The sequence below is a fragment of the Balaenoptera physalus genome (assembly GCF_965194825.1).
Source record: "Balaenoptera physalus genome assembly, chromosome: X".
In the NCBI taxonomy this organism is placed as follows: Eukaryota; Metazoa; Chordata; class Mammalia; order Artiodactyla; family Balaenopteridae; genus Balaenoptera; species Balaenoptera physalus.
In genome coordinates this window covers 49479417-49551505 of record NC_138903.1, presented here as the reverse complement: position 1 = coordinate 49551505, position 72089 = coordinate 49479417, and the positions used below count along the sequence as shown (strand labels likewise).

At 42.7% G+C, this 72089-nt stretch overlaps 1 protein-coding gene across 1 annotated transcript; it reads left to right on the top strand.

Annotated features, from left to right (window-relative positions):
* The first annotated feature begins 33396 nt into the window (after positions 1 to 33396).
* Positions 33397 to 45148, top strand: USP51 (ubiquitin specific peptidase 51). Its single transcript, XM_082444951.1, is given in 7 exon segments — positions 33397 to 40698; positions 41469 to 41833; positions 41836 to 42044; positions 42048 to 42122; positions 42124 to 42765; positions 42769 to 43004; positions 43006 to 45148. Coding segments are annotated over 6 exon segments (2106 nt in total). The 5' UTR covers positions 33397 to 40698; positions 41469 to 41517; the 3' UTR covers positions 43634 to 45148.
* Positions 45149 to 72089: the final 26941 nt, after the last annotated feature.

Genomic DNA, 72089 nt, shown 5'->3' with positions numbered 1-72089 from the left:
AATGGATTTTACCGTGAGAATATTTTCTGGAAAAATTGTGAACGATTGAAATGGGCTTCAGAAATATGAGTGGTTTTGTTTTTCTTTTTTATTTGTCAGCATTGTTGATTGTGATCACTTAATACATACTACCCATCAGAAGAAAAAAATAAAATATAAAACTCCAAAATTGTCACAAAACCTGTGGGAGGAAGGGAAGAAAGGAGCTCTCAACGCTTAGTTCCGCTAGGACAGTTTCAGGACCCAACTTTTGACTCCAAGCTCACACTCTCCTTCAAATCTTCTTCCTCACTAGTGTTACCAGCTTCACTTGTTTTGATATCTTACATCTTGGCTATAGAATTCTCATCCACTATCAGCAGTGTCCTCAGCTAATCAGAGTTGCTTGAGTTTAACATCTGTCATGTGACATGGAGATCACATGACCAAAAGAGAGTGAGCCTTCGTGGATGCACAAAAACCTTTGTGTGTAAATATAAAGAAAAAGGTATGAGAAAAAAAAACTAAAGAAAATTATTAACATTAGTTATCTCTGGGCAGGTTGGTGAAACCACGTGAAGTCCATTTGTTTAGGGAGCACAGATGCTCAAAGTTCATGACAAAATGTAGCCTCTCAGAAATCCTGAATGTCAAAACCCACCTTTGGCACATGATTGTGCACTTAAGTGACCACAAAGAGTTCTGTTTACAAGGGGAGATGAAAACCAGGCTTGGATGGAAACTGGAATGTAAATAGAGGCATCTCTGAGAAGGAATACTGGATGTAATGGATAGAGGTTAGTGTGTAATTGTAACCTGGTTAAAGTGGGAGAGGCACAGAACACTTTGGAACCTGGTGCAGCCTCTGCTTTTCCTGACGACTTTCCAGTTAACTCTTCTCTTACTGGTATGATTCTTTGTGTGTTTGTTTCTGAGAGGCAGGATGGTCTGAAGGGGTTGTGTATGGCTGTTATGGGCTGAAAGTGTGTTTCCCCAAAATCAGTATATTGAAGTCCTACCTTCAATGTGACTGTATTTGGAGATGGGACCTCTAAGGAAGTAATTAAAATTAAATGAGGTCATAAGGGTGGTGCCCTGATCCCATAGGATTGTTTTCCTTAAACAGAGAGCTTGCTCTCTCTCACTCTCTCTCTCTGTACACAAAGGGGGAAGGGTAAGCTGTGACAAAGTGAGAGAGTGGCATGGACATATATACACTACCAAACGTAAAATAGATAGCTACTGGGAAGCAGCTGCATAGCACAGGGAGATCAGCTCGGTGTTTTGTGATCACCTAGAGGGGTGGGATAGGGAGGGTGGGAGGGAGGGAGATGCAGGAGGGAAGAGATATGGGGATATATGTTAACATATAGCTGATTCACTTTGTTATAAAGCAGAAACTAACACACCATTGTAAAGCAATTAAACTCCAATAAAGATGTTAAAAAAAAAGACTAAATTAGTTTATTAACTTGCTTACAAGCTTTTATTAAATGCAGCAAACATTTATCGAAGGCCTTTTTATGTGTAAAGTGTTTATCCTGGTTCTGGATTGTACTATCTATTACTTATCAGGTTATTTGTTATTAATTCTTGAGCAAATTCTACCTTCTTCAATTATAGAAATAATCACATTATCATAAATGCTTACTTGTAATTTATTGCAGAGTGAGTATAATCTAAACAAAAACAGGAGTGGTGAGAATGGAGAATATGAAAAGATTTTGAAAAAGCTACTTTTTCCAGGTTTATTAAGATATAACTGAAAAAACTGTATGTATTTACTGTGTAAAATGTGATGATTTGATATACATATACATTGTGAACTGAACACTACAGTTAAGCTAATTAACATATCTATCACTTCATATGGTTATCATGTTTTGTGTGTGGTAAGAACATTTAAGATCTACTCTCCTAGCAAATTTCAAGTATACAATACAGTATTATTAAACTATAGTCATCATGCTGTAAAAAAAAAAAAAAAAGAAGTCATGTGAACACACAGAGAGAATGCAGACATCTGCGGAGAGCCTTCACCAGATAATGACCCTATTGGACCTTGATCTGGAACTTCTAGTCTCCAGAACTGTGAGAAAATAAATTTCTGTTATTTAAGCCTCTCAGTCTGTGGTATTTGGTTATGGCAGCCCCAGAAGACTAAGACAATGTGGGTTGGGAAGTGGTTTATGAGAAAAGGAATTATGATTTAGAAATGTTTCATATTTGTAGACTGAACCAATGAATTGTTTTACTATTGGAAATATTAAAGAAGCTTTACTCACTTGAGTGCAGAGTAACAGTATAATATTGCCTTACTAAAATGGAAAACTCACTTGACTTTTTCCAAAGTTTTCAAAGCAAGTCCTAAAATGATTTTCTGCACAGCATCTTACTGAGAGATTACTACTTAAGTACTAAAAGAAAATTGAGGCTCTTTAAATATAAAATGACTTTTAAATCTATTTTACTCTTTACTTAATTATTTTTTAATGCCTTACAATCCTTCCTAAACATTGTGAGTTCTCATTTTCTGCCTAAGCTACGGATGTTAGACTTGCTCATCCCTATATTATTTCACTCCATGCACTCGCCCAGGGTGAGCTTATCTTTCTTAAATTTATCATCTATGTGTTGATGATTCCTGGATCTCTCACTGTAGCCTAGATGTCTTTACAAACTCCAGACTCCTTTATCTAGCTGCCCATCTGATGAACTCACTAACGTATCCCAGGGAACCTCAAATGCATAATGTTCAAAACTGAACCAAAGTCATTTCTCCTTGCTAACCTGTTCCTCCCTTTTTAGTACCTGTTTTAAGAAATGGTACTAGCACTCAATAAATTACCCCCCCCAAAATTGAACAAATAAACACCCATTTTGTTCCTGCTGGACCTCTCTCTTTCTCTTGCTTTTCATAGTCAATAGGATACAAACTCTAGTCTATTTTGACACATGTATGTCTCTAACACTGTCCATTACTCACCATCTCTACTGCCACCATAGGGACCCAAGTATAAGAGGATATTAAATGGAATATTTGCAGTTTACCATGAATTTCTGATTGTGGTCACTAGGTACAAACATCTGAGTACTAGTCTAAGGAAATCATCAAAAAAATCGTAACCTGGCATTAACTCAACATTTGCTATGAGCTGGCAGAATTGCAAATACTAATACTAAAAATTTCCTGAACCAAACAATCCATTCCCAGAGAGGACTCTAATTCACTTAGCGTTGGGTCACTGTCAGAGAGAAGGTATGTTGTGATGAGGGAGTTGACCCCCATTGTAGCTCCCAGGTTAATAAGGCTTCTACGTGTCATGAAACATTAACTCCTAGCAACAGTGGAGTAGGTATAATTGGCCTGCAGGTAAGACTCAGCCTAAGATCCGCCCAGAATTCTGACCACTCTGAGGTGAGGAGTGGGGTTATGCTCACCTGGGATTCCCTCAGTTGCCTGTTACTTCCAATCCTTTACACAAGCAATCCTTGATCCTTCAGACTGCTCCACACCTCAGTCCTAGTATTGTGTTAAGGGTTTGGGTTATAATATCAAACAATCCTAGGCTCAAACCCAGGCCAAACAACTTAACTCTGACGTTGAGAAAGTTGTATAGTCCTGTTATGTCTAGCGTGACTCATCTGCAGAATTATGGGCATAATAGTAACTACCTAATAGGGTTACTGTGGGGATCAAGTGAAATGATGTATGCAAAATGGCTGACACAGAGAAGCTGTTCAAGAAATGGTTCCAATTATTAGAGATACCCTACTCCCATTCCTCTTCTGTATCCATGCTTCTTACCTATGTAAGGAGCCTACTAGTCAGGCTTCCACATCTATAAGACGTAAATGAGAGTGCTCACCTTTCAAGAAAGTTGTGAGAATTAAATGAGATAATGTATGATAAATCCTGACCTGACAGGTACTAAGTTAATGATTTAAAACAGAGGGAACGATGTTGGAAACTATACACAGAGACTGAAACAGAGAGGTGAGTGTGCCCCTGTGAATGGATGGTCACCTACATGCCTATGTGTACACAGGTGTGCAAACACATCGGGGTGCTGAGTCCCCAAGGTCTCCCCCTCCCTGGTCAGGACACGCTCAGGACCTGGGCAATCCTGGGTCTGAATGTCAAGCACACTGTGGCTCTGCCTAGAGATGCTGAGGTAGGAAGGTAAGTTGCCTCAATTCCACATTCATTCAATCCATCAGGTCTCACTTTTTGAGGACTTTCTATGGACCACCAGGCCCCACTGAGCTAGCAAGGAGCCAGATGCAACATCTGAAGTGTTTAGTCTGGTGGTGAACAGTGAGTGGTGACCCCCCTCGGGAGGAACTTCCTATGACTACATGCAAGATATAGTTGGATAAGGAGAAAGGAGGTGGCATAAAGCCAGGAAGGAGAATGCTGCATAAATCTCGATAAGAAATCCTGTAAGGGAAGGTGTGTGGAAACAGGAATGGCCTCATTTATGATTCAGAGGAGAAAATTAAAATATCAGTGGAATCAGGGAAGTGGGTCAAAAATCCTGACTCCATCACCTGTCAGAGATTTGATATCAGGCCTCAGATGCCTCAGATGCCTTGTATCTACATTGGGCATCCTAATGAGAGTGACCAATTATTTTTTACTGTGAGACAATGCACAATAAAAATAGCAGAAGGAAGTTACTTATTATTGACATTATGAATAATAATATGCCAGAGCTAAGATATATGTTGAAGAAAGAAATGCAACAATTGTTAATTGGCTAAGAATAAGCAACATTTCAGTTAACAGCTGGGGAACTTTAATGTGACTGCATACTTAGGTTATTTTCTGGAGGCAGATATTCCACCTCGCCCTCAGAGTCATCCCCACCCTTAAACAGAAAGCACGAAGGATGGGGATTCCCCATAGAAAAATGTTTGGGCATGTCCAGGAGTAGACCCTAAAGTCTACGAGTGGCAGGCACCTCGGGCTCACAAGAGCACACAGGCAAATTTCATGGGCCTGATACTTGGCACCTTTTGTTCAGATTGTCACTGATGTCACTTGAGGCGATTTGACACCCTGAAAACCCCACAGAACCTCAAGGTGAATTTTAGGAAGCGCCATCACTCCTGTGATGATGTGGAGTCAACTAATGAACTGACTTTGGGGTTTGGGGGGGGGACTTGTGATTCTGAGAAAAGTGTAGGAAACCCAGTATGGAGTTACCCTTGCTTAAGGAGAGAATTTCCTCCAAGGCACAAATGCCATGGATGATATCTAGTCTTCCCACAATTCTGAGGACTGGCTGCACCCTGCTGTATTCTGTGCCCAGTGTGCTGGGAGACGCTGAGCATTAGCAAGCCTTCTGCAGGCATCTGAAATCCTATGATCCTACAGAGAGTAAACCTAACAAAGGCCCTCCCCTCTCCCCGTTAAAGGCCAAGGCACCTAAGAGAAGAGCAAGGCAGCCAACCCGCTTCTCCTCCCGCGTTCCTAATCTCATCACTTACCCAAGCCAGAACCCTGGGAGGCCCAGTTAACCTGTTTCTTCCCCTCACTACCCAGATCCAAGCAATCCCCAAGGCTTGTTGATTCGGTCTTCTAATCAGCTCTGGTATCCATTCCCTTCTCTCCATCTTCACTGCCATCACTCTATTTCAGGCACCACTATCATTAGCCTAGATGAAGGCAATAGCCTCTAATGAGGTCTTCCATCCACCCCTCCCACCTCCCTCAGAGTCCAGTCTCCACACTGCAGCCAAAGAGGCTTTGCTAAATCACTGATCTGACCTTATCAGTCGCTTGCTGGAAACCATTCAGTGATGTCCCATTGGGTGGCTTTGGGATAATATTCAACCACCCTTATGCATCATAAAATTATTTAAGATTCAGGAAAACTCATAAATCACCTTGATTTCGACTGAAGTAGAAGGAAGATTTTAATCATTCATCAAAAATCCTGAACATAAACTTGGCTCTCATACTCAATTGGATATACTGCTCATTTAAGAAAAAAATTCTAGTAAACAAATGATTGAACTGTTATTGCAGCATTGTTTGTAGAGGGGGAACATACTTTGGAGACACAGGATACCAGGCCAACAGATAAATGCCTGAAAAGATTATGGTAAAACCACTGCAAGGAACATCATTCAGCCATTATAATGAAAGACTTACAGGTATGAGTTGAGCAAATTTTATTGTTGATTAGCAAAAAGAATGAAGTGAAAATTGTATATAGAAGGATCTAATTTTTATAAATGAAGCAAAGCAGAAATCCATGTGGTCTATGTAAACACATCCATGCAGACACACCCAGTAAGTCCACTCCTAGATGGTGACCCTAGAGATGTTCACATGTTCTCAGGGGATAGGTACACAAAGACTGATAAGAGCATTGTTTTGTTTTGTTTTGTTTTTCTGGAAAAATAGAAACTACAAAAGTCTGGGTCATCAGGAGAAAGATAAATTGCAAATACTGAAAGAAATAGTATACAAACATGAAAATGACCTAGAGCTACATTAATCAACTTGCATAAACATTTTTTTAAAAAAACTATGTAATGTGTATGAACACAGAAATAGGTAGCAAATATGTACAACTTGTCCTGGGTATAATAGTTACTGAATTCATGATAGCAGATGCCACTGAAGAAGGAGAGAGTGGTGTGGATCTGGGAAGAGGTAAACAGAGGGTTTTACCATACCTGTAATGTAAAGGTTAGGCCAAGGTAGGGCCTAATTTTTAAATTTGACACAGCAGGGCACTGGTTATGCAGGTGTTTGTAATATTAATTTTATTCTTGTCCCTATGTTTGTGATTAATTTGCAGTAAAAATATTCTATTCTCAAACCCAGCAAACGATCCTCAAAAGTAATCACATGGCTTTTGTTTCATGACTGTAGGAGTGCACATGCTATAGACCTCCTTGCAATACTCTAATTCTTGGAAACTGTAAAATAAGTCCATGCCTGCAGTGTGAAATGATTCAGAGCAATGATTCTTCAACAGACCAGAAATAGTGAGGCGCCCAGCCCCTGAATGAGGGACATCAGATAGGGTCAGACTCACTTGTTCAAGTAGCGGTGGCCCACAGTCTGTGCAAGCGTTGTTGCAAATGGAGAGACTGGCCCAAGGGTGCTCTGTGCCCTCGGGAGGTGCTTGCTGGAATCAGAACAGGGCCTACAGACAACTGAAAGATGATTAGTTACAGCGGTCGGAGTAGTGTGGATTGACCCCTGCATTTCCCTCTCTATCCCACCCGCAGCACTTATGACCAGGTGGTGGCTTTGGCAATGTCTGCCCAGGTAAGAGCAATGCCTAAGGAAACTTGGTCATATAACCAGGACAGTGCCTGGGATAGGGGGGTTAGTAGACAGCCCCAGAGAAGAACAAGGTGCATCAACACCCACAAGAATTGTTGCCAAGGTATCCAGCCCAGTCTCGTATCCCTCCCCAGTTCCTCCCAGTATTTCACTGAAAATATGACAATAATATAAATTCACCTCAACGGGTAGTCACAGTTCTTATTCATTAGGCACTCCCCATGAGTGAGGCACACATATGACTTGTGTATTAGTTTCCTTCTGCTGATGTAACAAATTACCACGAATTTAGTGGCTTAAGGCAATCAAATTTAATCTTTTACAGTTCTGGGGGTCAGAAGTCTAAAATGTGCCTGCAGGTCTGTGTTCCTCCTGGAGGCTCAAGGGGAGAATCCATTTCCTTGTCTTCTCCAGCTTCTAGAGGCACCCTACTTTCCTGGGCTCATACCCTCTTCCTCCATCTACAAGGCCAGCAATGTAGCATCTTCTCTCCTCTTTGGTCTCTGCTTCCATCCTTACACCTTTCACTGAATCTAACTCTACTCTCCCCCTTCTATAGGGACTCTCTGTTTACCTTGGGCCCGCCCAGATAGTCCAGGATAATCCTCCTCTAAAGATCCTGAACTTAATCACACCTGCAAAATTCCCCTTTGCCATATAAGGTAGCATATTCACAGATTCTGGGGATAGGGGTGTGGACATCTTTGAGAACTGGGGGGACATTTTCAACCTACCTCATCTTGCATGAGATATTTCCCTTTAATCTTCACAACACCACTATGGTATGCTTATTCACAGATGGAGAAACTGAGGCTTAGAAAGGTTAAATAACATGCTGGACTTGACACAGCTTGGAAGGGGCAGAGCCAAGTATGGAAAACCTAGTAAGGTGAGTAAGGATCCTTGCCTTGCCCTTCTACACATCTGTCCCTTTTCTCATCTCTTTCTCTTCTGCTCCTATCCCAAGGGAGCAAGAACACTCCCTTCCATGTTAAGCCTCCTTGCACCACCAAATGTGCACTCAGTTGGAGCAGCTGTGAGGTGTGCGATGGCAGAAGGTGGAGCTTAGAAATCTGGAGATGTGAGCCCCAATACTGACATTCAACAGCAGTACTATGATCTTGGGCAAGAGAGGTAATCTCTCTCTAGCTTCACTGGTGATTGAAGGTTGTTGTAAAGATTCCAGTTTGGAGGTAGTTTAGGCACATAGCCTACCACAGCAATGTTAGTTTCCCTCCTCTCTTTGTACTTCTCAGGCCCTCACAAGTCAGCTGCCCTTCCTTTGTCATGTCCTACTTACTCTAGACAGACCTGTGGTCCACAATGTCCCAAGGCATGGTTTTATGATTTCCTCCTGTTACTATCATGCCTGGCAATATTCTTGCTATTAAAAACACTGCGTTTCTTGACTAATAACCTCCGTGGCCTGTCTTACATAAATGTGATTTCTGTTAAGCTTTTGGGAACACTGAGAGTAGCTCACGACCTAAAGCCTGTTCCTGATTACTCCTTTGAGGAAATCTGTTGAGAGCCACAGCCCTAGGTTGTACACTGCTTAAGGATAGGCTCTGATCTTCCTGGGTGCTATGCAGAGCTGCCTCGTCCTTGTTGTGGGTTGGAGCAAAGGTTCACTAAGATGAATGGAGTGACAGGGAAATGGCACCCCCTCCTCAGTCAGCTGGTTGGTGGACAGAAGGTAATGCAGCAACAAGCATACACTACCCCAAGTTCATTTATGGTGAGGCTTCACCGACAGGAGGTCTTGGTAGGCTCTGGGTATAAAGAAAACTTGAGTTAGAAAGTAGCCCCTGGGAAGAAAATTAGTTTGCTGGATTGCATTCCCATAAAATGCCATCAGAAAGGAGAAGCTTTTGGAAACAATATGGGTGATTTTGCATTCCTCTAGTCACACAGGTTCCCAAACAGCAAACACAAGACATACAAACAAGAAACAACTGAACTCAGAGGAACCTGCTCTAACTCAGGGTTGCCGGTATGTACTGTTGGATTTGCAGGGAGCCTCACAAGAAGCCTGGCATACAGGGCAAGAGGGATTAGCCTTTTCTGCTTGTTCAGAGGATAAATCACAGGACACAGATGTTAGGTTAAACTCATCAAGGTCAAGAGCTTGTAAATGACAGGCGCTGGGCCAGAACTCATGTTCCCATGTCTCAGTTCAACGCTCGTATTGAGTTCCTCAGTACCAGGCATTCCCTTTCTACACGTGTACAGAGGACTGGGCCTTGTTGGGTGATTCAGCTGGCAATTCTGCTTTCTAAACGGGACACACTTTCCCAGCCCAGAACTTATTCACTGGGTGTAGACATATCCTATTCCAGCAACTCTACCAAGGGCTAGGAGACATCAAGGGGGGAGACAGGGTCCCTTCCCTCATTGGGATTACAATCTGAAATCCTGTCAAACAAACATTTCATCTCTTCCAGCCAAGCAGGTAGAAAGCATTCACTTGCTTTTAAAAACATGCGCAAAATCTTCCATTTCATGTATTCCTTCAAAGTGCATTTATTTATTAAATGCCACTCTCACACACTGCTTGAAACACCTTGAGAGAGGCAGCGGCTGTGCTTTCTGTGTGATGTGTGCTTTTTATTTATTATCTCATTTAATTCTCACCACCCTATGAGACCACTGGTACGTTAATTAACTCCACTCTATAGATGAGGAAATGGAGGCTCAGAGAGGTGAAGTGACTTGTGCAAAATAGTATCTTTGGAATGACGTAAGAAAGATACGGAGTGCTTGCTATAGAAAGCAAAAAATGGGGAACAAAAATGGGCTCATTACACTTTTGTGCCGACCAAGAAGAGCTTCAGGGAGGAAGAGGCCTCTGAGCAAGCAGTTGGAATTTAGGTAATTGGAGATGAGAGGAAAGGCATTTCACGCAGAGGAAACAGTGAGCCAAGACCTGGAGTGGATAAAGTTCATAGTATGCTATGAATTATATTCGGATTACAGAATGAAAGAAAGAAGCAAAATAAATCCGGTATTCAGGTAGACTGGAGCCAAGAAACCTTGGAGCCAACCTGCACTCTACCACCCACTCCTTATTCACCACTTCCATCCAATCAGTCTCTAAAGCCTGTCAGTGATCACCCTTAAAATGTCTTTCTGCCTCTCCATCCCCATGGCAACCACCTTAAGGCTCACTTTCATTCCCTCTTGCTTCTTATTCTAATTGCTTCCTAAATGACCTGCCAGACAATAGTCTGCTCCTCTGTGAGGCTGTACAAATGCCAAGTCTGATCCAGTCAGTGCCCTGCTTAATAATCTCGTGAATATATAACATTTTAAAGGCTCTGCACCTCTTGCACACTGTTCGTTTTTGCAGTTCCATCTCCTCTCATCACCCAGCACACAGGCCACAGCTCTATGTGGGCCCTGGAATTAATCAGTATACACAGAGCCACTTTCTGAAAACAAGGTGAGTGAATGAATATGCTGTGAAAGCCAAGACAGGAAAGGAGAGCTGGGACCAGCTGATTCCTTCCAAGAATACACTTCTGCTCCCCCCACCCCCCAGCATCTCACGCACACCTCAAGCCTGCGAATGGTGTAGAGACAGAATCCTTCTAAAGACAAGCGAGTTGATAATTAGAGAATGCAAGGACTGGTAGCCATCCATTTCCCCTTGGAGCACCACCTCTTCCCGTCTGTCTTTCCCCCATCCTTCCCTTTTGCATGGCTGCCTCCCATTCTCTATGCCCTAGGAAGTTGGCAAAAATGGAGGCCTTATTTCCTCTGCAGAAGTCAGAGGAGATGCGCTGGATGTGTGGTGGGGGCATAGCCATTGGAGATGGGCTCTCGTACTCAAGGTTGCTGGGAAAGAATTCAGGAGGGTGGGAAGCAGGGGGTGGTTAGCCAAGAAATAACTGCATGGGAGCTAGCCACAAAGCAGCTGAAGGTGGATTTTTGTTTTCCATGGCAGGGCCAGAATTTTCATTGGCCATAGAGATGACAGCAGTGGCAGAAGTGGCCACAGAGGTAGGGAAGGTAGAGGACCTATGAGCAAACAGACATAGGCCTTGGTAGGGAAAGTAGTGACAGTGTGATAGAGGAGGCAGTGACATCAGTGAGAGCAGTTTCAGCCTATGAAACAAGTTTCTGAGGCTTCTCTGTAGTACACTACTCCCTCTTGCTCTCCAGGCTGCTGTAATCTGTGTGCAGCCATCTCTGATTTGCCTGTGCAATCCCATCCCCCATCCCCCTACCAAGCTAGACACAAGCTACAAGAACAGAATAGCGAGCTTCATCAAAACTCATGAGGTGTAGGAGATAACTGAGGTGCCAGCAGCAATATACAAGACCTGATGTCTTCACAAGACCCAGGGGCTTCCAGGACCTCCATAGCTTCCCTTGGCCCAAGCACCTTAGGCATGTCAAACAACCTGGAGACCCTGGATCCCTATTCACTTTGCCCCAGCATTTCTAGGAACATGGGCTGGGGTCCTAACACTTTGTGGAGGTTGAGTTCTTCACAAAGATTGGGCACCTCCTGGCAGAGCCCAACCATCTGAAGCAGTCCCACAGTTTGACTGAGTCCAACTACTTGGGGACCCCAACCACCTGGTTGGACCAAGCCACTTGGCAGTGTCCAAACGCCTTATTGGGCCAGAGTACTGGGTAAGGCCTGAATACCTGGTGGTGCCCTAATCCCTCAAAGATCTGGAGCTCCTGGCATGTTCCCAGTCCCTGACAGCCCTCCAACAACTGGTGGGACACAAATACCTGATGGGGTACAAGCACTTGATGAGGCCCTTACACCCCCAGAGTTTGTGCTAATCCACAGGGCCTGAGCATATCTGAGACTTCTAGCATCATGTGGGTCCCAAGCCCATCTTGGGTCCCAAGCAACTTCTGGGGCCCAAGTCCTTGAAGGGTCGTAGCAACTCCCAAGGCTGCAGCAGCTCTCATGGCTGGAGTAATTTTCAAAACTGGTGCAGCTTTCAGAGCCAGAGCACTCCTGGGAGTCTAAGTAACTCTGAGATTCCTAATATTTCACAAGGCTTAGTTCCTCAGAGATTTCAAGCACTTCCTGGGGCCTGAGCATTTTTGAGGCCCCAAGCACTTCACAAGCCCTGAGCAACTGGGGGGCCCCAAATACTTCCAGTTGTCCAAACATATCCACAGGCTCCAGCCTCAAGGGACCCAAGCATACTAAAATATTTAAGTATATCAAGTGAGCCCAGTACTTTAGAGGCTACCAGCACCTCTGAGATCTCAAGTACCTTGAAAGATGAGGTCACCTCAAAGTATCCCAGCATTTTGAGGACCCCAAGAGTTTCTAAGGTCCTAAGGACTTCTGAAGCCTGCAACACCTTGAAATCCCTGAGCATTTCTGAGGCCCCAAGAACCTTAAAGGCTCTCAGCATCTGTGAGGCCCTCAGCACCTCAAAGGCCCCCAGAATCTCTGAAGCTTCAAGTACTTTGAAGGTCCCAGCATCTCTGAAGTCTTAAATCCCTTGAAAGCCCTTAGCACATTGGATGTTCCAAACACTTCAGAGATAGTACCTCAAATGTTCCAAGCACCTCAAAGGCCCTAAGTATCACAAAGGTTCCAAGTACCTCAAAGGTCCCCGCTACCTTAAAAGCCCCTGACACACTAAAAGCCCCAAGCACCTCTGAGGTCTCCACCACCTTAAGGACCCTTAGCACCTCAGAGGCCACAAGCATGTTGAAGGCCTGGAGTACCAAGAAGTTTCCAAACACTTCCAAATCCCAATAACTTGAAGTCTCTGATCACATCTGAGGCTCTCAGTACCTCAGAAGCTCCTGGAATCAAAGAGGAACTCAGTACTTCAGAGATCCTTAGCGCCTCAGAGGGCCAAAGCATCTCTCAGGAAAGAATTTCAAGGTCTCAGAGTACCTGGAAGTCCCAGAGAATCTCAAGGTTCCCAAACAATGTCAAAAACCAAAAGAGCTTCAAAAAGTTCTTCTAATTATGAGCTAGGCATTATTATCATGGCGGACACCTGTGCTAAAGAGAGACTTATCAAGGATGTTCTGCAGAAGTTAGGGGTGCAGCTGAAGAAGAAGTACAGTGTATTTGGGAATCTGAAGACAGTAATCACCCAAAAGTTTGTATAGCGTGGTTACCTAGAGAATAAACCAGTGAACCACGGCAATTCACTGGAGTATGCCTTCTTCTGGGGACCCAGAGTCAACCAGCAAATGAACAAATGGAAATTTTACAGTTAATGGTCAAAGTCTATAGCAGAGAACCCTAGGACTAGCCATTACAATACAGTGAAACTGTGAAACAGATGGCGGCAACAGCCAGAACCAAAGCAAAAGCAGTGACTAATGTCCCAGCCTCAGACCCTGGCAGAGTTCCAGTCCCTGAAAATGCCTGAACAAGTTCTAATTTTACTTCCAAAATTAGAATGCTTTGCAAGAACTAGTGAAACATCCTGCAGATAGTGTCATATTATTCACTTAGTGACGAGGGGGAGCCAGAGGAGCAAGAGGGCCATGGGTATCACTGATTTCAAAGGGGAAAAGAGAGAAAGAGAGAACAATGCATTTGGTAGTGATGTTGGGGACTGTGTTTATAACATTAGGATATAGGTCTTGATGGAATATTGCATTTTTTTTACCAATTAATTGCTGGAGGTTCACAGTCTATATTCATCAATAATATTTTGGTCAAAGTTCACAGTCTATGTCTTTAAATAAATTTTGGAGATCACATTTGCTTTTGCTTTGAAATTCTCCATAAGTGTTTACTAGCTTTGAAAGAAAAAGAATATTTTCACTGTATTCAATGATATGAAACAAATCATATATAGGATTGGAAGAGACTGCTCTATAAATGTTTGAAAGTGGAAATCACAATAAAATATCTGGCCATAAGTGAAAAAATATGAGGCAAAACACTATATATATAGTCCTCCTACCTTAACAAAGCTCACTGTAAAAGGATTGACATTTTCCACGGTTTTGCTTAATTACTGCAGAATATGGAAAAAAATAAAAGCTTAATGATGAGGACATCTTGTCCATTTATTGACCACCACTTATGTGTGAGGCACCAATCTAGGTTCTGGGGATACTCCTCAGACACAGCGCTCAGCTCTAAAGAATGTTCTAGATTATGTGAGAGAGACAAATATGTAAACTGGCAGTGTGGTAAATGCTGTAATAGGGAGTGAGCATGGGGTGCCATGAAAATGTAGAAAAGCTTATGTGACCTGTCTTGGAGGGTGGGACAGGAAAGAGGGCATCATAGGGTGCTATGAAAATCCAAGAGATGCTTAAATAAGGTTGGGGGGATTTGAAAGGGACATCAGAGCATACTATGAACATAGTATGTATTAGGTATTTTTTGGAAACGTGACCCAGCTTGGAGGATGGGGCATTGGCAAAGGGAAGGGAGCATCACAGGGTGCTGTGGAAATAGAAAATGCACTTAAATCAGCTTGAGAGGAGGACAGGGGAGAGGGTCGGTTGCAGGCAAAAGGACATTGTAAGGTACTACAGAAATTAAAGAGACGGGACTGTCAGAAAATTCTTGGTTAGTGACAACGTGAGGTCTGAAAGTAATATTGGAGATGGGGAAGGGAGTAACTTGAGGCACTAAAGGCAGCATGGACATTAGGGAAGAAACAAATTCTTTACTGAAGTATTAGGGTCATGTCAAGCGGAAAGTGGAGAAAAAGGAATGAGGTAGGGAAGAGGGGAACAGGGGCTAGAGTCTCAAAGGGCGGTAGTTATGACTAATTTTAATGAGAACAAAAATGGTTAATAATAACGATAATCCCGGAATAATGAAAAGAAAAAGGCTCCATAAAAGCAGAGCCTCCTGGATGAACCAGAGAGAGGAGTCGACCTGTGGTATCTCTGAAAGGTAAACCGGCACCTCTCTCAGGAACTGTCTTGTTAGGGTGCACAAATTGCTCTAAAGTGTGTGTGTATCGGGGTGGGGGGTGGGAAGCAGGTAGGGCAGAATTAGCACTTTGACTCTCTCCTTCAGCCAGTGTATTTAAGTCCAGAGGGCTACCTGGCATGGTGGCCCATGGTGTATGAAGTCTTGTGGTATCAGGTTTCTTCCCACCTCCAGGAACTTTTACACTTTCTTTCCTCATTGTACCAAGGAGCTCAATGCTCTTCCCATCCATTCTATCACCAGGGGCTTCTGAATCCTCTACCTTGCCCTGTGGCACATCTGGAGAGGTGGGAGTCATCCCTCATATTCAAATCGGCTACAGGCAGAGAACACGCATTAGAAGGTTGGCCACCCCCAAAGCCGACCACACTTATCCCGAGAGCTAAACACTGTAAGAACTAAGTCCCCTAATAGGGATCACCGAGGGAGGGTGCCTCATCTAGCCTCCTGGGTCTCAGAGGGAGCAGCTGTCACACACAAAAGAGTGGCCAGGGCACCTTCTTCTTTCTTTGCCCCCAGGCAGTCTTACCCTGCTTCCACCTGGGTGCCAGGCAAAGTCACTGGGGCCAGGGTAAGCTAGCAAATGACTTTCTGGCAAAGGCCCAGGGACCCATAGACATCAGCCTGCAGCCAAAGGAGGCTTCAAACAAAAGTAGGAAACATGACCCCTCAGCAGCTCCAAATTCATTGAGCAAACAAGAAAATAGTGGGACCTTCTATGATTCAGGCAGTGTGACAGACACTGGGGCTGCGGAAGATCAGAAGGCATGTTTCTGGCCCTGGAGGAGCCATATTTGTCCATACCCGCTCCAGAGGTAGACAAGGTATGAATCTGAGGTTCAGATTACTGAGTGACTTTCTGGTCTAGAGCCACCGGGGTGGCAAGTGACAGATCCTAGACAAGACCCCAGGTCCATTCCCAGCAAATCCAGAGTGCTTCCCTATAGGCCACCCTGCTGTCCTTCTCTGCCTGCCAATGTACTCACAAGGTCTCTATCTTCAAAAGAAACATGTGCCGTCAGTGGGACAGTTCTCAGTAACCCCAACTGCAGCCTCAAATCCTTTTGGGAACAAGGCTGACTTTAACCTCTCCCCCTTTTACAGGAAGGGGCTCATAGAAGTCAGTCACCTCCAGGTTAGTCAACTAGTAAGTGGGAGAACCTGCAGAGCAAAGATTTGTTGAGCATCTCTGTACTGGGAGCTTGCCACACATTATTTCTGTCAGGTCAGTAAGATTACCACCACCACCACCACCATACCCCCCACCCACCGTTTTGCAGGAAGTGCCAGCTAGCTCAGGGAAAGAAATAATGTCCTTCCAAACCCTGTCTGAATCCAGGTTTTCTTTGGCTCTGGTGGGGAATAATCATCCAGTTGCCTAAAAAGGCTATTTGCAAGTATGGGCCAAGAAGCTGAATTCAGTCAGGGAATTAGCAGTGCCCAGGATAAAGGGAGAGAAGAGTGGGAGTATACCGCAAGCTGCACTGTAAAACAGATGACTGCTGGAATCCTGAAGGCCTCAGGCAGGAGGCTCCCCAGGGATGTGCCAAGGACTGGGTGACTTTCCCCAGCCCAGCAAGGGAGCAACCAATGGCCCAGGCTCATTCCCCCCTTGGCCTGGAAGTTCAGTGTGTCTCCCACCCCTCCCCACCCCAACGCACTACCTTGGTACTGCAAAGAGTTAATCTTCATTTGCTCAGGTGAACACTGAACAAGGTCGGGATTTCCGGTGGCTGTGAAATGAATGACAGGGCTGAGGGACAGGCAGGGAAAGGGGTTTCTAGAAGGTGGTGGGCAAAAGATACTACTCATTGTTTCAGTTACATGAATTCTTTCAGCTTTGAGCAGTATCCAGATAGGACACAAGCTGAGAGCCTCTTGCTTTGTAAATCAGCAACCTAAGCTGGCCCCACCCCAGGAGAGTCTCCACAAAGTGAGTGGAAAAGCTGCACTTTTAGTTGCCAAGATGCTGCTGAAGTGGATTGAGTTTCTGGGTTCTAGAAAACTCCAGCTGTTTAGGGAACTCAGGGGTAGAGAGCCCAAAAGTCCTCAGTGCATATCAAGAGGGGCAGCTGCCATTTCCTGAGTGCCTAAATTGTGCCAGGCACTTTGACTGCTGTTTTCATACATCGTCTCTAACTTTCGCAACAGTCTGGCAAGGTAGGCGCCACTAGGACAAGTTTACAGAGGAAGAAACTCAGGGTCAGATACCAGAAGCAAGTTGCTGGGGTTACCTGGTTGGTCAGTGACTGCCCTGGAAATGACCCAGGGTGGGCCAAGTCTAAAGCCCACACTGTTACATGAAAACGACGGGCAGACTGCATCATCACCAGGACACCTGGGGCTCCACCCAGCCTTGGGGAAGTCTTTTGTCTTCAAACTTCACCACAACCCAGGGTAAAAGTGAGAAGGAGCATGCTGGAGGGGGTGAGGAGGTGTGGGAAAGTAAGATTAAGAAGCCATTAAGCAGCTGTGGGCGTCTGTTTATTCTCATTTGTTGCGGCCCCAATTGCCAGGCATCCTTGACGCGTTGCTATCTGTAGAATGACTATTTTCTTCCAAAACAAGGGTGTCTTCCCCATCACAACACGTTGCTCATAAACTTCGCCACCCTGAGCACTCCATCAATCCTCAAATCCTAGGTCCTGGCTGTCGCACAGTGGACCAACCAAACAGCAACCTTTCTGGGCCTGCAACATTGCTCATTGATGATGTTTCCAACTCGGAAGGCAAAATGGCCCAGGAGGACTTCTTAACTTGAGCAGAATAGAGTTCCTGGGGTAGGACACAGGCAGCAAGCAGCGGGTATCTGCCCATGCAAAAAGACAGGCTGAAGGGTGTCCTCCTTGGGCCCAGTGTTGTGGCCCTGGCCTCATCGGCCAGGTGCACAGCAGGCCACGGTCATGGTGAAAGACAGATGTGGATTCCGCCTGGGCTCACATTCACCCCCGTGAGATGGGAAGCAGTCAGGATCCCTCTGTCTCCTTCCTTTGGCAGAAGCATAGAATTCCAGCTTTCTGAAGGAAATGATTTTGAAGTCGTGGTGGCGGTGGAGAAAGGTGATTGGTATGAAGATGTACTGAGACTGGTTTACAGGCTACTCCAGGGCTTGCGGGCCATGAAACAGTTAAACCTCAAAGAGCTAATGGAATTTCTTTGAAAATCTGTGTGAGGACCCTTGCACAAAGGAGAGTCTCAGCTCAGCCAAAGCTATATAAGAAGAACAACTCTGGAGCAATCCAGGGCTTGGAGAACAGGTTTTGGGAGGAAAAGTGGACTCTGGGCTTGTACTGCTCACCACCCAACAGGCATAAAGCTCACACAGGGTGACTTGGAGGGGAAGGGAGAGCCCACCAACAGCTGCTGAAAATCAGGCCCACTTCTTGACTGGTCAACTTCTGCCTCAGTTCCTGTGACAAACGACACCCTTGCAAATGTTATCTCAAAATGGGCAACACATGAGAAGTGCCTGAAATCTCTCCTGTAACTCTGATCAAGGAGCCCCTTGATTCATTTTCGGCCCGTGAAGTCTCAAAAATAGCTGGGCCTACGTTATTTTGGATGCTGTGATTATCTAACAATTCATCCATTCACTCACTCTACACGTATTTACAAAGGTCTACTTGTGCCAGTCACCTGGGAAACATATATGAACAAATCACGAGCTCTCTTGTACAAAAACAGAAGATAGAAGGTAAACCTTTTAAATAACAAATTATACTGGACCTAGAAGGTGATAAGTTCTCTGGTTGGTGGGGGAAGGGGCAGTGGTAAGCTGACCAGAACAGGGTAAGGCAGATGGGAAATGCCAAGAAAGAAAGGGAGTACTAAATTCAATACTAATGGGTGGGCAGGGTGGTCCTCACTGGCGAGGTGACAGTTGACCAAAGAAATGAAGAAGGTGAGGGGGTTTGCCTTGCTGATATATCAAGGAAGCATTGTTCAGGCAGAAGGACCAGTCAGTGCAAAGGCTCAAAGGCCTGGGAGCGTCTAGCACATCTGGAGAAGGATGGAGAGGCCAGTGTGGCTGGCGTGGAGTGAGCAAAAAGGACAAGAACTGGAGATAAGGTCAGAGAGCTGAACAGAATCCCACATTATGTAAGGCCTAGTAGGTCATTGTAAGGAACTAGGCTCTTGTTTGCCGTGAATGTGAGGGGTGTGGGAGGACGGAGGCAGTAAGGGATTGAGCAGAGGAGTGGCACAATCTGAATTACCTTCTGAAAGGATCACTTTGATTACTTACTATGTTGAGAATACAGAGAAAACAGGCAAGGGTGGGAGCAGGAAGACCAGGTAGGAAGCTATTGCTGTAAGTCAGGCTAGAGATGGTGATGGTGGTTTGGATCATCCTGGTAACAGCAGATATGATGAGAACTGCTCAGTTTCTGGATACACTTTGTGGCTGACCTAACAGAATTCCTGATGGTTTAGATATGGAGTGTCAGAGAGGAGTCGAGCCTGACTCCAGATTTTTTTGCCCAAGCGACTAGTAGAGTGGGATAGCTGCCAACGGATACGGGGAATACCCTAGTTGCAACAGGTTTTATAGGTGAGGGAAGGTATCAAGTATTCAGTTCTGGACATATTGAATTAAGATGTCTCTTTGACACTCATATGAGTTGAGTAGGCAGTTGTACAGAATTCAGTTGCACAGAAGTCAGGAATGTGTCTGAAAGGTTGTGCCTAAGATGTAGAGATGGTATTAGAAGGCCATGAGACTATTTGAGATTGGCTAAGGAGTGAGTGTACGTAGAGAAGAGAAGAAGATCATGCACAGAGACCTGTGGCATAAAGGGATCAGGGAGAAGAGGAGGTGAGGAGGCACCAGTTGAGGAGACTGAGTGAGAAGTGGCCAGCAGTGCTATAGACCGAGAGTGTAGTGTCCTGGGAGCCATGTGAAGCAAAGTGTATCAAGGGAGAGCCAGTGGTCAACTATGCTCAAAGTGCTGATGCCAGGTGAAATAAGAGGAGGAGTGAGAACTGACCACTGGAATTAGCAATTCAGAGGTCCCTGGTGACCTTGATGAGGGCAGCTTCATTGGAGAAGTGGATGATAAAGCCTGCTTTGGACAGGCTTAAGACAATGGAAGGTGGGGGAGTCAGTGAATACAGACAGTTCTTAAAAGGAGTTTTGCTGCAAAGCGGAGCAAAGAAATTGGGCAGCATCTGGTGGAGGAAGAGGGAGTCGTGAGAAGATTTACTTCAGATGGCAGAAATAACATTGTGCTGATGGGGAAGTACACAGCAGAGAGGAGTGAAATCAACAGCACAGGGAAGGCAGAGAGATTTGTTGGAGCAGTAACTGAGGAGGCAGGAGGTTACGTGGCCCTTGCATAAAGAGGAGGGCTAGAGCATGCACAAGGAGTTGCAAATCATATCGCTACTGGATGGGGTAGAGGTCAGCGTGGCTTTCTGGTCCCCCTGAACTCTTCTAGCTGAGCTCAGGCACTTGCCTTATTTGTTGAACCTCCCTGTGTGTTGAGCATCTATTATGTGCCAGGTGCACTTCAGAGCACCTTAGTAACTTTTAATACTCCAAACAACTCAGTGATGGAGGTTATATTGTGATCCCCATTTCACAAGTTAGAGATGTGCTACACAAGTTGGTCAGGTGGACTGGCCAAGGGCACTTAGCAAGCAATTGGAGGAGTAAATTTTTGAGCCCAAACAGTCTGATTCTCAAGACAGTCTGATAACCATAGGCTCAGACCTGCTGGCAAGTCTCAGTGTGGAATTACTCTTGCTGCCCCCTACACTGGTAACAAGTCTCCCCACTGAACCACCGCTGCTTCAAATGACCACACAATAGCCACAGTCTGTATGTCAGAGCATCAGCCTCCATTTCCTGTATGACGCTGCTACTTCAGCGGTGGAGCTCTGTTCTGAGTCTGAGGCTGAGTGGCAGAACCCCTGTGATCTTGACTTGCTTAAAACAGACCCCTACTCTGAAGGCTGGTCCAGCTCCAAGCGGAACAGACATCCCAGAACCACAGAACTGCCCTCTCCTTGACTCTTAGAATATCCTTACTACCTGAAGGCTGTTGTCTGACCAAGCCAGGACAGTGACTCCCTGGGGACATTAACAACTCTGATCAAACTATAAAGCCACTGTGCCATTTGGGGCACTATACTTTAGACTCTTGGACAAGCACATGCACACATGCACGCACGCATGTGCGGGCTCACGGTCTCTTTGCTCTCTGTGGGGCTTCCTCCAGTCAGCTTCATTCTGGCGTCTTTCCACTCCCTACAAAACCTGTCTGGCAAAAGATCCCATCCGATATGACCCCAAGGAATGAGCTTCTCCCTGAGGTGGGGCCCCATCTGCAGGGTAAGCCTGAGGCTAGATAAAGCTTTCACAGGATTGGGTCTCAGGTCACAGGGTCCAGGCCTATCCCAGGAAAAGAATGATCTTATGGCTGATCTGACCCAGTGAGAATGAGTTCAGACTCCATGAGAAGAAAGGAACAGAGGAAGAAGAGAGGGCACTGGGGCCATAGGGGACACAGATGTGGAGGGAGGCCTATTTTATAGATGCACTCCTCTAAGGCACACACCCACATCCTACCCTCTCCAGTAGCCCTGACCCAGAAACGGCAATCAAGGACAAATGGAAATTTAGTATCGTTTTACTCTGTTTTCCCTTCGAACAGTGCTCTAGTTTACATGCTTGAAACTATGTCCCTCTTTGCAGAGGCTAGCTCCTCCAAGATGCTCCCAGTCCTGCTGCAGCGACTGTACTAAAGGCCGACATCAAGCTGGTCCTGAGGCAGCATTGCCCATAAGATGCTGTGAGGTGGAGAGCAGCCGCCAGGATTGTGTAATCAGTATTTCTGAAGTTCTGATAAGATAAACAAGTGCTGGGCACCAATGGAGCAGCAGCAGTTGAGGTAAACTATGCAAGCCCAGTGGGAACATGCTGGTCCCAACCCCAAGGTGTCTACCACGATGGCTTGGGGACCTAGTCAAAGTCATCTAACTTGTGTCAGCCTCCGCATACACCTCCATAACAGTCATGATGCCTCCTGCTTTATAGACATGTTGTGGAAAATAAATCAGCTGATCTTCACAAAGTCCCCAGACTGCTGCTTCTCAAACTATCTGTGGTGAAGGACGAGTATTTGTCTTTTCCCAAGTCAGTCACTCTCGGATCAATACATTTGTATAATGCAAGGAAAATGAATTAATAGAAAGAAGGAAAGTGGCAAAGACACACAAAACACAAGCCCCGATTGTTTTAAACGTCATAGAGACTCTCGCCATATGCTATAGAACTTTCTAAACATGAACTGTCAAATTATGTACTTACCGCAGATCAGTAACACACTTTGGCGAAGCAGCAAGTGTCCACGGACTGCAGTTTCATGCTTCCTGCTCTGGCACAGTGCCTGGCCCATCAGAGACATTCAATCAGCGGTTTCTATTGCAAGGGAATTATTACAAAATACGGTTCTTATCATGAGAGAAATTAAATAACAAGAAATTGCAAGTAAAAAGAAGAGAAAAATACCAAATGATTCGATTGCTCATGGAAGTGTCCAGAGCGTTGTGTGTGCAAAAAACAGTACAGGAGTTCAAAATGAAGAATCACAGTGGTCAAGACGTCCCCTGGGCCTTGACAGTCAAGGAAAGATCGAACTTACTTTGTAGCTTTTTGTATTTTATGACTGTGGGAAAGCTTCACGCTCGTTGCACACATTTCTGCAAGCCCTGAAAGTATAAAGACCCGGGGAAATATTTAGCCTTAATCCCAACATCCAGAGTTTACCTGTGCTAACATTTGTGTGTATACTTTCAGTGCATAGTCAGGAAGGTGATAATGATGATAGTGAATATGATAAAAAATTATAATAACAACTATATGTAGGTAGTCATTCTTAATGCTACACACACACGCACACACACAAACACACACGCACAAACATTGACACCAGTTTTCTGTGTATCCATACAAACAAGTACTGTGACTCAGAGCCCCGTCTATTATCACTGGTGACCTCATCAGCCGCCTTGGCAAAGATTCCCACAGTTGTTGTGTCTGGGAGTCTCGAAAGGGTGACACAAAATGCTATCAAGACCTATCTGTTCACTATAGTCTCCAATGAGCAATCTTGAAGTCCACTGAGAGAACTTCAGTGCAGCCTCCAAATAAGATGATGATCCTCGTGATGTTGATATTGTCCTCAGCAGTTCACACAGCTGCCAGGACCCAAGTGCCAGGGCCGAGCTGCATTCTGCACAGAGGTGCATGGCATGGCCTGATCCCCAACCCTGTACTTGAACGTGGACTCTGAACCAGTTCTGCCAAACCCACTCTGCCCCTGTCAGGATACTAGTCCCCCTCACTTCCTTCCCTCCAATCAAGGTTATCTACAAACAAGTCCCCAATCTCTAAGACAACGCACCAGGCAGTTGGAAGCTCTAAAACCCTCATCTGGGCAGTTTACAGCACACACACACACACACACACACACACACACACACACACACACACACACACACACACACACTCTTGTATTCTCATGCATACACATATTAATGCATTGCTGAAGAGGAACTACCTAGTTGGGGAGAGAACATTTATCACAGCTGCCCCTCACTGTGTGCACCCGGGGCAGTTCAGAGGATCTGGCTGTTCCTGAACTCTGGTCTCCTCACCCTTGTTGTGGAGGAATCACCTTGCTCCTCAGGTCATATGGGACAAAATTATTATTTGCCTCAAGGGATGGTACTAAGGGGCAAAAGGAAAGACGAAACAACAAGCAAAATAAGACCCTGCAAACATCTGATAGATAGAACTGCTCTTTGTCTCAAGGCTGATCATCAAAGTCGATGCACGTATCACCATAGGCTGGTGAACCTCTCAGTGGCACAGACCCCAGGGCTTGGCTTGGGCTAGTCCATGAAAGTTTGACCCTCGGGTTGAGGTAAGTGGAAGGTGGCAGCACAGCACAGCCTATCAGGGGGTCTCCTTTTCCTCAGAAACTGTTTCCTTTTCTGCTCTCTGTTAGGGCCCACCCTCCCACCATATTCCTCTGCACCTTGGCTTCAGCATATCTTCCTGTTGCCCACGGCCCATGTCTGGTCTTTCAGCTGGGCTGCCCCTCTCAGCCCAGTCCCCAAGGCAGCTCTACAGAAGCTGGCGTACCATGGGCTGTTCTAGTACCCTCAAGTCTGCTCCTGACATGGTTGCTCTGTGCTCCCAGTACTGGAAGCCTGTCTGACTACTCCTATTTTTACATGCTCATCTGGCCCTCCTGACCTCTCTGCTATCTCTTCCTGTTTCAGCAGCCCCAGCTCTCATTCTCTGCTCCTTGACCAAGTTCTGACAGGCATGTTCTGGGCCCCAATAGTGATCAAGTAAGTGTCTCTTCTCCCCAGCAGGTGACAACTCCTCCTTGCCTCTGAAGTCATAGATAAGGACATCAACTGCTCCCCAAAAGTGTACATGCATCCCCTCATACCCACAGCCAGCCACCTCACACATGTCCAGACTCTCCCAGATGGGACGTCAGCCCAATCGTCACTTCTGAGAGTGTGTTTACAGGCTTACATTCCCAGGCAGGCAAACACACACCCAGGTGTACACACTGGTACACTTGGCCCACTCACCATATGTACAGCCCAGAAACACACCACATACACTTCGACACCCGCGAGTATATCTAAAAATACGTAGGCACCTTGTAGCCACACGTACCCCCCCCACCACCACCCCGCATATATATATCCACAAAAAGAGAGAGAAAAATCTTTGGGGGGGATGCGGCACCCAGAAATTCACACATGCACAGATACGTAGCAAATAACACACATTACAAAAAAGGTATACTCACTAAGACAAACACACACACACATGTGGGCGCACGCATACACACAAACACACACACACGAGAAGGAGAAGCAAGTTATGTCTACCAAAACTACCCAAATTTTGAGAAAGAAGGAAGGTTAACGATGCATTTCTGAGCCTCTGGTTCTTCAGTCTCCCCAGGCCTAGAGTACATAGATGTGAAGCTAGTGATCTGACAGGCTTTCTCTCTCTCTCTCTTTCTCTTTCACACACACACACACGCACCCACACATCATCATCATCATCATCATCCACAAAAATGTTAAGGTGGGAAAGTTGTGGGTGGCCAACACGGTTCCAGGTCCTGAGCAGCCGTTACTGTGAGGAGCTGGCACTTACAGCCTCTCTGGAGCCCTGGGTCACAGAAGAACCCGGTTCCTGGTATCCAGCCTGGATAGCTCCAAAGGCCAGAGGCATGGCAGCTTGTTTCTCTGCTCCTTCTGTTCACTGTTTGCTGCTTCCTTCCTCTCCCTGCTGTGAGGCCTCCCTCCCCTCTGGCATGACCCTCTAGGAATGTAGCTGTGAAAAGAAAACAGGTATATCTGCTGTTCTCTCCAAACACTAGTCTCAAGAATCCCGCCCCCTGAAAGAAGACAGAGTGCACGTGTGCAGGGAGTGCTGAAGGAGTACAAGCAACTTACATGTCAGGACAGGGAATGGGAGATCATCGTGCAAAGTAGCAGACAGTTATCTGGAAGGAAAAAGAAGTGTGACGAGGGAAGGCCGGGGAATCCTACCCTGTGACCCGGAGCCGCCAACACAGTGAAGATTTCCTCAGAACCCCCAAGGGGTCTCCTGGCAGCCCCTTCCTCCCTCCAGCTCCGTAAAATCAGACTGAGTCCCCAAGAAAACCTCAGTCCATGGCATGCTGACCTTTGATATGAGGCTTGGGACCTATAACTAAGAAACACATCGAGTGAAAACTTCTGAAGATCGTCAGCAGCAGAGGGCCTCAACACAGGGCCCTGATCATCTAGCTCATACTGCCTGCGGAGGAGAAATGGTTCCTCCTTCCCCTCACCGTGTAGCTGATGCCTCCAAAGCCCTCTGTCCTCTCTCAGAAGACTCCCATAGGGTAGGGTTCAGAACTCCAGCAACTGGGAGTGAGGCCATCTAGGCTAGACCCTAAGTCCCAAGCACCAGGAAAACCATCAGCCCAATATTCTTCAGCCACGCTTCTAATCAGGACCCGTGTGGCTCTCTAGTTCTGGCAAGAAGTGTGTGGATCAGTGAAGAGACTGTATGAGAATAAAACCAGGAAGTAGATTTTGAAAAATAAAATGCCTCTGAATTATCAGTTTTAAGAAAATTGTCGGAACTGGACATGCCAGGAGAGTGGAAGAAGCTGTACCTACAGCAGGGACCCAGTTAGACCTCTATGCTAGAGTTCTCCTCAACGTAGCCCAGTCTATCCATATCAGCATCCGTGTTCCCACATGTAGGCTGAACACAGTTCCGTAAGTGCAGTTGGCACCAAAGTGGAGATGGGAAAGCCATGGGGGAAGTAGTGGGATGCATCATTTTTACCACCCCAGGTAGCTATCCCCTTTCACTGCACCCCACTGTGTACTGCTTTATTGGAAGGAGGAATCACTAGCCAGAAGTCATGTTTGCGGCTTTTGGACCCCAATGGTGGTAGCAAACCCAGCTTCTGGCCTGTCGTGTCTCTCTCCTAAGGCAGAGAAGTCAAGCCTGGACTGGCTGTGCCAGCTGAGCTCCTTCTCCATATCTACCCCTAGTCTCACCCCAGCTCCGGAAGACTATAGAGGGTGCTCATCTCTTAATAAGTATATGGGTAGGAAATGGCTATCTTTTCCAGTCCCACGTGATCAAGAGTGGGCACCTTGCTGCCACTGAGATCTCTGTACAGTGAGAGTAAGCCTCAGGTGGGTCAGACACTGTGGTGCTTGGGAAGGGAGGACATGCGAGTCAACCAGCAGGCCGTCGGGTTTGGTACTACTTGCTTGGCTGTGGCTAGAAGCCCACAGGGCTGCAGAAACATCACTAATTGCACTAAGGCAATTGTCTTTCATCCCTTGATAAACATTCTCTTTTGGTGAAAACACACACACACACTTTGCCCTGCACACTCCGGTTTATGATCATCCACTTTCTCAATCCGTATGGGTTGGGGCTGTTTGTACTACTTACAAGAATGGGATTTGGAATCAGAAGGACTGGCTTCCTCACTTTCACTGGGCTGTGTGACAGTGGACAAAGCCTTTCACTTCTCTGAGTCTCAACATCATCAACTGCATCAACTGTAAAGTGGATGTAACCAAAGTAATACCTACTCAACAAGATGAGGTACAGTAAATGAGGTTCAGTGCGTGCAACTGCTCTGTAAAGTGCAAGGGGGGCTAAGCAGACATTATGATTCTTATCATTGCTAAATATAAGAATAGATAAGAAAGTGTACTATGAAGCTGGTCACATTCCCACTAAGGTGGGGAAAAAAGCTTGTCTGTCCTGTCTGATTTCTCTGGAAATCACAGCAGAGTCTATGGCCGGAGGGTCCATCCATGGGTCAATCCTCTCATCATTATTTTACTGGGATGCTAGCTCTATAGGATCAAGGTTTTGTTTGTTTGTTTGCTTAGCTCACTGCTGTATCCCTGCTTCCTAGAACGGTACCTCGTGCATATTAAACAGTCAAAAATATTAGATGTGTGGGTGAATGGATCTTTTTGAGCATCTAGTGAAAAAGGTGTCAGTGACAGTGATGATACAGACTTTCAAGTTAGTGAGGTGCTGCCACAAGGAAATCAGCCGATAACAGAATATTGCCTCACTCATCTTTAAATGAAGGATACGGTATTATTTTAAAATATGAAGACCACCAAAGCTTAGGGGGCACGTGTGACAAAACATTACGCTAAGGGTAAATTGTGCAGTAGCACAGCCAGGAAAGTTGCTGGGATGCCCTGAAGGTGGTACAGGATTCACCCCCTGATCCTGGGGCAGATTCCTGAATGAGAAAGGAATGTAATCCCTAGCCATAGCTTACATTAAGTGAGAACCTATTATGTTCTGGGCATGTATTTATATTTGTATTATATAATTTCACCCTCACAACAACCCTATGTGATAGGGTTTATAATCCCCCATTTTCCAGATGAGATAACTGGGATTCAGAGAGGTTAGGTAGCTTGTGCAGGGACATGCAAGGTCCCTATTAAATGGCAGAACAAGGATTTGAAACCAAGTGTCTCCAAGTCCAAGCTATGTACTTTGCTCTTAAATATTAAATAGCACTGCCCTCCATTATCTGCGAGCTGGTTCAAAGTGCATATAATATGGGAGATGCCAGTTTTTAGGTGAAGTTTGAAACCACTAGAGGGATATAGACACCATAAATTGAGAGGGAGGCCCATTTTCACAGACTATCTGTTAACAGAATCTCAAAATTTAATACAGTAGGCTCTGTTGTGCAAAGACAAAATGCATTCTTTGTTTTCCACAGCTAATCCTGCTTTTCCAGTACACACTCCAATGGGTACTAATGGCGGACAGGGGATGACCACTTACATTTCATGATTAAAGATTCTTCAGGCTCTTCCAATTTGGCTGCTTCATTTCAGGCACTTATTGAGTCAAGACTAAGTTCTACTTATTTCTCCTTCTCCTCTATATAATTATGTCTGGGGATTGGTGGAAAGGATTCCACTTAAGCTATATCATGGTGGCAGTACAGAGGTGCCCACAGTCTGAGTGCTGTTTTTGGGTTCTGCTTATGTGCCTATGCAGTGTGAATACTGTTTCCTTATTGGACTGTTCTCTTGCTAGACTTATGGGTCCCCCTGAGATTTGGTTGCAACTCAAAGCTGACTCCAATGAGGGTGCCCAGTGTAATATTTACTACAACAATGGTCTCTGATCATTTTTCATTTCACACTGCACTCGGAAGAATAGTGTGCCCCCAAAGATTTATGTCTACCCGGAACCTCAGAATGTGACTCTATTTGGAAATAAGGTCTTTGCAGATGTAATTAGTTAAGGCGAGGCCATACTGGATTAGGGTGGACCCTAAATCCAGTATGACTGTTGTCTTCATAAAAAATAGAGAACACATGGAGACACAGACTCACATGGAGGAACACGCCATGCGAAGAGGAAGGCAGAGATTGGAGTGAAACGTCTACAAGCCAAGGAACACCAAGGATTGCCGCAACCACCAGAGGCTAGAAAGAGGCAAGGAGGGATCCTGCCCTGGAGGCCTCAGAGGGAGCTTGGCTCTGCCAATACCTTGCTTCAGATGTCTAGCCTCCAGAAATGTGAGAAAATACATTCCTGATGTTCTCACCACCCAGTTTGTGGTCATTTGTTACAGTAGCCTGAGAATCTAATACATGCACCAGTAATAAAAGATTTTGAACACATACCTCCAATATATGTACATTAATTTACAAATTACATACTGTTGACACCGTATTAGTATGCAATAATCATCATAAAACATACAATAAAATTAGAAATGGGAAAAGATGTGATTTTTTTAAATTAAAAATTTTTTTTTTCATTTTTATATGCTTAGAATTTCTAATGTTTCCTTTTGACACCTCAATAGCTCTTCTTACCCACCTCATGTGTGTGTGCACACCACACTTTGTAGACCAATGTGCTCCAACATCCCTTCATCCCCATTAGAGGGACTCTGGTGTGCTCAGCAACAAACATGCAACTGCCTTCTGCACACTTCCATGATGCTGGTGAGATATTCTTGATCTCTTCTAAAGCAAATGGGAACTGAGGAAGGTTCAGGAGCGCAGACATAGGTCTGTTCTCTCCCCATCCACTCTGAGTGAAATGTCTTCACAAGCTGCAAAAAATCTTTCATCTGCCAACTGTCATAATGGCCCCAGTGTTGTTGCACATGCCGCCTCTATACCCAGCTTTCCCATCCATCTAATACCACTACTTACAGGATTTTTCGGAAGATGATATCAGGACACACACATCTAACTGATTTTCTCCTCTTTCTCTCTCTCTCTCTCTCTCCCCTTCCCACACTTCTGAGAAGGAAACACTTTCTTTTATTTCTTCTATTCAAGAGCCAGTGACCTAACACTCATATCATGCCATCCTTCTTCTCAAGGGGACATACACACTTTTCCCCATCCCAGGGCCACTGTGACTGTCGGAAGGTAAAATATTTATTGCAAAAATAATGACAAATACTTACGTTTATTATTTCAAATAGTATCCCCATATACAACTTTGCTTCTGGAAAGTACCCAATACTGAAAGCAACAGATGGTGAGACCATCACGAAGACTACCCTCGACCTCTGTCACCACTAGTGATCCTAGTTAGATGAGAAATGTCAAGGTGGGACTGCTCCTTTCTTGAATAGAAAACAAGAGGAGATGGCAGGGAGCCCCAGAGGTGAAGGTGGTAGTTGACACATGACTCTCCAATTTCTACTGATCTTCCCTGGAGAACCTAGTAAGATCTGAATGGAGTGGGTCCAAGGGGCCTTTGTTTCCTGGGAATATGAGGGGACGTGTTTCAGAATCTTTCCTCTTGGGTAGAGGAGAGCAACCTTTCCAAGGAATCCTGCCAAGATTCACCACAGTTCACACTAAAGCTAAGGACGGAATGTAACTGTTTGAGACAGTTCCCTGGACTGGAGTGTTGTAGGTGGGTCAAAAAGTGACGTGGAGAGGGCTTCCCTGATGGCGCAGTGGTTGAGAATCTGCCTGCCAATGCAGGGGACACGGGTTCGAGCCCTGGTCTGGGAAGATCCCACATACCGCGGAGCAACTAGGCCCGTGAGCCACAATTACTGAGCCTGCGCGTCTGGAGCCTGTGCTCCACAACAAGAGAGGCCACGATGGTGAGAGGCCCATGCACCGCGATGAAGAGTGGCCCCCACTTGCCGCAACTAGAGAAAGCCCTCGCACAGAAATGAAGACCCAACACAGCCATAAAATAAAAATAAATAAATAAATAAATAAATAAATAAATAAATAAATAAAAAGTAATATTAAAAAAAAAAAAGTGACGTGGAGAGATGAGCCCTAATTCCTATGAATGGAATTTGGAATATGTAGCCATTCCACAATGACAATAAAAACCAAGGCGCATGATCTGATTAAGGGTCTTTGTTTCTATTAACGTTTCTATTTTTCATTTTAAAAGTTGTACACATGAAACACACGAAAGCAAATTTTTTTAAATAGAAAAAAGAAGGAAGGAATGACCCAGCATCTTCCCAGACCCAACCCTCTGGCCTGAGGACCAGGAAAACCGTGACTGCCATTGTGTCCTAGCCAGGCTTCTAAACCAGGGCCCCTCTGTTTTTCCAGTCCTGGCAAGAAGTGAGCAGATTATATTTTCTTCAGCAAATATATGGCATGGAAAGAATGAGGGGAAATGTAGTATATTAAAAGATGCTAAGTGACATATCAACCACATGTAATGTGTGGAACTTTTCGGATCCTAATTGGCTCAAACAAACTGTATAAATACATTTATGAGACAACTGGGGGAATGGAAAAGCTATCGGGTAGTAGATGATGTTAAGTCAATCTTGGTCATTTTCTTGGGTATGATACTGTGCCGTGGTTATGTTAAAACTGGTCCTTACCTATTAAAGTGAATTTCTGGATGAAATGAGTGGATGTCTATGCTTTGTTTCACGGCACTCCAGAAAGAAAAGTTTAAGTATGATGGGGGATAGATGAAACAAGAATTGAAGAAAGTTAATGCTTGTTGAAATTGATGACTCTGAACTTAATGGGTACATGGGGTGCATTGTACTATTCTTTCTGCTTTTATGTGTTTGAACTTTTCCATAATAAAAAGTTAAAAATAACAAATGAAATGCTTGGATTACCGGGGTTAATAATGTGGGGGCAAGAGATGAGGAACAGAAAAAAAAAAAGTCACATTCATGAGAACAATAGCAAGTGAAATATGAAAAATGTCTGTGAAATATCAGTCACATATTCATGGACGTCATGTCAATTGTAGATTCTGGCAGCTATAAGCCAATCTTCAACAAGCAGTGCTGGAAATGGCTCTGCAATTTGAAACAAGGTTTATTTACCTAGAGAAAGAACTTTGAATAAAGAGGATGTCTTCCTGATTTCTTAGACAATATTTTATTTTTTTTAAATCACTTTTTTTTGTTCTTGTTGAAGGACATATGAACAAATTAGGTACACAGTAATATGTGCCTTTGGTAAGGATGTTGAGGGTGGTGTGCTTGAAAGTTTCTTACCTGAAAGAAACCAGGTGACAGGACTTATTTACTCTCTTGTATGTAGTATGTAAGCTTGGTAGAGAGCATAACAAAGGTGCAGAGAGGTTTCTAGGGGTCATAACCAAGGGTACACTTCCTAACCAAAATCAGCACCATCTGCAGAGCAACGCCAATATAGCAAAGGAATCTTGCACTCTTTAGGAACTTCTGCCTAGGGGATCCCCTGTCCCTGGGGATCCATTACCCTGAGACACGGGGTGGCAATCTTTCCATCGTGAAAATATAGCATAGGCACATGACAACAGTTTGTGGAAACAAAGAAAGAGGAAAGAAAGTTGAATGTTGTCACCATAAATCCCCACTGTTTGTATTGCAATATATTTCCTCCCCTCTTATATTCTGTGCATGTGCATATTTTAGATGACTAAGATCGTACTATAAATAGGATCTTTATAGTATATACTATGACCTGATTTTTTTTTTACTTGACTTGACTTTGTTTTGTGAATGTAGGCATATCAGTCCTCATAGAGATATGAAAATTGAATCACATTTGCCCACACATTAAACAAATTGCAGTTTCCAAAGCGATAAAATTAGATGTAATCATACCTGACCTTAAAAATCCACAGCATTTGATCTCCATAGGTCTGATTGACTCTGGTGGCAGATGGAAGGAAGGAGCCTCAAGTCTCTCAATTGCTGGCAAAGTGTGAGGTGGGGGCTGGCAGGAGGGGAGGAAAAAAAGATGGTCTAGGGTCACTACTTACCACTGGAGTCACTTGCCCTTTTTACCATCCAGCTCATACACAGTGGGTCAACCCCTGTTTCTGGGGGCACTCGAGATGGTTAAAAATAGAGCTGCAATTGGATAAACCCTAATGAAGAATCAGGGAAGAAACTGAGAGCTGAAAGAGAATCCATCCTTATTTTCAGAACCTCTTCCACCTCTAAAGGAGGGCCTGCGAGGGAAAGAAACCTGAGACCACATGCATGCAAAGATGATATTCAAAATAATTTACAAATGGTATGGTCATTTAAATCAATACATACATCATTGTATAAGTGAAAATCATAAGTATATTCCTTTTGTCCCCGAATAAACTATTTATGATAAAACTATTTGACACATAATAGAAGTCATAGCTTAACAACCAATTTCTATTAAAGTGTATAGAAGACAGTGCTTGATATGATTTCTAAACTCTTTTGCAGCTCTGTCACCACAGGGAGCCTGTAGAGGTCCAAGTATTCTTCCTATTTTCAGCATTTCAATGTTTAGTTTTTCAGAATGTTAATTTACTCTGCTGGCTATTTGAAGTAAGGTGGTAAACATAAAGTTTATTGGGAAATACTGGGAATATTTACCTTACACCTTTTTGTGCACCAGCCAGAGATAATTGAACCTGATGACTTATCACCAAAGTAAAACATTTGGGAAATTATCTGACAGGTGGGCTAAAATTCCAGGCTTTCTCCCTGGCATTACACTGGTAACACCTTTTCAAATTGTAATACATGTTCATCAGAGCATTTTCTCATTAACTCCATTCTCTCAAGCACAGACAGTAAAGTTTGGTAAATTAATTCAGATGGTGTTCCTTCCAAATTTCACATTTTAAGTAAAATTTTACAAAGTTCTTTGGTTGAGACAGTTGAAGAGTGACCATTGTCTAGCCCAGGACTATCCCGATTTCAGCGCCAAAATCCCTCTGTCCCAGAAAACCTCTCCCTGGGACATGAAAAGTCCTGGGTTTCACAGATGGATGCAGAAGGTTGGGGGGAAAGTGTAGAGCTCTTATGGCGGCCTCCCCAAATAGTGGCCGAAAGCAACAGTGCTTTTAGTGGCAAATGAATTACATCCTTCCCTAGTTGCTGTGGCTGTTTTATCCCCTGACTGTTGATGTTGACAACCATGATTTGGGGTTCACCATAATGGGTCATGCATTGTTGCGTCAACTGTGTGATGCGACTTGAGTGTGAAACTTAAGCATGTTGTAATCCTGAGCATGAGGCCCCAGCCTGGCACTCAGTAGACACCCAGGGAACAGCTTTTGAATAAACTTCCAGGTATTTGTTCCAGTGGTAGACACATAGATGTGGAAATGATGTTGTACAAGTATATTCTTTGCATCATTGATTGACACAGCAAACAGTAGTAAATAACCAAAATATCTTCCAAAAAGCAGCTCTTTAAAGTTATCAATATCAGTAATCTTATGCATCCTTTTAAATATCAGGTAACCATTTATGTTCGTTTCTTTAACACTATAATTACCAAAGTGCAATTTTTAAAGAATGATTTGTTAAATAAATATTGTATATATTTGAGGTATAGAACATGATGGTTTGAGATTTTATATATATATGCACATATTGAATGCGTACATACATATTGAAATGATTACTACACTCAAACTAATTAACGTATCATCTCGTCACACATTTACCATTTTTGTGTGTATGAAGACAGCACCTGAAATCTACTCTCTTAGAAATGTCCAGTATTCCCTACAGTACATTATTAACTATAGTTATCATGTACATTAGATCTCCATACTTATTCATCCTTCACAACTGCAGTTTTGTAGTTCTTTATGTTCTGTTGTGGAATGCTTTCTAAGATATATTCTTAGTTTTAAAAACGCTAGGAGGCGCAATGTTTATATTATTACTGTCATTTGTGTTAAAAATGAACTAGATAGTACACATTTAAATTTGTATTTCCATAGAATAATTCTCGAAGGATACACATGAAACTAGGAATAGTGGCTGTCTCTTGCAGGGAGATGCTAGAGGTTGTGTTTAGGAGAGGCAGGGAAACATTTCACTATATACAGTTTTGTACATTTTGAATTTCTGCCCTGTGCATACTATCTATTCAAAATATAAATTAAAAATCATATTATATAAAATAAACCACTCTTCCTAAATTTAAATAATCAAATGGGTTTTCATGTCATATATATACATTGTCTTTTTTTTTTAACAGATTCTTACACTGTTCAAAAGGTGATATAGACTACTCTTTTTTTTCACAATGCTATGAGATGGGCCTGGCAATTCATTTTTATTTTTATATCCCTTCTATTCTCCCAGAGATACAGAAGTTCATGGCTCTTATATTTAACATAAAAATTGAGATAAATTATCCAAAATTGGTGGTCTCATAATTCTGCATGTTTTTGCTTTTTTAATTTAAAAATCTTAAAATTTTAGATATCAAAATATTGTCCCCATTGACGACTTTAATAAAAACAGTAACCAATAAGAAAAAGTCAACATAAAGACCTTTGTAGTCAGTAGCAGTACCAATTATGTAATTTAAGGTTAATGTTGAAGTAGTGACTTGTTCTAAAGTACTAAGTACTTCATAAAGAATGGAAAATGCAACTGTACTGGCTACCATGAGACAGGTCAAACCTGCAGTCAATAAGCACCATTGATGTTTCTCAGATGTCACTGCAATAGGATGCCCATTTAGCAGGGGTCAGCATGACATCTAATGATTTAGGTGATAATTTATATCACTACTTTACCACTTCTCACAAGTACTATCATATATACTTACTGGTTTGGAATATTTCAGTATTTAAAAAAGTTACAGGTACCAGTGTGTACTGTCTCAATATCAACTGCACATTCATGCCCTTCTGCTGAGGCCCCAGGCAAGCCTCTCTTTCAGAGTCTCTACATAGTCAGACCTGAGGGGACCCACCAGTTATAGCTCCAGCATCCTCATCCCTTCCCCACTGGAACATGCATCTGTTGGCTTCTTTAGTGAATGAGTTTCCTGACTCCCTTAGAGAAATACTCAGTAATTTACCCAGAATTGTGTGGAAACATAGTGAACTCAGCCACATGTTCCAATTACATTCTACCATCCAAAGAGCTGAAGCAAATACAATAAGTGATTAGGAGACAAAATGTAGCACTATGTCAAAAGTTCCAGAGGCTCCAGGGCCAGCACTCCCCATTCTCATCTGTGTGATCTTGGGTCAATGCAAAATAGTCCCTTCATTTTCCCAGCTACAAGGTGTGGATAACAATACCTACTTTGCACCACAAGTGATAGAATACATTTAAATGGGTGTAGAGAAAATAGCACATAATATGCATCTAATAGATGGTTTGTAATACATTTGCCCACTAAGCAGACAAAGTGGTCAGGACATTATGAAGCAAGAGTAGTCAGAATATAGAATTCAAAGAAGTCAGTTCATATGGATGTGAAAAAGACCTATGTCTTTATTTTCATCTATCTCTAACATAAATTCAACTATGAACCTAAGCTAGAAACCACTGTAATATTAGTAGTACATGTGACAATGTCACCAATAAAGATGTTCATATCACAGCACATTTGTTTCACATTTCTTGAAGTATCATTTATGCTCATAATTACTTTGAAATTATAGTTGTTATCATGCCCATCACTAGATACTGTTATTTAATGCATTAATAAAGAAGCTTATGTTACCAAATCACAATATTTTAAAAATTCAAAACTGTATTTCATTATAATAAATTTCTGTTATAATTTTGTGAATTTAACTTTATGCATTTATTAAAAACAAATATTATTATCTTAAGCGAGCAATAGGCTACATCCAGCTGCCAAAGGGACCCAAGGTGCCCAAAGTTTGAAAATGCCTGTGCTAGGAGACATTATGAAATGAGAATCTATGGGGAATGGAAGGGGTTGGGCTGAACATGCTGGGTGATTTCATATATGCTATCTCATAGACAGGGACAGTACAGAGGTTTCTGTCGTTGAAGCACTGGAGTCATGACGGACAGAAAGTGAAGATGAGGTTGGGCATATCTGGGATTTGGGGATGTTGTGTAGTTTCCATTTAAAAGAACCAAGAAGTCACAGGAATCACTGTAGGTCTGTGAGCAGGAGAGTGCTCACAGCAGCGGTTTCTAAGGCTGTTGCTTCTGAAGGCTGGAGGCAGACCAGCTAGGAAGTGGTGCACAGGGAAGAAATGGAACAGAATAAGGCATCCAGTGGAGTAGGGGGCAGGAGGCTGGCAGACAATGTGGGTCCCAAAAGACCCTAACCCAGTCCACAGCACTCTCCTTGCAGACCTAGCCAGGGGTAGGCAATGGCTGCAAGTCTGCCTTTTGGAATGCTAGCCTCAGAGAAGTGAGGTGATTGAGGAGAAGAGGCCCAGGTTGGGAGAAAGATGCTGCGTGAGGTTGCAGGGGGCCCATTTTAAAGTTCCTGAGGCACTAGGAGTGCAGGAACAGGCTTTTTCCAGATCCCTCTCATTCTTATTCCACTCTACTCACAAAATACCTCCAGCACCTATTGCAGTTAGAAAACCAAAAGGCAAGCCAAGATAAGATACTCCTGGGAAACCAGTCACATCAGAAAGGGTTCCTGCTAAGGCCTAATGGTCTTGACCTGTGGTTCATTAACACTAACCCACAGCAGTGGTTCTCAAAGTCTGGTCCCAATACCAGCAGCATCAGTATTCAGCACCATCATCAGCTGGTAAATTGTCACAAACATACATTATTGGGCCTCATGCTAGTTACACAGCTAGCAAATGACTGAGTCAGCATTTCCATCTAGGTCTGCTAACCTGAAATGAGCAACTCTTTTGTTAGCTGTGGCTGAGCAAATATCTTTACCTAGGGAAAAAAGTATTTTCTTTCATAAATTAGTCTACAATACCAAAGAGCTTCCCCTCCAGGTATTTCTACATGATTGAGATTTGGACATGTTTTCCAGTTATACTTACACAGATATCTTCTTTCTCTGTGGGCAGTCTCCTCATGCAGGCCTCCTTCTGATGACAAAAGGACAGGGTTAGGAGAGGGTGAGGGGCTGGGGCAGGGTCCAAATTGAGGAACCCAATAGGATCCTCCTTAGAAAAGCAGAGCCCCGCCTATGTAGTGCTGCTGTACTCTGAAGGACCCCTCCAGATCTGGGGGATCAAAGAAGGCCTCCTGGAGGAGAGAACACTTGAGCTGGTGTAAAACTGGAGGAAACCAGAAGGGAGGACAGATTCTTGGAGATCAGTCCAGACCAAAGCCAACTCTGGAAGTGCAGCTGGGGCAGGACCTCTGAGGTGACTTAGGAGTCATCATGGAATCCTGAGGACCTACTCCCTCTCCCTGTTGTAGCCCTCAGGGTTCTACCATCAAGAGGTGGATCAGAATCACAAGGTTTGATCTGGGTGGAGCAGGCCAGTATGTGGGGGCAATGACTGGCTGTTTTTCAGGTAGGGGAGGCACCGCCGGACTCCCAGGGCCACAGAGCTCTTCTTACCCTACTCCAAATTTCTACCCAAGGAAGGACACACAAGACAAAGAGTGATTCATATGAAGGGGATGAGGAGGGGGAGGTAGCAGGGACTGCCCCTCAGGCCACGAGAGAATCTTCACTTTCCCCTGTGCCATTAGGCACTCACCAGAAGGAGGGCAGAACATTTCCTCTCTCTAACCCTGCCTCCTCTCAGAGTCCTCCTGGGAACCCACTGGTGACTCCATTTCTGCTTCTCTCACCTCACTGCCACCTTGTCTGTGTGCTCCGCCATCCTCTGGTGCAATCTGTCTAAATACCACATCTACATCTCTAATATTTATGCAGGTCCAAGTTCCACGGTGTTGGAAAACCCTGCTGTCTTTGCTGTTATTATTTTTTTTACTAAAAGTCCCTTGAAAACTCCAGAGGAAGACAAACTAAAGTTTGCCTAAACTAATGCATTTCAGTTTGAGTGGGTTGTTCATCTCTTAAGGCTCCTTCTCAAGGCTCCTGTACCAAGAGCATAGCTGCATCCAAAGAAACTGAAAATTCTAGCCTGAAAACAGTAAGCCTTCCCTCTCTGATGCGACGTTGTGGCAGTTAGAACCATGAGAGTGGCAATGGCCTTTCCAGTCAGCTACATGGTCATTAGCTGACTTGGGGACCAAGTATTTGTGAATTGAAAACCTCATTAGGATTCCTGCTGAGTTGTCATGAGTTTATGGTAAGAACTGCTAGCAGGTCAAACCAGCTCTTTTCTTACTGGAGGGAACTGAGTTGCAAAGATGATGTGTAGCTTGCTTTAGGTTACAAACACAGCTAATAATGATAGAAAAGTTTAAGAGCATTACTCTCTTGTCTCCCAGCCAAACATATTCTTCTGAAGGAGACTAGCTCTTATTTGAACCTCTCAACCTATAGTCACTCTGGGCTATAGGACAGTTATGGCGGTTCTTCTCTCCAAGATCATACTGATATGTGCTCACTCTGAAAATTCATATACATTAATGCATCACTTTGATGTTCTAAAATCACTGACATCCATTTGGGAAGGCACCTTCAAGATACCACTCCGAAGCCTGAGAGAACTGAATCCTAATCCTGAGAAAAGGAGATACATGACTGTCCCAGAGAGATTAAATGTAGCATTAAACATCCTCACTGATGAGCAGGAATAATCTTGGGGTTGGACAGGAAGGGCAACAAGCTCTGGACATAGCATCTATCTTAGGGGTTGTGGCCTTGGATGCTGAACCTGTTAAAGGGAGGGAAAAATCTCCTGGGCTCTGAACCCCTGGAGGACACAAATCGTTTTACTCTGAGTTTCTCAAAGCACAACCTAGTGCGGTTAGTACAGTTAAGGGATCTGCATACATTTGTTGAGTGCTTGCTCATGTACATGACCTGCTTAGGAGGGATAAGCTGATGAACTAAGCAATAACTTTGAGAGAGCTTCCAAAGAGATGTCTTCTCTTTTCCTGTACTGTGTATCAGGCATTGTGCTATAGGATCATTTTAGGGTCGGGACTGAGAAAGAGAGGTGTGAAAGATAAAGCTTACCATAAAGATCCTTTATATAGACTATGATTTGGTGTTCATAAGAGGTTGGGATTACTGTTTCCATTTTTGTTTAAAAGACACCACAATTAAGACTCAGAGAGGTTAGGTATTATATCTGAGCTCACACAGCTAGCAAGTGCCGGGGCTCTCCTATAGGAGTGTGAAGCCCTTGCTTATGCTTCCCCTCCCCACACTACAGAATCCCTCTCTCCACTTAACTCCTAGAGATCAGATTCTGATGGGTCCCTAAGGGATTCCTGTTAGGGAGTTGACATCCCTACAACCCCCATCCCCTTCCCAATGAAAGTTTTTTTCTGCGGAGCGCGGGCCTGGAGCCAGGTGAGGTCAGAACGTCCACTCCAGGGGCTTTCTCTAGAATCCGTCGCTGTGGTTACTTCCAGTAGAATCTGTTTTAGGAAGAGGTTTGTCTGACTGCGCGGGACAGCGGTGGCATTCATCACTGCAGGAGTGCAGAATCCGGGGCTGGGGGCCACACGTCGAGAGGGGAGGGGCCAGGGGCGGCCCCCTTGTGACCAGCCCTGAGGAGAGGTCAGGAGAGAAGGCTGGCTGAGGAGCGCCTGGACAGCAGCAGCTGCTGCTGAGGTTCTGTATCACGCGCTTGGGGCCCAAGGTAACTCAGACCTTTAAATTAACAGCGGGGCTGGGGTCGTTGCGGAGGCGGGAAGAGGCAGGGACTTAGGGGGCCACGCACTGAACGCGTGGAGGGCGGGAGGAGTCCGAATTTTGGGAGGAATCATAAGGAATGAGGGTGATGAAGCAAGTAACAAGGTGAGTGGGGACACAAGCGCCAAGGGCTTGAGAGGGCGCAAAAACTCGGCTGACCAAAAGACCGTGCGCTTGGAGGTAGGGGCAAAGTGTGGAACACACCCAGCCCAGGAACACTGGTAAGGTGGGAGCAGGGGGACACTTTCTTCCCCTGAGCCCGTTTTCCATAGGTGGCCCCCTTTCAGCCATTTTTAAAATAAAATGTTGACCCAAGTGTTTTTAGGATATAAGGAAAGAACGTCAGAGGAAGCTGTACCAAAGCGAGGCTGCGCAAGGCGCAGGAAAGGCAGTCAGAGGGTGGCGCCTTTTTTAAAGATTTCATCTCTTTCCACCCTAAAGCTCAGGCCGTACTCCGCCCCCCTACCTTTTCTTCCCTCCGTCATCCTCCCTTCAACCCGCCTCCACTCCCCAGCCCGGAGCACGATCCGATCGCCTTTAAACCAGGTAACCACCTAGGTCTCCACACAAGTTCCCGCAGCTTCTGAGTAGAGTAGGTGTAATCCGCAGCAGCCGCTGCCTGAGCTCAAGGGCCGGTGGGAGGGGTCTCGGGGACGCACCGCGGCCATGACGCTGGCCAGATCATTCGCAGAAATCCCTGTCTCATTCCATCTACAGTCGCAACTCGATTCCAGATGCCTCTCTCCAATGGCCGGGCAGTGAGTTGATGGCCCAAGTTCTAGAAGCTTCCTTTCCCTCCCGCTCTTTGGTCCGCTGGAGCTCAGGATGTGAGGGAGGAGCCTCACTCGAGGAGGTGTCTGAGAAGGCGGAGGAAATGGAGGAGGAGGTACTGGGGGCTGCAAAGGCGTATTCAGGCCAGGGAGCTGAGGAGATGAAGCTGGAGCCATCACAAAAGCATAAGCCTGCACCTGAGGAAAACTTGACGTGGAGCTGCAGCTGCAGCGACGAGAAGGTGCTCCCTTCAACCGCCCCTCACTGTCACAGCAGCTCCTCGCCTCTTTGCCCTCGCCGCAAGCCCCGCCCCCGCCCCAGCCCCGGGCCCGCTTCCGAGGCCAGTCAGGGCCCTGGGCCCCACCCCTGCCTCCAGCCCATCCTCCCCCTCCACCGCCGCCCAGGTCCCTGCCCTGGCGCAGATCTCGGCGCAGACTCTGGCCCGGGTCCAGGCCCCAGACTCAGCGAAGCTGTTCTGCTGACCTACGCCGCTCTGGGGGTCGAGGTGGCTTAGGAGACTGGTAGCTGGAGGTGAAGTTTGATCAGGGTCCCACAGGGTGCTCTCATGTGGAGGACTTTAAAGTAGCTAAGAACTGGCAGGAAAAACCTGCAGTTGATCTACCAGCGTTTTATTTGGAGTGGGACCCCGGAGACGGAGACTAGGAAACGTAAGGCAAAGTCATGCATCTGTCATATATGTAGTATGAACAGACTCCACTCTTGTCTTTCCTGTGTCTTTTTTGGCTGCTTTACTGAGAAGCATATTCACAAACATGCAGAAACCAAACAGCACAATTTAGCTGTAGACATCTACCATGGGGTTATATATTGCTTTATGTGTAAGGATTATGTATATGACAAAGACATAGAACAGATTGCCAAAGAAACAAAAGTGAAAATTTTGAACTTCTTAGCTTCCACTTCATCAGATGTCTTTCAACAACAGTGTATGACATCAGGTATTGAAGAGAAGCAATCAACCTGTGAGTCAAAGGAACAGGAGCCAAAATTGGTGAAGCCCAAGAAAAAGAGGAGAAAAAAGTCAGTCTGTACTGTAGGCCTGAGAGGGCTAATCAATCTTGGGAACACCTGTTTTACGAATTGTATTGTCCAGACACTTACCCATATTCCTCTACTGAAAGATTTCTTCCTCTCTGACAAGCACAGATGTGAAATGACAAACCCCAGCTTGTGTCTTGTCTGTGAAATGTCTTCACTTTTTCATGCTATGTACTCTGGGAGCTGAACTCCTCACATTCTCTATAAGTTACTGCACCTGATATGGATTCATGCAGAACACTTAGCAGGGTACAGGCAGCAGGATGCCCATGAGTTCCTCATTGCAATATTAGATGTGCTTCATAGACACAGCAAAGATGATAGTTTTGGGCAGGAGAACAATAACCCCACCTGCTGTAACTGCATCATAGACGAAATCTTTACAGGTGGCTTGCAGTCAGATGTCACATGTCAAGTTTTCCATACTGTCCACCACAATAGATCCATGCTGGGACATCAGTTTAGACTTTCCTGGCTCTTGTGCCACATTCAGTTCCCAGAGTCCAGAGAGGGTTAATGGCACAGTGAGGAGGGATGACTACATACCAGGAATTCCCTCACTCACAGACTGCTTACAGTGGTTTACAAGGCCAGAGCATCTAGGAAGCAGTGCCAAAATCAAATGCAGTAGTTGTCAAAGCTATCAGGAATCTACCAAACAACTCACAATGAAGAAACTACCCGTTGTGGCCTGTTATCATCTCAAGTGGTTTGAATATGTAGGCAAACAGAGGCGAAAGATTAATACTTTTATCTCCTTTCCCTTGGAGCTGGACATGACTCCATTTTTGGCCTCTACTAAAGAGAGCAGAATGAAAGAAGGCCAGCCACCAATAGATTGTGCACCCATTGAGAATAAGTATTCCTTGTTTGTAGTGATTAATCACCATGGAACTTTGGAAAGTGGACACTATACCAGTTTTATCCAGCAACAAAAAGACCAGTGGTTCAGCTGTGATGATGCTGTAATCACCAAGGCTACCATTGAGGACTTACCCTACAGTGAAGGGTATTTACTGTTCTATCACAAACAGGGTCTAGAGAAAGACTAGTCTTACCAGACCACTTACCAGAAAAAAAGTAAAAGAAATTAATGGGCAAGGATCCTGAAGTGACACACAAACCTACCAGGAATGGACAATGACAACAGCCCCTACATCACAATTAGCATCTTGATATAAAGAACCAAATTTAACATGGCCTATGGGTCTGTAAGAGGAAAGAAAAAAAGAATATTAACTAATGACCATTCAGCCTTAAATGGGAGGGAGGGAGCAGAGGTTGAAAATGGTCCCATAAAGCATAATTAAATGAAAAGAATGTTTTAGGTGAGAAGAGTAGGAATAGAGATGTTCTGGCACTACTATATGTCATTTGTTTCTATGAAAATACTGTGGGAAGTCAGGAAGTATTCCTTCATCAGCAAAAAGCCTTACAGTTGGTGTTCCAGCTGTAGTCAACCAGTAAAATAGCTAAATAAAATAATATTTTAAAAGAAAATTTCAAAAGCTTTAAAAGAAAAACATTTAAAAAGAAAAAAATTAATCTTAAAAAGAAAATGTTTTTAAATGTTGAAAATTTTTTAAGTTAAATATTTTTAAAAGAAATGTTTTAAAAGTTTAAAAGTTTTAAAATTTAAAACTCTAAAATTATTAAAGCTTAAATGAAAATTTTAGAAATTCTTAGTTTAAAAAAGATAAAATGAATAAAACAAGGAAAACGATTAAAAATGAAAGTTTACCAAAAATTTAAAGTGAAAGAAACCATTTGAAAATTAAAAAGAAAAAAGAAGGAAACTGTTAAAATTAAAAGTTTAAATGAAATAAAATTTAAATAGAAATAAGTATAAATATAAAAATCTTTAAAAATTAGAGCATAAAATATGTGTTGAGAATTTATGCATAATTTAAGATATAAGTTTTGAAAAATACAGAAAGGGATGAAAATTCAAATTTAAGCTTATAGAAAAGTTTTAAAAGAGGAAAGTTTAGAACAATTCAAGACAAAAGGACAAAATTTGCTAAAAATTAAATTTAAAAGATCTTAAAAGGAAAAATTAGAGAAAGAATTTTAAAATTTATAATGAACTTTAGACAAGTTCAGTTTGAGAGATTTAAATAAGAACTTTACATATTTAAACAAAAAGATGTATTAAAATTAAAATTCTTAAAAAGTTTTATTTTTAAAATTTAAGCATATTAAAATATATACGGGTATGAAATAATAGAGGAGACAGGAATAACAAGAAAAAGGGGTTTGTGAATATATATTTTTTCAAGTTTTATGCTGATATATAAAGATAATTCAAAGGAAAAAAAAATAGACTTTAACCATCATTTTACCATCCAATTATGAGATCAATACAAGGCCTGCACTCTAGCCCACCTTCCCTGCTCAGGTTCTACACCCCATCTGATTTCCTGAAGGAAATAGAGCTATTTCTTAGGCAGAATGAACTGCATCTGAGAAAGGTGAAAGGAGCTCTCTGCCATTTAGACTGCATTATTCATACAAATTCTTTGCTTCTGAAAAGGTGCTCTTGGCAATTTAGTAGCTTAGGAATATTAGATCACAACTGTGAAGCTCTGGCTTTGGCGTTTGAGCCCCACGGACTGATTGAGGAAGTGTCAGGGACCTATATCTGAGGACCCCCCACCCTCCTCTTTCCCCCTTCCCTCTTCATGGAGAAACAAGACCTTTAAATTTCCACAGTAGAGCTATGGGCTTGTGCTCAACACTCCTTCTACTCAGTCCTTACTCCCTCTTCTTTTCCTTATTCCATCATTCATGCCTGGTTCCCTGAATCCCTCACTTACCTGATTTTACCTATATCTCTGAGCCCCAGACTGTAGGGCTCCTTCCTTGACTGTTCACTTGGTGACTTCTACTCCTCCTTCAAGATTCAACTCACAGATGACTTCTTTGGAGACTTCCCTGAATGCTCTAGGCAGGTATAAATTTTCCAAAATATTACTCCCTCATCCCTCTATCCCTCTCACTGTGCCTTCAAAGTTCTTTGTCTGTACCTCATTGATGGTACTTATTATACTGTGATTCTACTGTAGCTTTGTGATTGTCTGCCCCTCTGCACCAAGCAACTGATAACAGGGGCCAAGCCTTATTCATTTCTGTGTTAATAAATGTTCGTTGAATGTAAGGGTGAGTTCAGTTATTTCATCTATTCACCCTCTCAGTACTGTGTTCTTACCCACTCCATCCATCAAGCCCTCATTAAGTTCCCTGTGCTGTAATACAGTGTGATCAATGTTGTATCTTCCGCAAAGTGTATGAAATGCTATTCAGCTGTCGGGGACAGCTTATAAAAGGAGGTGCTCAGCCAGGAAATAGCCAGGTTGCGTGGAGGGAGTCCCAGGTACAATGCGAGGAAAAGAGCACAGGCCTGAGAGTTGGTAGTCATGAGAGACTGAGTGGTGAGGGGGAGCAGCAGCTGCAGGTGAGGCTGGGCTCTCTGGTGTGTGTGTGGCAACACTGCCTCTCACCACAGTGTCCCTGATCTCCTCACAGCATCTCTCACCTTACAACTATGTGCCACATCTCTCCATGATGTACCATATTAGTTTATCTTCCCAGGAGACAGTGCACCTCACCATTCCACAGTGTTCTATATCACACAGCACATCATGCTCTGTGCAACAGAAAAGTGATGCCTGGTGGCTGTGTTTAGTGGAGAGCTGTAGTTTATTTGTCTGCATAGCACTCTTGCCCTTCCCCCATTCTTTGTGTTTCCAGTGGGGCTATAGATCACTTTGCTATGTTCCTGTTACCCCTCCCCAGAATGTGGCAAGTCACTCAGGCTAAGCCAGATTAGAGTTCTCAATTCCCCCACTCCTCTACCCACAACCCTCCCACAAGAGCAATTCTTCTGAGGATGGCCATAGGACCCAAGCAGGGCCAATCAGAGCCAATTCCTAAATTGAATATATATAGATACTTGGAGAAATAAATGTCTTCTTCCCTACCTCTGGTCCCCATTCCACCCCCAGTGCTGGAGTCTAGGCTAATATGACATGAATCAGGGACTCTAAGAGGTCAATATCCATACCATGAGTAGAAAATAGGAAGAATCAGAGATAGGGAGAAAGAGTGTAGAGAGCATCATTTGAACCTTGTGAATCCAGCTGTGCCTGAGGCCCCAAAGTTCTCTGCTATCTGAACCAGTAAAATTTTTTGCTTTGCTTAAGCTGGCTTGACTGGGGATCCTGTCACAGCCAAGGGCAGTGAACATATTAGCCAAGTTATATGGTTAGTTGGGGCCATCCTGTTCCTAAGGCCACAAAGGGAGAGAAGGGAGGGAAGAGTGGCCTTAGAAGGACTCCATCATATATGATTGAGAGACCAGAGTGGATACCTGCATGTCTTTAAGAAGCACGTATTAGCTCAACCATTGACCTGTACTAAGCTTCAAATCTTATGGAAATGATATGGCTGTTTTCAATTAAAGAAAGGAAAAGGCAATAATGTTTCATGAGTACCAAGATAGACCAGACACTATGGTAACTTTACTTCTATTATCTCACTGAGTCCACACAACAATCATGGGAGACAGTCATTACTGAATATACTTCACAGAATGGAAAACTGAGACTCAGAATGGAAAATGATTTGCTTAAGTTCACTTCACTATTTTAAGTGGTGGAGCAAGTATTCAAACTCAGGTACTCAAAGCCTTTGCTTATTCCAGTTACGATCCAGATAATTCAAAGATTTTGTTTGTTCTGCTTTTCCTGATGTTGCTATGGAAGACAACACAGACCAGAATGGTGCAGAAGGCAGACAACCTTTGACAAATATGGATATAGATAACCTGGAACAAGAGTAATCTACCAACTGATAACACCAAATTGCCCATGCTACAGGTGAATGTGTCTCTATGGCAATGGCTGATTGGGATAAATGACTTTCCTAAGGCTACCCAGGATAGATGAGGCCAAAATCCTACTCCATTACTACACATGTAGATTCATGCAATGCCATATGTTTGGCTGAGCACCAAGACCTGGCTCTAAGATCTCACCATTTCACTGTCTGTGAAACCATCAGCTCCCTCTAGGTACACCAGGTTTCCCTTTAGCTTTAATACTGTGGCCAGCTTCAATACCGTGTGTCACTTACACCACACAACTTCCTCCTGGTCTTCCCAGAGTGCCCACATACCAGTCCTTCAACCATATATACCTTCTACCTGCCTGTTGGGGAGGGGCTTGCCTATTAGGATCTGGTTCCTAGGTGGTCTAATATTGATTTGCAATGTCCAATTTCTGTTGTTTATGCACTACTTTCAGTTCCTTTATTTTGATTCCCTTCCAAACACACAGTAGTAACTATGCTAGGCCAGGGCTGGAACTATGTGTCTTTAAATCCCTCAGCCTACTATAGAATGTGTTAACTGCTTGAATGCGTGAATGAATAAATCAAAATAAATTCCATCCTACACTCAGCTTCAGTAGTTGACTTCATGTTCTATTTTTCTGAGGACAAAAAACTCTTAAGAATACCTGACTTACCCATACCACCCACATCAACATGTATCTGTCTCCATCCACCCTCTGCACCTTCACTCTAGTTTTAGAGGAAAAGGAATCATGCTTCCTTTCTGACGCTGCACCACTGGCCTCCTTCTGACTCATTCCTGAGAGCCAAGAACACTTGCTCCCACACTCTCCTATCTATTCCTGCATCAGTCATGTTTTCTCTAGACAGACAATATTAAGTAACTAGACATCTTAGATTTTCTATGATTTCTAGGTTTGTTCCATCATCCCTATAAGGCATAAGAAATGTCCCTCAAATCCCAATACTTCCTCCCAGAGTGTATATTATCCCCAGAAGAGACCAAAAGTTCTGTCATAAGATATTGATTTGAGGTTCATATTTAAAACAAAAATTCATAACTTTTGCATGATGCTGCTATCTCCAGTATTATTTAGCCCCTTCCTTTCAATGCCAAATTCTTCTATATATGTTTTTCTTACGTAATTTCTACACTATTCTACACCATTTTTAGTTCCCCACATGGTTTCTGCCTGTACCACTCTATTGAGACTACTCTTGCTTAAGTCCAAAGTGACTTATTTTTTCGAAGTTGTTTATTTTGCTATTTTATCCCATTTTTAAAAGAGATACATGATAATTGAAGACAGTGGGACAACAGATACAAAATATTTGATGTTAAAGCTTTCCTCATAAATCCAGGTTGTGATTTTGCCATGCTGGCTACTGTTCTGGGTACATTCTCAAGTCTGAAGAAAGGATGGGAGTGGAACAAGTGGAGGTGAGGAAGGGATTGCATGGAAAATCAAACTTTAGAAAACTGAGTTGTATTTTATTTTATCTTTTTTCAAGCAGGATCCTTTATTTTTTTAATCTTGCAAATGTATAGTTTTTTATTCTCTTTTTTTAAAAAATTTTATTGGAATATAGTTGATTTACAGTGCCGTGCTAGTTTCTGCTATACAGCAAATGAATCAGCCATACATATACATATATCCACTCTTTTTTAGATTCTTATCCCATATAGGTCATTACAGAGTATTGAGTAGAGTTCCCTGTGCTCTACAGCAGGTCCCTATTAGTTATCCATTTCACATATAGTAGCGTGCATATGTCAATCCCAATCTCCCAATCTGTCCCTCCCCCTCGTTCCCCCCTTGGCAACCACAAGATGTTCCCCTACATCTGTGATTCCATTTCTGCCCTGCAAACAAGTTTGTTTGTACCATCCTTTCAGATTCCACATATAAGTGATATCATTATGACATTTGTCTTTCTCTGTCTGACTTACTTCACTCAGCATGACAATCTCTAGGTCCACCCATGTTGCTGCAAATGGCATTATTTCATCCTTTTTATATGGCTTAGTAATATTCCATTGTATATATGTACCACATCTTCTTTATCCATTCCTCTGTGGATGGACATTTAGGTTGCTTCCATGTCCTGCTATTGTAAATAGTGCTGCAGTGAACATTGGGGAGCATGTATCTTTTCAAATTATGGTTTTCTCTGGGTATATGCTCAGGATTGGGATTGCTGGATCATATGGTAGCTCTATTTTTAGTTCTTTAAGGAACATCCATACTGTTCTGCACAGTGGCTGTACCGATTTACATTCCCACCAACAGTGCAAGAGAGTTCCTTTTTCTCCACACCCTCTCCAGAATTTATTGTTTGTAATTTTTGGATGATGGCCATTCTGACTGGTGTGAGGTGATACTTCACTGCAGTTTTGATTTGAATTTCTCTAAGAATTAGTGATGTTGATCATCTTTTCATGTGCTTTTTGGCCATCTGTACGTCTTCTTTGGAGGAATGTCTATTTAAATTTTCCACCCATTTTTTAATTGGGTTTTGTTTGTTTGTTTGTTTGTTATTGAGCTGCATGACCTGTTTGTATATTTTGGAAATTAGTCTCTTGTCGATTGCTTCATTTGCAAATATTTCCTCCCATTCTGTGGACTGTCTTTTTTATTTGTTTATGGTTTCCTTTGCTGTGCAAAAGCTTAAAGTTTAATTAGGTCCCATTTGTTTATTTTTGTTTTTATTTACATTACTCTGGGAGATGGATCAAAAAAGATATTGCTGTGATTTATGTCAGAGAGTGTTCTGCCTGTTTTCCTCTAAGAGTTTTATAGTATTTGGCCTTACATTCAGGTCTTCAATCCATTTTGAGTTTGTTTTTGTGTATGGTGTTAGGGACTGTTCTAATTTCATTTTTTTACAGGTAGCTATCCAGTTTTCCCAGCACCACTTTATTGAAGAGACTGTCTTTTCTCCATTGTATATTCTTGCCTCCTTTGTCATAGGAGGCAAGAATATACATAGATTAGTTGACCATAGGTGTAGATTGTATTATAAATGCACCAGAGGAGTTGGCATTTCTAAGGACGGGTGTAGAAAATCCTTTTTGTGTAGAAACGAGGCCTTATTGAGTCTAATCATGCCATAATTGATCTGTTTTCAGAATGGTCTGCTTAAAAAGAGACATACTTGTATTCTATTTGCAAACATCATTTAAAGGTCCTTTCTCACCCTACCTCTGATAGAGAATTAAGCTGATTGGCCTGCAATTTCTACTTTTTTGTGATGGGTGAGATGTGGTGAGGCAGGTCTAGGCAGGAGACTTAAACTGAAATCACATCCCAAATCTACCTCTTACTAACAGGTAACACTGGGCCAGTAACAGAACCTTGTGCACAACTCTCCTAGGGCTGTTGGGAGGGCTACATGCAATGATGTTCGCAAGGAATTTATTTAGTGCAGAGCAGGCACATGGTTGGAACTAAAAAAAAAAAGTCATTTCTCTTGCCCCATTTTTCAGTGTCCAAGCATTCTCCTTGTCCCTCAGGTATCCTTAGGAAATGATAACTGCTAGCTCTCTGGAAGCCCATTTCCCTGCATATCACAAGAGTATCACCTAAGTAGACTTCTTTCTATAAATTATCCTCTGCCAGGCCTCTCCTTACCTCAAGAAACACTGAGTGTTTCTTGCCCTGTGCTCCAGGTACCCCAATAGGGTCTGTCTTATTGTTGATTATACCTGACAAGCAAGGAATATGAGGCTCAAAGTGTTGAAATGTCTTTCCCCAAATCACACAGTAATTAAGAAGGAGGACTGGGACACAAAGTACTGAGCCCAGACCCTCAACCACCAGGTTTTGCTGCAACCCAGGAGCTCATTGGATTCCTCTACTTATACTGGAATAACAGCCAGGTAATACTCACCTCTGAATCCACTAAATTTATGGGCTTCTAGAACCTGAGAGTTGGGAGGATCATACAGAGCCTTTACCCTACAGGTTTCTCACTACTTTAAAGGATACACTGACTTAGAGAGAGATAGAGAGACTTGCTCAAGGTCACAGAGGGGATCAGTGGCAGAGCCAAGAGCAGAATTGAGGTCCTGGGACTCTCTTATTCTATGCCAGGCCTTCTGACTGCCAACTTTCTCTGTTAATAGTCTATCTTCATTGCCTATCATATCTCAGAATATGCATCCTTCTAGACTGAGTCTGGATCCATAAAGACAACAAAGCCCAGAGAGATGAGTAGGTGGCTCTTTCTAATAGAACCTAAAGACAAAAGTGTAACAAGGGCATTGGAAGCTTGCTCATAATTCTTGTCCCAGGGAAGTAGCAGGGAGCAGGAAAATTATGACTGGACCTGGAAATGAATGAGGCTATGGTTGGTATTGGGTGAATGACCTGACATAGAGGGCAACATCCAGTCCTGTGTGGGGTGACGAAAGCAGGAGAGTTTAATTCTCGATGATTGATTGCCTTCTTTTGGACATGGGAAATCGGTTCATCTAATAGCTTTTTGTTAACACTGGGTTTTGATTCTTTCTCCATAATGAGATGCAGCTCTTTGAGCAGATGCTTGTCTTACAGGGCTCTTCTTGTGATAGTAGTGTGGAGACCCTTCGGCCCATCTGCACATTGTGGGTCCAGGTCTTGAAAGAATGTTATTTAGCCCCGAAACCTGGATGGCACTTTGCTGAAAAAACAAAAACAAAACTGAGGGTAAAAGTCTCTAAAATGGAGCTAAGGGCCTCACCTGTATGTTCACCTGCACCCCCATTGCCAGGGCTTCCTGGTTACAACTAGCTGAGAATCCAGGGAGAAGTGTTTTTAGGCAAGTTACACATAATCTTTGACTCTGTTTGCCCAAGTACGAAAAAAAAGGCGATTTGTTTAGATTGTCCCCAAAGTTCTTTGCAAGATTTTAAACTCTATGAGCTATTGCCAGCCCCACCCTCCCCAGTTTCATGTTTCCAACTATAAGCAGCACTCAGTTGCACTCACTCCTCCAGATCTCTTTATTTTTTATTAATTAATTAATTAATTAATTAATTTTTGGCTCTGTTGGGTCTTCGTTTCTGTGCGAGGGGTTTCTCTAGTTGCGGCGAGGGGGGCCACTCTTCATCGTGGTGCACGGGCCTCTCAGTATCGCGGCCTCTCTTGTTGCGGAGCACAGGCTCCAGACGCGCAGGCTCAGTAGTTGTGGCTCACGGGCCCAGTTGCTCCGTGGCATGTGGGATCCTCCCAGACCAGGGCTCGAACCCGTGTCCCCTGAGTTGGCAGGCAGATTCTCAACCACTGCGCCACCAGGGAAGCCCCAGCTCTCTTTTATGTTATGTCCAAAAACAATCACTCATCTTAGCCAAGGAATATGTTAATTCTGGTTTAGAGTGGGAAAATTGATCAAGATGGTGGAGTAAGAAGATGTGTAACTTACCTCTCCCCACTAACACATCAAAAATACATATACATTTGGAACAATTCTCACTGAAAACTAAATGGAAACTGACAGAAGGATTCCTGTACAACCACGGCTGTAAGAAAGCTATACATGTAATCTGGTAGAAAGGGAAGAAAAGCAATCAGGTAATGACTTCCCTGGGAGGGGACTCAGAGGAAAAGGGAGATTACAGGTGGAGACCCACCCTGGGGAGTAAGCAGTGAGAACCACAGATTTGGTGCCACAGTCCTGGGGTCATACAAAGGGAAGACAAGCCACCTTGGCTGGTTGGAGGACCACGGGGACTAACAGATGGCTCTGGAAAGCCTGGACCCTGCTCCTGTGGTACTCATGAGAGCTGGCTTGCCCCTGAGACAGAGGGGAGAGAGGACTACTCCACTACCACCTTGGAGCATGCCACAGCCAGAGATGAGTGAACACTCCAGCCCCACTCAATCCATATCACAGTGTGGCACTGGATCTGGGGCAGCCATGACCAGGGAGAAGACTCAGCCATGGGATGCAGAGTTGACCTGGTCCAGGGGTGGAGCCTGGGTGGGGAAGTGGCAGCTATAGTTGACACTTAAGCAGCACATCAGAAAAAGCCCAGATCTCTGATGGCTGCTGCTCCACCACAGATCACAACTTCATATATGCCAAGAGTCCACACGGGCCCCATCTGCCATATGTTGTGGCTCCACAATAGGGTGGGGATGGTGGAGGCTGGGAGCAGCTATTGGCTGTGAGGGACAAAGGGCACTTGCACTGGAGGCTGCATCTGAGCAGAGTGAGGGAAGCACTCACAGGTGCCTGCACAGGCAGTGTATTAGAGACAACTCAGAACTCTATCTGTGGCTGACACAGCTGAGAGCCCAAAGAGGCCTCCCCTTGCTTCAGCACTCCTGCCTGTCCACCCTCCCCCAGGAAAGAGTCCCAGTGTGGTGAGAGGGGAAACTACATACTAAAAGGGATCAGACCATTTCTGACACAACCCTCAGTGCTTCTGCTACAGCAACTTGAGATCAGACCTCACACTTGATAGGACAGTGATGGCCACTGAGCAGAGAGGAAATCCCACCTTACACCCAAATCCAGCTCTAGGCCCTCCATCTCCAGCCCCACCTCCTACCATGGTGATAGCTGCTAGCATACCATTAGGAAAGATGTGAATTGCATCCATGTCAATTTCAGCTCTCTCATCAAAGGTGTTGGGCTCATGCAGTCTTTATAGGGACTCTTCCACATAAGAACAGCCCTTCAAGATCACAATAGATAACTGTTTCACCTAAATTCATAAAGGCAAAGAAAGATAAGCAAAATGAAAAGGCAGAGGAACTGCTCTCAATGGAAAGAGCAAGAGAAAACTCCTAAAAAATAATGAAACAGATATAAACAATTTACCAGATAAATAATTCAAAGCATTGGTAATAAAAATGTTAACTGAATTAGGAAAGAGAATAGATGAACACAGTGAAAATTTTAATAAGGAGCTAGACAATACAAAAAACCCAATCAGAAATGAAGTTTTCAGTGACTGAAATAAAATAAAACATAAGAAAGAAGGAATGGCAGGCTAAGTGATACAGAAGAACACGTAAGTGATCTAAAAGATTGAATAATAGAAATCAACAATCAAAAAAAAAACCAAAAAGTTTAAAAAATAAAAACAGTTTAAGAGATCTCTGAGATAACGTTGTGTACTAACATTCACATTATAGGGGCCTCAGAAGGAGAAGAGGAAGGAAGGCATCAATATGTATTTGAAGGAATTATGGCAGAAAACGTCCCAAACCTGAAACAGGAAACATGTTTCCAGGTACAGGAAGCACAGAGAGTGCCAAACAAGATGAAGCCAAGACATAGCATAATTAAAATGGCAAAAGTAAGAGAGAATTCTGAAGGCAGCAAGAAATAAGTAAAATCTCAAATAAACAACTTAACAAATAAGACCTAAAAAGCCCAAGTCAGCAGAAAGAAGGAAACAATAAAGATCAGAGAGGAAATAAATAAAATAGAGATTTTAAAAAAAACAGTAGAAAAGAACAGTAAAACCAAGAGCTGGTTTTTTGAAAAGATAGAATTGATACTAAGCAGGCTCACCGAGAAGAAAAAAGAGAGGAATAAATAAACAAAATAAGAAATGAAAGAGGAGAAATAACAACAGATACCATAGAAACACAAAAACACATGAGAGAATACTATGAACAGTTAAATGACAACATATTGGACAACCGACAAGAAGTGGACACATTTCTAGAAACATTCAACCTGCCAAGAAGAAACAGACAATTTAACCAGATTAGTCACTAGTAGTGAGATTGAGATTGCAACCTAAAAAAAATAAATAAAAAATCCCAGCAAACAAAGGTTCAGGACTACATGGTTTCACAGGGGAATTCTATCAAACATATAAAAAGGTCTAATCGGGGTCTGGGCAAGACGGCGGAAGAGTAAGATGTGGAGATCACTTTCCTCCCCTCAGATACATCAGAAATACATCTACACGTGGAACTGCTCCTATAGAACACCCACTGAACGCTGGCAGAAGACGTCAGACCTCCCAAAAGGCAAGAAACTCCCCACGTACCTGGGTAGGGCAAAAGAAAAAAGAAACAACAGAGACAAAAGAATAGGGACTGGACTAGCACCAGTGGTAGGGAGCTGGGAAGGAGGAAAGGTTTCCACACACTAGGAAGCCCCTTCGTGGGCAGAGACTGTGGGTGGCAAAGGGGGGAAGCTTCGGAGCCACGGAGGAGAGCGCAGCCACAGGGGTGTGGAGTGCAAAGTGGAGAGATTTCCGCACAGAGGCTTGGTGCCAAGCAGCACTCACCAGCGCGAGAAGCATGTCTGCTAACCCGCTGGGGCGGGGCGGGGCTGGGAGCTGAGGCTCGGGCTTCTGTCAAATCGCAGGGAGAGGACTGTGGTTGGCTGCGAGAACACAGTCTGAAGGGGTTAGTGCACCACAGCTAGCCGGGAGGGAGTCTGGGAAAAGGTCTGGAGCTGCCGAACAGACAAGAGACATTTTCTTGCCTCTTTGTTTCCTGGTGCACGAGGAGAGGAGATTCAGAGCACCGCCTAAATGAGCTCCAGAGATGGGCATGAGCCATGGCTATCAGTGCAGACCTCAGAGACGGGCATGAGACGCTAAGGCTGTTGCTGCCACCACCAAGAAGCCTGTGTGTGAGCACAGGTCACTATCCACACCACCCCTCGCAGGATCCTGTGCAGCCCGCCACTGCCAGGGTCCCGTGATCCAGGGACAACTTCCCTGGGAGAATGCGCAGTGTGCCTCAGGCTGGTGCAATATCACGCCGGCCTCTGACGCCGCAGGCCCGCCCCACATCCGTACCCCTCCCTCCCCATGACCTGGGAGAGCCAGAGCCCCTGAAGCAGCTGCTCCTTTAACCCCGTCTTGTGAGAACGAAGAACAGACACCCTCAGGCGACCTACATGCAGAGGCATGTCGAAATCCAAAGCTGAAACCCGGGAGCTGTTGGAACAAAGAAGAGAAAGGGAAATTTCTCCCAGCAGCCTCAGAAGCAGCGGATTAAAGCTCCAAAAACAACTTGATGTACCTGCATCTGTGGAATACCTGAATAGACAACGAATCTTCCGAAATTGAGGAGGTGGACTTCGGCAGTAGGATATACTATTTTTTCCCCTTTTCCTCTTTTTGTGAGTGTATATGTGTATGCTTCTGTGTGAGATTTTGTCTGTATAGCTTTGCTTTCACCATTTGTCCTAGGGTCCTGTCCACATGTTTTTTTCTTTAACTTTAAATTTTTTTTTCTTTTTTCATAATAATTTCTTATTTTTTATTTTAATAACTTTATTTTATTTTATCTTACTTTATTTTATTTTATCTTCTTTCCATTTTTTTTCTTTCTATTTTTTCTCCCTTTTATTCTGAGCTGTGTGGATGAAAGGCTCTTGGTGCTCCAGCCAGGCTTCAGAGCTGTGCCTCTGAGGTGGGAGAGCCAACTTCAGGACACTGGTCCACAAGAGACTTCCCAGCTCCATGTAATACCAAATGGCGAAAATCTCTCAGAGATGTCCAACTCAACACCAAGACCCAGCTTCACACAAAGACCAGCAAGCTACAGTGCTGGACACCCTATGCCAAACAACTAGCAAGACAGGAACACAGCCCCATCCATTAGCAGAGAGGCTGTCTAAAATCATAATAAGGCCACAGACATCCCAAAACACACCACCAGACGTGGACGTGCCTATCAGAAAGACAAGATGCAGCCTCATCCACCAGAACACAGGCACTAGTCCCCTCCACCAGGAAGCCTACACAACCCTCTGAACCAACCTTAGCCACCGGGGACAGATACCAAAAACAACAGGAACTACGAACCTGCAGCATGTGAAAAGGAGATCCCAAACACAGTAAGATAAGCAAAATGAGAAGACAGAAAATCACACAGCAGATGAAGGAGCAAGGTAAAAACACAGGAGACCTAACAAACGAAGAGGAAATAGGCAGTCTACATGAAAAAGAATTCAGAATAATGATAGTAAGGATGATCCAAAACCTTGGAAATAGAATAGACAAAATGCAAGAAACATTTAACAAGGACGTAGAAGAACTAAAGAGGAACCAAGCAATGATGAAAAACACAATAAATGAAATTAAAAATACTCTAGACGGGATCAATAGCAGAATAACTGAGGCAGAAGAACGGATAAGTGACCTGGAAGGTAAAAGAGTGGAAATAACTACTGAAGAGCAGAATAGAGAAAAAAGAATGAAAAGAACTGAGGACAGTCTCAGAGACCTCTGGGACAACATTAAATGCACCAACATTCGAATTATAGGGGTCCCAGAAGAAGAAGAGAAAAAGAAAGGGACTGAGAAAATATTTGAAGAGATTACAGATGAAAACTTCCCTAATATGGGAAAGGAAATAGTTAATCAAGTCCTGGAAGCACAGAGAGTCCCATACAGGATAAACCCAAGGAGAAACACGCCAAGACACATATTAATCAAACTATTAAAAATTAAATATAAAGAAAACATATTAAAAGCAGCAAGGGAAAAACAACAAATAACACGCAAGGGAATCCCCATAAGGTTAACAGCTGATCTTTCAGCAGAAACTCTGCAAGCCAGAAGGAAGTGGCAGGATATACTTAAAGGGATGAAGGAGAAAAACCTACAACCAAGATTACTCTACCCAGCAAGGATCTCATTCAGATTTGATGGAGAAGTTAATACCTTTACAGACAAGCAAAAACTGAGAGAGTTCAGCACCACCAAACCAGCTTTACAACAAATGCTAAAGGAACTTCTCTAGGCAAGAAACACAAGAGAAGGAAAACACCTACAATAACAAACCCAAAACATTTAAGAAAATGGTAATAGGAACATACATGTCGATAATTACCTTAAATGAAAATGGATTAAATGCTCCCACCAAAAGACACAGACTGGCTGAATGGATACAAAAGCAAGACCCGTATATATGCTGCCTACAAGAGACCCACTTCAGACCTAGGAACACATACAGACAGAAAGAGAGGGGATGGAAAAAGATATTCCATGCACATGGAAATCAAAAGAAAGCTGGAGTAGCAATTCTCATATCAGACAAAATAGAATTTAAAATAAAGACTATTACAAGAGACAAAGAAGGACAGTGCATAATGATCAAGGGATCGCTCCAAGAGGAAGGTATAACATTTGTAAATACTTATGCACTCAACATAGGAGCACCTCAATACATAAGGCAAATACTATCACCCATAAAAGGGGAAATCGACAGTAACACAATCATAGTAGGGGACTTTAACACCCCACTTTCACCAATGGACAGATCTTCCAAAGTGAAAATAAATAAGGAAACACAAGCTTTAAATGATACATTAAACAAAATGGACTTAATTGATATTTCTAGGGTATTCCACCCAAAAACAACAGAATACATATTTTTCTCAAGTGCTCAAGGAACATTCTCCAGGATACATCATATCTTGGGTCAAAAATCAAGCCTTGGTAAATTTAAGAGAATTGAAATCATATCAAGAATCTTTTCTGACCACAATGCTATGAGATTAGATATCAATTACAGGAAAAGATCTGTAAAAAATACAAACACATGGAGGCTACACAATACACTACTTAATAAGGAAGTGATCACTGAAGAAATCAAAGGGGAAATCAAAAAATACCTAGAAACAAATGACAATGGAGACACGATGACCCAAAACCTATGGGATGCAGCAAAAGCAGTCTTAAAAGGGATGTTTATAGCAATTCAAGCCTAACTCAAGAAATAGGAAACATCCTAACCTTGCACCTAAAGCAATTAGAGAAAGATGAACAAAATAACCCCAAATATAGCAGAAGGAAAGAAATCATAAAGATTAGATCAGAAATAAGTGAAAAAGAAATGAAGGAAAAAATAGCAAAGATCAATGAAACTAAAAGCTGGTTCTTGGAGAAGATAAACAAGATTAATAAACCATTAGCCAGAGTCATCAAAAAAAAAACGGAGAATACTCAAATCAATACAATTAGAAATGAAAAAAGGAAAAGTAACAACAGACACTTCAGAAGTACAAACGATCATGAGAGATTACTACAAGCAATTCTATGCCAAAAAAATGGACAACCTGGAAGTAATGGACAAATTCTTACAAAAGGACAGCCTTCCGAGACTGAACCAGGAAGAAATAGAAAATATGAACAGACCAATCACAAGCACTGAAATTGAAACTGTGATTAAAAATATTCCAACAAACAAAAGCCCAGGACCAGATGGCTTCATAGGCGAATTCTATCAAACATTTAGAGAAGAGCTAACACCTATCCTTCTGAAACTCTTCCAAAATATTGCAGAGGGAGGAACACTCCCCAACTCATTCTACAAGGCCACCATCACCCTGATACCAAAACCAGACAAAGATGTCACAAAGAAAGAAAACTACAGGCCAATATCACTGATGAACACACATGCAAAAGTCCTCAACAAAATACTAGCAAACAGAATCCAACAACACATTAAAAGGATCATACACCATGATCCAGTGGGGTTTATTCCAGGAATGCAATAATTCTTCAATATACGCAAATCAATAAACGTGATACACCATATTAACAAATTGAAGGAGAAAAACCATATGATCATCTCAATAGATGCAGAAAAAGCTTTTGACAAAATTCAACACCCATTTATGATAAAAGCCCTGCAGAAAGTAGGCATAGAGGGAACTTTCCTCAACATAATAAAGGCCATATATGACAAACCCACAGCCAACATTGTTCTCAATGGTGAAAAACTGAATCCATTTCCACTAAGATCAGGAATAAGACAAGGTTGCCCACTCTCACCACTATTATTCAACATAGTTTTGGAAGTGTTAGCCACAGCAATCAGAGAAGAAAAAGAAATAAAAGGAATCCAAATTGCAAAAGAAGAAGTAAAGCTGTCACTGTTTGCAGATGACATGATACTATGCATAGAGAATCCTAAAGATACTACCAGAAAACTACTGGAGCTAATCAATGAATTTGGTAAAGTAGCAGGATACAAAATTAATGCACAAAAGTGTCTTGCATTCCTATACACTAATGATGAAATATCTGAAAGTGAAATTAAGAAAACACTCCCATTCACCATTACAACAAAAAGAATAAAATATCTAGGAATAAACCTACCTAAGGAGACAAAAGACCTGTATGCAGAAAGTTATAAGACACTGATGAAAGAAATTAAAGATGATACAAATAAATAGATGGAGAGATATACCATGTTCTTGGATTGGAAAAATCAACATTGTGAAAATGTCTCTACTACCCAAAGCAATCTACAGATTCAATGCAATCCCTATCAAACTACCACTGGCATTTTTCACAGAACTAGAACAAAATATTTCACAATTTGTATGGAAACACAAAAGACCCCGAATAGCCCAAGCAATCTTGAGAATGAAAAATGGAGCTGGAGGAATCAGGCTCCCTGACTTCAGACTACACTACAAAGCTACAGTAATCAAGACAGTTTGGTACCGGCACAAAAACAGAAACATAGATCAAGGGAACAGGATAGAAAGCCCAGATATAAACCCACGCACATATGGTTCCCTTATATTTGATAAAGGAGGCAAGAATATACAGTGGAGAAAAGACAACCTCTTCAATAAGTGGTGCTGGGAAAACTGGACAGGTACATGTAAAAGTATGAAATTAGAACACTCCCTAACACCATACACAAAAATAAACTCAAAATGGATTAAAGACCTAAATGTAAGGCCAGACACTATCAAACTCTTAGAGGAAAACTTAGGCAGAACACTCTATGACATAAATCACAGCAAGATCCTTTTTGACCCACCTCCTAGAGAAATGGAAATAAAAACACAAATAAACAAATGGGACCTAATGAAATTTAAAAGCTTTTGCACAGCAAAGGAAACTATAAACAAGTCCAAAAGACAACCCTCAGAATGGGAGATAATATTTGCAACTGAAGCAACTGACAAAGGATTAATCTCCAAGATTTACAAGCAGCTCATGCAGCTCAATAACAAAAAAACTAACAACCCAATCCCAAAATGGGCAGAAGACCTAAATAGACATTTCTCCAAAGAAGATATACAGATTGCCAACAAACACATGAAAGAATGCTTAACATAATTAATCATTAGAGAAATGCAAATCAAAACTACAATGAGATATCATCTCACACTGGCCAGAATGGCCAGCACCAAAAAATCTGCAAACAGTAAATGATGGAGAGTTTGTGGAGAAAAGGGAACACTCTTGCACTGTTGGTGGGAATGTAAATTGATATAGCCACTATGGAGAACAGTATGGAGCTTCCTTAAAAAAACTGAAAATAGAACTACCATACGACCTAGCAACCCCACTACTGGGCATATACCCTGAGAAAACCATAATTCAAAAAGAGTCATGTACCAAAATGTTCATTGCAGCTCTATTTACAATAGCCAGGACATGGAAACGACCTAAGTGTCCATCTTCGGATGAATGCATAAAGAAGATGTGGCACATATATACAGTGGATTATTACTCAGCCATAAAAAGAAATGAAATGGAGGTATTTGTAGTGAGGTGGATGGAGTTAGAGTCTGTTATACAGAGTGAAGTAAGTCAGAAAGAGAAAAACAAATACTGTATGCTAACACATATATATGGAATCTAAGGAACAACAACAACAAAAAAGGTCCTGAAGAACCTAGTGGCAAGATGGGAATAAAGATGCAGACCTACTAGAGAATGGACTTGAGGATACGGGGAGGGTGAAGGGTAAGCTGGGACAAAGTGAGAGAGTGGCATGGACATATATACACTACCAAATGTAAAATAGATAGCTAGTGGGAAGCAACTGCATAGCACAGGGAGATGAGCTCTGTGCTTTGTGACCACCTAGAGGTGTGGGATAGGGAGGGCGGGAGGGAGGGATATGCAAGAGGGAAGAGATATGGGAACATATGTATATGTATAACTGATTCACTTTGTTATAAACAGAAACTAACACACCATTGTAAAGCAATTATACTCCAATAAAGATGTTAAAAAAAGGTCTAATCTTTATCCTTCTCAAGCTACTCCAAAAAATTGAAAAGGACAGAATACTTCGAAATTCATTCTACAAGGCCACCATTACCCTGATACCAAAACCAAAGACGTTACAATAAAATAAAATTAAATGCCATATCTTTGATGAATATAGATGCAAAATCCTCAACAAAATATTAGCCATCTGAACCCAACAACATACAAAAAGTGTCATACAACATGATAAAGTTGGACTTATTCCAGAGATACAAGGCTGGTTCAATATTCTCAAATCAATCAATGTGATATACCACATTAATAAAAGGAAGGATTAAGAGAAAACAAAACAACCACGGGATCATCTCATAAATGCAGAAAAAGCATTTGAGAAAATTCAGCATCCATTCATGATAAAAACTTTCATCAAAGTGGACGTAGAGGGAACATATCTCAACCTAATAAAGGCCATGTATAACAAACCCAGAGCTAACATCATACTCAATGGTGAAAAGATGAAAGTCTTTCCTATAAATTCAGGAACAAGACAAGGATTTCCACTCTCTCCACTACTATTTTCCTAGCCAGAGCAATCAAAGAAAAGAAATAAAAGACATCCAAATTGGAAGGGAGGAAATAAAACTGTCATTATTTGCAGATGACTTGGTACTTTATATAGAAAATCCTAAAGTCTCTACCCAAAACTATTAGAACTGATAAGTGAATTCAGTAACATTGAGGATATAAGATTAATAATATACAGTAATCTGTTGCATTTCTATACACTAATAATAAAATATCAGAAAGAGGAAGTAAAATATCCCATTTAAAACCACATCAAAAAGAATAAAATAAATAGGAATCAATTTATCCAAGGAAGTGAAAAACCTATACTCTGAAAGCTATTAAACTATGATGAAGGAAACTGAAGATGATACAATGAAATGGAACAATATCCTGTGCTCTTGGATTGGAAGAATTTCTATTATTAAAATGGCCATACTGGAGGACTGTCCAAGATGTTAGAGTGATAGGAGGATGTGGAGTTCATCTCTCCCCACAAACACATCAGGAATACATCTACAAATGGAACAATTCTCACAGAACCTCTGCTGAACACAGGCAGAGGACCTCAGACACCTAAAAGGAGAAGAGGGATCCCCACGTAGCCAGATAGCACTAAAGAAAGAAGGGAAAAGTAAGAGGTGAGGAAGAAGGATGGTACCTGCATCCTTGGCTGAGCTGAGAATGAGGAGAAGTTTCCACATCTGTGGAGGCCCCCTCACCAGCGGGGAGATCAGCTGGGACAGAGGGGGAGCTTCAGGGGCTCAGAGGAGAGCCCAGCAACCAGTCTGTGTCAGGCAGGACAGAGTGAGACTTACACAGATGGTCTGTGCCATGGCACTGTGCACCCCAGCCTGAGATGGGTGTCCGCCAGGGCGCATTGGGGCTGGGTGCTAGAACTTGGGGTTCAGGCAGTGAACCCAAGGAGGGGACTACTGTTGGCTGTGAGGAGACGGCCTGAGGGCACAGGAGGGAGGAGCTCCATATCCAGAAGTGCTCATGGAGGAAGCCCAGACCACACAGAGGTGAAGAACAATTGTTGGATGATGTGCAGGGGGGCAGGGCCACCATTGCAGCCTCTCTCCTCATGCACCAGCCCCTGCCTCCATGGTCACTGGGGGGAGGCTCCCACCGGAGCCAGTTCTTGGTCCCCTGCCATCACCTCCTCTACCACCCCCCACCTTCCTCCTGGGTGACCTGCTTGCCCCAATCACAACCCTGGCTCCTTCTTGCCTGGCAGGCTCATGTACTCTGGCAACCTCTGGAGCAGACTCTGGTGAATCTGCAAATGGAAATCAAAAGAAAGCTGGAGTAGCTAAACTCATATCAGAGAAAAGAGACTTTAAAACAAAGACTGTAACAAGAGACAAGGAAGGACACTACATAATGTTCAAGGGATCAATCCAAGAATAAGCTATAACAATTGTAAATATATATGCACCCAACATAAGAGCACCTCAATACATAAGACAAATGTTAACAGCAGTAAAAGGGGAAGTCGACACTAACGCATTAATAGTGGGGGTCGTTAATACCCCACTTGCACCAATTAACAGATCATCCAGACAGGAAATTAATAAGGAAACACAGCCTTACATGACACATTAGACTGGATAGAATTAATATTGATAGGACATTCCATCTGAAAGCAGCAGAATACACTTTCTTCTGAAATGTACATGGGACATTCTCCAAGACAGATCACATCTTGGGTCACAAATCAAGTCTCAGTAAATTTTAAAAAATTGAAATCATATCAAGCATCTATTCTGACCACAATGCTGTGAGATTAGAAATCAGTTACAAGAGAAAAAAAACACTGTAAAAAACACAAACACATGGAGGCTAAAGAATATGTTACTAAATAAGTAATGGATCAGTGAAGAAATCAAAGAGGAAATCAAAAAATACCTAGAAAAAACAACCATGAAAACACGATGATCCAAAACCTGTAGGATACAGCAAAAGCAGTTCTAAGAAGGAAGTTTATAGCAGTACAATCTTATCTCAGAAAGCAAGAAAAATCTCTAATAAAAAACCTAACCTTACATCTAAAGCAATTAGAGAAAGAAGAATAAATAAAACCCAAAGTTAGTATAAGGAAAGAAATCATAAAGATCACAGCAGAAATAAATGAAACAGAGATGAAGAGAACAATATCAAACAGCAATGAAACTACAAGCTGGTTCTTTGAGAAGATAAAACTGATAAACCTTTAGCGAGACTCATCAACAAAAAAAGGGAGAGGACTCAAATCAATAAAATTAGTAATGAAAAAAAAGTTACAACAGAGACCACAGAAATACAAAGGATCATAAGAGACTGCTGCAAGCAACTATACGCCAATAAAATGGACAACCTAGAAGAAATGGACAAATTCTTAAAAAGGTACAGCCTTCCAAGACTGAACCAAGAAGAAATAGAAAATATGAACAGACCAATCACAAGTAATGAAACTGAAACTGTGATTAAAAATCTTCCACCAAACAAAAGCCCAAGACCAGAAGGGTTCACGGGTGAATTCTATCAAACATTTAGAGAAGAGTTAACAAATATCCTATGAAACTATTCCAAAAAATTGCAGAGGAACGAATACTCCCAAGCTCATTCTATCAGGCCACCATCACCCTGAAAACAAAACCAGACAAAGATATCACACACAGAAAATTACAGGCCAATATCACTGATAAACAGAGACACAAAAATCCTCAACAAAATACTAGGAAACTGAATCCAACAGCACATTAAAAAGATCACACACCATGGTCAAGTGGGATTTATCCCAGGGATGCAAGGAATCTTCAATATACACAAATCAATCAATGTGATACACCATATTAACACACTGAAGAATAAAGACCATATGATCATCTCAATAGATGCAGAAAAAGCTTTTAACAAAATTCAACACCTATTTATGATTTAAAAAAAAGCTCTCCAGAAAGTGGGAATATAGGGAACATACTTGAACATAATAAAGGCCATATATGACAAACGCTCAGCAAACATCATTCTCAATGGTGAAAAACTGAAAGCATTTCCTCTAAGGTCAGGAAGAAGACAAGGATGTCGACTCTCACCACTATAATTCAACATAGTTTTTGAAGTCCTATCTACAGTGATCAAAGAAGAAAAAGAAATAAAAGGAATCCAAATGGGAAAAGAAGTAAAATTGTCACTGTTTGCAGGTGACATTATACTATACATAGAAAATCCTAAAGATGCTACCAGAGAGCTACTAAAGCTTATCAACGAATTTGGTAAAGTTGCAGAATACAAAATTAATACACAGAAATCTCTTGCATTCCTATACAATAACAACAAAAGATCAGAAAGAGAAATTAAAGAAACAATCCCATTTACCACCACAGCAAAAAGAATAAAATACATAGGGACAAACCTAACTAAGGAGTCAGAAGAACTATATTATGAAAACGAAAAGATATTCATGAAAGAAATCAAAGATGAGACAAACAAATGGTGAGTTATACCATGTTCTTGGATTGGAAGAATTAATATTATGAAAATGGCTATACTCCCTAAACCAATCTACAGATTCAGTGCAAACCCTATCAATTTACCAATGGCATTTTTTCACACAATTAGAACAAAAAGGTTTACAATTTGTATGGAAACACAAAGACCCCAAATACCAAAGCAATCTTGAGAAAGAAAAGTTGAGCTGGAGGAATCAGGCTGCCTGACTTCAGACTATACTACAAAGCTAGAGTAATTAAAACACTATTGTACTGGCACAGAAACAGAAATATAGATCAATGGAACAGGATAGAAAGCCAAGAGATAAACCTACACACCTATGGTCACCTAATCTATGACAAAGGAGACAAGAATATACAATAGAGAAAAGACAGTCTTTTTAAAAAGTGGTGCTGGGGAAACTGGACAGCTACATGTAAACGAATGAAATGAGAACACTCTCTAACACCATACAAAAAAAAATAAACTCAAAATGGATTAAAGACCTAAATGTAAGGTCCAATACTATAAAACTCTTAGAGGAAAAGATAGGCAGGACACTCTTTGACATAAATCACAGCAAGATCTTTTTTGATCCACCTCCCAGAGTAATGAAAAGAAAAACAAAAATTAACATATGGGACCTAACTAAACTTAAAAGCTTTGGCACAACAAAGGAAACCATAAACAAAACAAAAAAAGAACCCTCAGAATGGGAAAAAATATTTTCAAATGAAGCAACTGACAAGTGATTAACCTCCAAAATATACAAACAGCTCATGCAGCTCAATATCAAAAAAGCAAACAACACAATCACAAAATGGGTGGAATATCTATATAGACATTTCTCCAAAGAAAACGTACAGATGGCCTAAAAGCACGTGAAAAGATTCTCAGAATCACTAATTATTAGAGAAATGTAAATCCAAATTACAATAAGTTATCACCTTACACCAGTCAGAATGGCTATCCTTAAAAAGCCTACAAACAATAAAGGCTGGAGAGGGTGTGGAGAAAAGGGTACCCTCCTACAGTGTTGGTACAGCCACTATGGAGAACAGTATGGAGGTTCCTTAAAAAATTAAAAATAGAGCTACCATATGATCCAGCTATCCCACTCCTGGGCTATATCTGGAGAAAACCATAATTCAAAAAGATATATGCACCCCAATGTTCATTGCAGCACTATTTACAATAGCCAGGCCATGGAAGCAACCTAAATGTCCATCCACAGAGGAATGGATAAAGAAGATGTGGAACATATATTTAATGGAATATTACTCAACCATAAAAAAGAACGAAATAATGTCATTTGCAGCAACATGGATGAACCTAGAGATTTTCCTGCTGAGTGAAGTAAGTCAGACAGAGAAAGACAAATATCATATGATATCATTTATGTGTGGAATCTAAAAAAATGTTAGAAATGAACTTATTTACAAAACAGATATAAAAAACAAATATATAGAATATATAGTTTGTTTCACAGATATAGAAAACAAACTTACAGTTACCAAGGGGGAAAGGGGAGGGAAGGGATAAAGTGGGAGATTGGGATTGACTCATACACAATACTATATATAAAATATTGATAGATAACTAATACGAACCTACTGCATTGCACTGGGAGCTCTACTCAATACTCTGTCATAACCTATATGGGAAAAGAATCTAAACAAAGAGTGGATATATGTATATGCATAAGTGATTCACTTTGCTGTACAGCAGAAACTAACACAACATTGTAAATTAACTATACTCCAATGAAAATTAATTTTAAAAAAGGGCCGTAATACCCAAAGCAGTCTACAGATTTAGTGCAATCCCAATCAAAATACCCATGATATTTTTCAGAGAACTAGAACAAATAATCCTAAAATTTATGTGGAATGACAGAAGACTTTGAATTGCCAACGGAATCTTGAGTAGAAAGACAATGTTGGAGGTATCACCCTCCTAGAGTTCAGAATATACTACAAAGCTACAGGTTTCAAAACAGCATGGTACTGGCACAAAAACGGACACACTGATCAATGAAACAGAATAGATAGTGCATATTTAAACCCGCACACCTATGGTGAATTAGTCTACCGCAAAGGAGGCAAGAATATACAATGGAGAAAAAGCAGTCTCTTCAATAAGTGGTGTTGGGAATACTGGATAGCTACAGGTAAAAAAATGAGTTTACAAGACTTCTTCATATCATATACTAAAATAAACTTCAAAATGGGTTAAAAACCTAAATGTAAACCCTGAAAACATGAAAATCCTAAAAGAGAACATAGGTAAAACCCTCCTGACATAAATTGTAGCAATATTTTTTGGATCTGTACCCTAAAACAATGGAAATAAAAGCAAAAACAAATAAATGGGACTAATTAAAATTAAAAGCTTTGCCCAGCAAAGGAAACCTTCGATGAAATGGAAAGACAACCACTGAGAGAAAATATTTACAAATTATATGATGAACAGGAAGTTATTGTCCAAAATATATAACCAGCTGGTACAACTCAACATAAAAAAAAAATTAAAATATGGGCAGAGGACCTGAATAGACATTTTCTAAAGAAGACATATATAAGGCTAACTGGCACATGAGAAGAGGCTCAACATCACTAACTATTAGAGAAATGCAAATCAAAACAACAAGGTATCACCTCAAAACTATCAGAATTGTTATCATCAAAAAGTCTACAAATAACAAATGTTGGAGACCTTCAAGATGGTGGAGAAGTAAGATGTGGAGAGCACCTTTCTCCCCACAAATACATCAGAAATACATCTACATGTGGAAAAACTCCTACAACACACCTACTGAACGCCGGCAGAAGACCTCAGACTTCACAAAAGGCAAGAAACTCCCCACCTACCAGAGTAGGGCAAAAGAAAAAACAGACAAAAGAATAGGGAAGGGACCTGCACCACTAGGAGGGAGCTGTGAAGGAGGAAAAGTTTCCACACACCAGGAAACCCTTTCACTGGCGGAGACAGGGAGTGGCGGGGGGGAAGCTTTGGAGCCATGGAGGAGAGTGCAGCAACAGGGGTGCAGAGGGCAAAGAGGAGAGATTCCTACACAGAGGATTGGTGCTGACGAGCACTTAACAGCCCGAGAGGCTTGTCTGCTCACCTGCCAGCCAGGACTGGTGGGAGTTGCGTCCAGAGGCTCCAGCTTATTCGGAGGACACATCCCAGGGAGAGGACTGGGGTTGGCTGCGTGAAAACAGCCTGAAGGGGGTTAGTGTGCCACAGCTACCTGGGAGGGAATCCAGAAAAAAGTCTGGAACTGCCTAAGAATCAAGAGACCATTGTTTTGGGGTGCACAAGGAGAGGGGATTCAGAGCACCGCCTAAATGAGCTCCAGAGACAGGCACGAGCCATGGCTATCAGTGTGGACACCAGATACGCCATGAAACGTTAAGGCAGCTGCTGCAGCCACCAAGAAGGCTGTGTGCAAGCACAGGTCACTTTCCACACCTCTCTTCCCAGGAGCCTGTGCAGCCTGCCACTGCCAGGGTCCCCTGATACAGGCACAAACTCCCCTGGAAAATACACGGCCCTCCTCAGGCTGTTGCCACGTCACGCTGGCCTCAGCCACCGCAGGCTTGCCCTGCATTCCGTACCCCTCCCTCTGCACAGCTTGAGGGAGCCAGACCCCCCTACTCAGTTGCTATTTTAACCCCATCTTTTCTGAGCAAAGAACAGGCACCCTCAGGCGACCTACATGCAGAGGTGGGTCCAAATCCAAAGCTGAACCACAGGAGCTGTGTGAACAAATAAAAGAAAGGGAAATCTCCCCCAGCGGCCTCAGGAACAGTGGACTAAATCTCCACAATCAACTTGATGTACCCTGTATATACCTGAATAGAAAACGAATCATCCCAAAATTGAGGTGGTGCACTTTGGGAGCAATGATATATATATTTTTTTCCTTTCTTTCTTTTTGTGAGTGTGTATGTGTATGCTTCTTTGTGTGATTTTGTCAGTATAGCTTCACTTTTACCATTTATCATAGGCTCCACTCCGTCCGCTTTTTTTTTTTTAGTATAATTTTTCGCACTTGTTATCATTGGTGGATTTGTTTTTTAGTTTGGTTGCTCTCTTCTTGCTTTATTTTTTTAATTACTTTCTTAATTTTTTAATTTTTAATAAATATTTTTTATTTTTATCTTAATAACATTATTTTATTTTATTTTACTTCTTTACTTATTTTTTTTCCTCCTTTTACTTCTGAGCCGTGTAGCCTACTGGGTCTTGGTGCTCCGATTGGGTGTCAGGACTGTGCCTCTGAGGTGGGAGAGCCGAGTTCAAGACATTGGTCCACCAGAGACATCCCGGCTCCAGTAATATCAAATGGGGAAAGCTCTCCCAGAGATCTCCATCTCAGAGCTAAAACCCAGCTCCACTCAACGACAAGCAACCTACAGTGCTGGACACCCTATGCCAAACAAATAGCAAGACAGGAACACAACCCTACCCATTGGCAGAGAAGCTGCCTAAAATCATAATAAGGTCACAGACACCCCAAAACACACCACCGAATGCAGTCCTGCCCACCAGAAAGACAAGATCCAGCCTCATCCACCGGAACACAGACACTAGTCCCCTCCAACAGGAAGCCTACTCAACCCACCAAACCAACCTTAGCCACTGGGGGCAGACACCAAAAACAAAGGGAACTACAAACCTGCAGCCTGTGAATAGGAGACCAAAACACAGCAAGTTAAGGAAAATGAGAAGACAGAGAAACACACAGAAGATGAAGGAGCAAGGTAAAAATCCACCAGACCAAACAAATGAAGAGGAAATAGGCAGTCTATCTGAAAAATAATTCAGAGTAATGATAGTAAAGATGATCCAAAATCTTGGAACTAGAATGGAGAAAATACAAAAAACGTTTAACAAGGACCTAGAAGAACGAAAGAGAAAACAAACAATGATGAACAACACAAAAAGGAAATTAAATATTCTCTGGAAGGAATCAATAGCAGAATAACTGAGGCAGAAGAATGGATAAGTGACCTGTAAGATAAAATAGTAGAAATAATTACTGCAGAGCAGAATAAAGAAAAAAGAATGAAAAGAATTGAGTACAGTCTCAAAGAACTCTGGGAAAATATTAAATGCACCAACATTTGAATTATAGGGGTCCCAGAAGAAGAAGAGGAAAAGAAAGGGACTGAGAAAATATTTGAAGAGATTATAGTTGAAAACTTCCCTAATATGGGAAAGGAAATAGTTAATCAAGTACAGGAGGCAGAGAGAGTCCCATACAGGATGAATCCAAGGAGAAACACAACAAGACACATATTAATCACAATAGCAAAAACTAAATACAAAGAAAACATATTAAAAGTAGCAAGGGAAAAACAACAAATAACATACAAGGGAATCCACACATAAGCTTAAGAGCTGATCTTTCAGCAGAAACACTGAAAGCCAGAAGGGAGTGGCAGGACATATTTATAGTGATGAAAGGGAAAAATCTACAACCAGGATTACTCTACCCAGCAAATATCTCATTCAGATTTGATGGAGAAATTAAAAGCTTTACAGACAAGCCAAAGCAAAGAGAATTCAGCACCAAAAATCCAGCTTTACAAAAAATGCTAAAGGAACTTCTCTAGGCAGGAAACACAAGAGAAGGAAAAGACCTACAATAACAAACCCAAAACAATTAACAAAAT